Source organism: Molossus molossus, unplaced genomic scaffold (assembly GCF_014108415.1).
Source record: "Molossus molossus isolate mMolMol1 unplaced genomic scaffold, mMolMol1.p scaffold_m16_p_16, whole genome shotgun sequence".
Classification (NCBI taxonomy): domain Eukaryota; kingdom Metazoa; phylum Chordata; class Mammalia; order Chiroptera; family Molossidae; genus Molossus; species Molossus molossus.
Genome location: NW_023425351.1, coordinates 57,763,905 through 57,835,993, shown reverse-complemented (window position 1 = coordinate 57,835,993; position 72,089 = coordinate 57,763,905). Strand labels below are relative to the sequence as shown.

At 38.1% G+C, this 72,089-nt stretch overlaps 1 protein-coding gene across 2 annotated transcripts; it reads left to right on the top strand.

Annotated features, from left to right (window-relative positions):
- The first annotated feature begins 35,052 nt into the window (after positions 1-35,052).
- RAD21 (RAD21 cohesin complex component) lies at positions 35,053-61,903 on the top strand. Of its 2 annotated transcripts, XM_036263877.1 has the most exons (14): positions 35,053-35,237; positions 40,675-40,849; positions 44,320-44,449; positions 45,988-46,087; positions 48,046-48,152; positions 48,789-48,995; positions 49,399-49,524; positions 49,867-49,989; positions 52,321-52,544; positions 53,714-53,873; positions 54,510-54,658; positions 57,884-58,033; positions 59,479-59,562; positions 60,202-61,903. In XM_036263877.1, exons 2-14 carry the CDS (start codon positions 40,706-40,708, stop codon positions 60,391-60,393), a joined length of 1,896 nt encoding a protein of 631 aa, XP_036119770.1. In that variant the 5' UTR covers positions 35,053-35,237; positions 40,675-40,705; the 3' UTR covers positions 60,394-61,903. The 2 variants fall into 2 exon arrangements, with proteins under 2 accessions (XP_036119770.1, XP_036119771.1); XM_036263878.1 differs by lacking the exons at positions 35,053-35,237; positions 40,675-40,849 and adding an exon at positions 41,499-41,600 and having other exon boundaries at positions 60,202-61,887.
- The last annotated feature ends 10,186 nt before the right edge of the window (positions 61,904-72,089 follow it).

The following is a 72,089-nucleotide window of genomic DNA, read 5'->3' as shown; positions in this document are numbered from 1 at the left end:
GCCAAACCGGCCAGGGCCCTTCTAGTATTTTTAATGGCTTTTGTGAAGTTATTTTTTGTAAAATGGCATAATAAAGTCCTTGAAAAGTTAAAATATTTTAGTTAAAAAGGGAAAAGGAAATGTGAAATGATGTGACACTCCAAACATGGATAAGGAAGGTTTAAGTCAGCAAAAATGTATTGAATGGTTGCTAAAGACAAGATAAATATGATGATAGTAATAAAACTACCTTTATGACCTCAGAATCCTCAGCTTTCAGATGGTGATCAATATATAATTCCATCCATTCATTCACTCATTCATTCATTCATCAAAGGATTGTGACTTGGCACAATGTCATATATTGGTTGGCCCCCAATAGATTAAAAAGAACTTCAGAAGACATTTTCTCCTTTATCTAATAAGTTCACCCAACACCTACTGAGCAAAAACAAATTAAGCATGATTCCTGCCCTAAGTGAATTTATGTAGCAATCTTGTATCAATCTCTGAGGGGTCTGCCTTTCTGCAAAGTCTTACTTTTGTCAAACTCTAGCTTGGCACAAATCAAGGTCTCATAGAAAATTGAGATTTAAAAATGATTTAAAATGCCATTAATTATTCATTTAAAATAACAAAACCAAACAAAAAATTCCAAAAAGGATCTACTTCAAAAACAAATTAGAGTCATTGCATTAAAACCCAATACTATTAGAAACCTTTCTCATTAATTGCCTCTTTGCTGGGGTGTTGTTTTGAACTAGCCCTTACTGGCTTGCAATGTAATGTCATTAACACCTGCATTCTTCCTGTTTTGTTTTGACTTGCTCTGCAACATCTTCCTTATCATAGTGATCACAGTGCTCCAGGGCAGTTTTCTTGACCTTGCATCTGTAGATAGAGAGGGTGGAGCATTCACACTTACAAATTCTCTCTCTCTGATCTCCAAGAATGGGGAGCTAAATGTGGATTCATTAGCAATACTGTACTGAACCACATTTTAAAATAAATCACAGTTGTTTATATATACAAGAGCCTGTTATCTCTGTTCAAAAAAAAAAAAAAAAGCCCCTAGGAGGGGACCAAACCCTATTTTGTAATACTATTCTAAACCTGCCTCTGGGAAGAAATGAGTCCTGATAAAATTCATAAGCAGTTTTCCCATAAGGTCTAATGGGTTGAAGACTTGTTCTGAGAAACCAGTCATCCATTCTCCCAACTGACTCTCATTCGGTGACTGTTATGAAACATTATTTTTTATTTTCCAACAAAGATTAAATAGCTATTCTCTTTCTTGTGGTTGGAAATTATATTTGGTATTATTTCAGTCTTCTTAAATGTATTGAGACTCATAGTGTGCCCCAACATATATATATATATATATATATATATATATATATATATAGTCTATCCTTGATAATGTTTTATGTGTACTTGAAAAGAATGTCTATTCTGTTGTTTTGGCATGCAAAACTCTATACATATCAATTATGTCCATTGAAGGTTGATATTTACGTATTGACTTTCTGTTTCAATGATCTATTCATTGCTATCAATGGGGTATTCAGGTTCCCTACTATAATTGTAACTTTTTTTTAAGTTTCTCCCTTTAGTTTTATAGTAATTGACATACACACACATACACACACACATATATATATACATATTTTTTTTGGTGCTTCCAGGTTGGGTGCATATACATTAATAAGTGTTACGCTTTATTGATGTATAATCCCCATTATCATTATGAAATGTCCATCTTTGTCTCTTGTTACCTTTTTTTTTTTTTGTACATGCCTCTAGCGGAAACCGAACCCAAGACTCTCTGATTCGCAGGCCGACACTCCAACCACTGAGCCAAACCAGCCAGGGCTCTTGTTACCACTTTTATCTTGAAATCTGTTCTGTCTAATATAAGAATGGTTGCACTCACTTTTTCTCTAGATCCATTTTCTTGAGTATTGTCTTCCACCCTTCTTGGAGCATGTGTCTGTCTTTGAGGCTGAGATGGGGCTCCTGAAGACAATGTATAGTTGGGTCTTGTTTTTGAATCCATTCTCCAACTTGGTGCCATTTGATTGGTGAGTTCAGTCTTTATATTTAGGGTGATTATTGATATATATGGACTTCTATAGCCATTTCAACTTTTGTTTTCTGGTTGCTCTGTGTCTCTTTTCTCTATGTTTCTGTCTGCTATATTAGTTTGGTCATTTTCCATGGTGGTGTTTTTTTTTCTCCACTTCCTATTTTCTTATGTTGTATGTCTCAGTTCTAGAGTTTTGTTTTGTGGTTATGTTAAAAAAAGTTTCATACATACAACAGTCCTTTTTCTTCTGCTTATCTTCATTCATCTGTGTAAGTTTGACCCCCACCCCATTTGTTTTTGTTGTCACAAATTATCCCTTTTGGTTTTTAATCCTCACCCAAGAATATGTTTTTATGGATTTGAGAAAGAGAGGAACATCAATGTGAGAAAGAAACATCGATCAGTTGCCTCCTGTATGTGATTGGACTGGGGATTGAACCTGCCACCTAGGTATGTGCCCTGACCAGGAATTGAACCCACAGTCTTTTGGTGAATGGGATGGTGCTCAACTGAGCCACCTGGCCAGGGCACAAATTATCTATTTTTACGCTGTGTATACATTTCCAAATTGCAGAAATTATAATCTTTTATGAAATACCCTTTTCCTCCTTAACCTTTATGTTATAATTAAGCATTTAATACCTTATTCTGAAATAGAGTTGCAATTTCCTGCTTCTGTCTGTCTGTCATTTTACAATTCTGTATCCTTTTATCTTTTTGTTTCAAGTAGAAGAGCTCCTTTCAACATTTCTTGCTATGTAAGTCTTATGGTTGTAAATCTCTCAGCTCTTGTTTGTATGGAAAGGCTTTTATTTCTCATTCGTACCTAAAGGATAACTTTGCTGAATATACTATTCTTAACTGGTGATTTCTTCTTTTTAATATTTTGAATATGTGATTCTACTTTCTTCTTGTTTGTAATGATTATGCTGAAAAATCCTATGATTATCTAATGGGATTTCCCTTATAGGTTACTGTCTTCGTTTGTTCTGGCTGCCTTGAGAATTTTTCTTTGTCATTAACTTTTTAATATACTGTGTCATGTAGAATGTCTTTTTGCATTGAAATAATTAGATGTTCTGTTATCTCCCAGGACTGAGGATCTAGTTTGTTCCATCGATTTGAGAAGTTCTTGTAGATTATTTGTTTGAATAGACTTTCTGTTTCTTTCTACCTCTCCACTCCTTCTCGTATACCCATTATTCTTATCTTGTTCTTCCTAATGGAGTCAAATAGTCCTTATAGAGTTTTCATTTTTTAAAAAACTTTTGAGTTCAAGATTCCAACATGGCAGCAGAGTGAATGGAAGCTACACAGACCATATCCCAGGACTAAACTGGAATTACAACTAAAATAAAGACAAATCATTAGGAAAAAGTAACAGAAAAGCAGCTAACGAGGACCATATAACCAGGAACACTGAATCGATCCTGGAAGGATTGCGGAGGTGCGAAAGGGGTGCTGAGAGCCCATGGACAGCAGCGGTCTTAGCTGTGAGCAGCGCCCTCAGGGTTAAAATCCCAAGCCCACTCCACAGCACAGAGGGCCGGGACAGAGCACTAAAAGAGCCATAGCCACTCACCGTGGGCTCTGGCAGAGGGAGGGTGGACTGAATTGGAACTGTGTGGGGACACTCGGGATTTGGAGGGCACTCAGAGCTTTTGCTGAGTTGCAGCCACGCAAGACGGTGGCCATCTTACTCCTTCCCAGGGCTCTGGGGAGAGGCAATGGCCCCTCCCTCAGAGATTCAACCCCACTCAGGTGGGTCATTGAAATGCAAATTGAGGCTCATTAACAACCAGCATCTGCCCCACCCTCGGGAAATCCTCTTACTCTGAACACCTGAGGGAGATTTTCATTCAACTAAGAACCCAAGTTTCTTTTTTTTTTTTTTTTTCCTCACCCGAGGACATTTTTCCATTTTTTGTTCAGGTAGAGTGGGAGGGAGAGAGGGGAACAGAGAGAGAGAGAGAGAAACATCGACGTGAAAGGGACACATCGAGTGGCTGCCACCCGCATGACCAACCAGGGCCGGGGACAAACTGCAACCGAAGTACGTGCCCTTAGCGGGAACCGAACCCGGGTCTCTCCAGACCGCAGGCCAATGCTCTAACTGCTGAGCCAAACCGGGCAGGGCAAGAACCCAAGTTTCTTCAAATCACCTCAACTAATAGCCAACAGGCAAAATGCTAGAAGATAATTGAACCTTTCCTGGGCTTGCAAATCTACCCAGGAAAGTAACACTTGACAGCAGTGTTTAACGTGGGTCCTCCCACACTCATTCAAACCCAGTAGAGGGAGCCACAAACAGCAGAACACCAACATCCACAGGGAAAATTTGGCAGGCTCCAAAACCCATTGAGACAGCCAGAATGGTGAAACAAAGAAACAAATCCCAAATGAAAGAACAAGAGACCTCTATCAAAGATGAGATAAATGTGGAGCAGTTAAGCAAGTTATCAGAGGTAGAATTCAGAGCCATGATCTTGAGGAAGCTCAACAGCATGAGTAAGGACATCAACACCATGAGTAAAGACATAGAAACATTGAAAATCAACCAATTGGAAATGAAAAACCACAAAGGAGAAATGAAGAATGACAAAGCAGAAATAAAGAACACATTGGAAGGACTAAATAGCAGAGTATAGGAAGCTGAGGACTGGATCAACGAATTAGAAGACAGGGTAGAAAAAATCAACCAATCAGAAAACCAAAAGGAAAAAACAATTAAAAAACAGGAAGACAGCTTAAGAGAACTGTGGGACAACTGGAAATGTAATAATATTCACATCATAGGAGTCCCTGAAAAAGAAGAAAATGAACAAGGTTTAGAGAATATATTTGAAGGAATAGTGACAGAAAACTTCCCTAACTCAGTGAAGGAAGAAGGCATTCACGTTCAAGAAGCACAGAGAGCCCCAAGTAAGAAGAACCCATGCAGGCCCACACCAAGACATATGGTAATTAAAATGCCAAAAAGTAAAGACAGAGTGAATCCTAAAGGCAGCAAAAGATGAGCAACAGGTTACCTACAAAGGAACCCCCATAAGGTCATCAGGTGACTTCTCAACAGAAACACTACAGGCCAGAAGGGAATGGCATGAAGTAATCAAGGTCATGAAAAACAAAGATCTGAATCCAAGACTACTCTACCCAGCAAGGCGATCATTCAAAATAGAAACTTAAATAAAGAGATTCCCAGACAAAAAAAAAAAAAAAAAAAAAAGGACTGCTGTAATTAGTAGAAGAAATAAGAAGAAAAATACAACCACACTAAACAAAAATGGCAATAAACAAGTACATATTAATAATCACCTTAAATGTAAATGGATTGAATGCTCCAATAAAAAGACAGAGTAGCTGATTGAATAAGAAAGCATGACTCATATATATTTGGTTACAAGAGACCCACCTCACAACAAATAACTCACATAGGTTGAAAGTGAAGGGATAGGGAAAAAAATCTTCCAAGCAAACAGAAAGGAAAAAAAAAAAAAGCTGGGGTAGCAATACTCATATCTGATAAAATAGATTTCAAAATGAAGGGCATAACTAGAGACAAAAAAGGTTACTGCAGAATATTGAAAGGATCTATCTAACTGGAAGATATAACCTTGGGAAACATATGTGCACCCAATATAGGAGCACCAAAATATATTTAAAATCTTTTGGATAACTTCAAAGGAGAAATTGACAGCAATACAATCATAGCAGGGGACTTCAACACCCTGTTGACATCACTGAAGAGATCCTCTAGACAAAAAATTAACAAGGAAACAGAGACTCTAAATGAAGCACTAGACCAAATGGATTTAGTAGATATCTACAGAGAATTACACCCCAAAACTACAGAATTCACATTCTTCTCAAGTGCACATGGGACATTCTCAAAGATATACCACATGTTAGGGCACAAACTAAGTCTCTACAAGTTCAAGAAGATTGAAATCATATCAAGCATTCAGTCACAATGGATGAAACTAGAAATCAATTGCCATAAGAACATGCAATGACATTTGAACACATGGAGGCTAAATAGCATGTTATTAAACAATGAATAGGTTATTGAGGAGGTCAAGGAAGAGATTAAAAACTTCCTGGAAACCAATGAAAATGAACACACAACAACACAAAATTTATGGGATGCAGCAAAAGCAGTTCTGAGAGGGAAGTTCATAGCACTACAGGCCTACCTCAAGAAACAAGAAAAATCTCTAATAGAATATCTAACCTCACAACTAAAAGAACTAGAAAGCAAACAAAAAGAAAACCCCAGAGCAAGTAGAAGGAAGGAAATAGTAAAGTTCAAAGCAGAAATAAATTACATAGAGACCAAAAAAACAATTCAAAGGATCAATGAAACAAAGAGCTGGTTTTTTGAAAAGATAGACAAGATTGATGGACCCTTAGCTAGACTCACCAAGAAACAGAGAACACAGATACACAAAATCAGAAATGAAAGAAAAATAACAACTGACACCACAGAAATACAAAGGATTGTTAACAAATACTATGAACAATTATATGGCAACAAATTCAACAATCCAAGCGAAATGGAAAAATTTCTAGAAACACATAGTCTCCCAAAACTGGACCAGAAAGAGACAGAAAACTTGAATAGACCAATAACAACTAAGGAAATTTAAGATGTAATCAAGACTCTCCAAGCAAACAAAAGCCCAGGCCCAGACAGCTTCATGGGGGAGTTTTACCAAACATTCAAAGAAAAATTAACACCCATTCTCCTCAAATGATTTCAAAAAATTCAAGAAGAAGGAAGACTTTCAAATTCATTTTATGAGGCCAGCATAATTCTAATTCCAAAACCAGAAAAAGACTACAAAAAAAGAAAACTACAGGCCAATATCCCTGATGAACATAGGTGCCAAAATCCTTAACAAAATACTAGCAAATCAGATCCAGCAATACATCAAAAAAAATTATTCACCATGACCAAGTGGGATTCGTCCCAGGGATGCAAGGCTGGTATAATATTCACAAATCAGTAAATGTGATACACTACATAAACAAAATGAAAGCTAAAAACCACATGATCATATCAATAAATGCTAAAAAAGCATTCGACAAAATCCAGCATCCATTTCTGATAAAAATGCTCAGCAATCTGGGAATAGAGGGATCATATCTCAACATAATAAAGGCCATACATGAAAGACCTACAGCCAACATCATACTCAACGGGCAGAAACTAAAAGCATTTCCCTTAAGAACAGGAAATAGACAGGGATGCCCACTTTTGCCACTCATATTTAACATAGTACTTTAAGTCTTAGCCACAGCAATCAGACCTGAAGAAAAAATAAAAGGGATCCAAATTGGAAAGGAGGGAGTGAAACTGTCATTATTTATAGATGACATGATATTATACAAAGAAAACCCTAAAGACTCCTTCAAAAATCTACTAGACTTAATAAATGAATTTGGCAAAGTAGCAGGATACAAAATTAATGTCAAAAGATCAACAGCATTCTTTTTTTTTTTTTTTATCCTCACCCGAGGACATTTTTCCATTTTTTGTTCAGGTAGAGCGGGAGGGAGAGAGAGGAACAGAGAGAGAAAGAGAAACATCGACGTGAAGGGACACATCGAGTGGCTGCCACCCGCACAACCAACCAGGGCCGGGGACAAATTGCAACCGAGGTATGCGCCCTTAGCGGGAACCGAACCCGGGTCTCTCAGGACCGCAGGCCGACGCTCTAACCGCTGAGCCAAACCGGCCAGGGCTCAACAGCATTCTTATACACCAATGATGAACTCACAGAAAGAGAAACTAAAAAAACAATCACATTTACCATCGCAGCAAAAAAAAAAAAATTAAGTTACCTAGTAATAAACTTAACCAAAGAAGTAAAGGACCTATTTGCAGAAAACTACAGGACATTGAAAAAAGAAATAGAGGAAGATATAAAAAAGTAGAAGTATATACTTTGTTCATGGATTAGAAAAATTAACATCATTAAAATGTTTATGTTACCCAAAGCAATCTATAGATTCAATGCAATCCCCATCAAAATACCAACGAGATATTTTACAGAACTAGAACAAATACTTCAAAAGTTCATATGGAACCAAAAAAGAATAGCCACAGCAATCTTGAAAAACGAAGGACAAAGTAGATGGGATCACAATACTGGATATCAGGTTAAACTACAAAGCTACTGTAATCAAAGCAGCCTGGCACTGGCACAAGAACAGGCACATAGACCAGTGGAACAGAATAGAGAACCCGGAAATGGACCCAAGGCAATATGCTCAATTAATATTTGACAAAGGTGGCAAGAGCATACAATGGAGTAAAAACAGCCTCTTTAATAAATGGTGTTTGGAAAATTGGACAGCTACATGCAAAAAAAAAAAAAGGAACTAGACCATCAACTTATACCATACACGAGAATAAACTCAAAATGGATAAAAAACTTAAATGTGAATCCATAAAAATCCTAGAAGAAAATGTAGGCAACAAAATTTTGGAAATGATACACAGCAGAATTTTCACTGGTACATCACCTAAAGGCAAGAAAAACAAAGGAAAAAAATGAACACATGGGACTACATCAAACCCAAAGGCTTCTACACAGCAAAAGAAACACCATCAAAATGGAAAGGGAACCCACTGTATGGCAAAGTATAATTGCCAACAATACATCAGATAAGGGGTTACTTTCCAAAATATATAGAGTACTCATACAACTCAACAAAAGGAAGACAAAGAACCCAATTTAAAAATGGGCAGAGGACCTAAATAGACACCTCTCCAAACAGGACATACAAATGGCCAAGAGACATATGAAGAAATGCTCAACATCACTAATCATCAGACAAACACAAATTAAAACAACAATGAGGTATCACCTCGCACCTGTCCGAATGGCCACCATCAAGAAATCATCAAACAACAAGTGTTGGCAAGGGTGTGGAGAAAAGGGGACTCTAGGACACTGCTGGTGGGAATGCAGACTGGTGCAGCCACTGTGGAAAACAATATGGTGTTACCTCAAAAAATTAAAAATTGAATTGCCATTTGACCCAGTGATCCCACTTCTAGGAATATACCCTAAGAAGCCTGAAACATCAATCAGAAAGAATATATGTACCCCCATGTTCATAGCAGCACTATTTACAATAGCTAAGATCTGGAAACAATCCAAGAGATAAACCACAGAACTTATATGCATGTATGCATAACTGATGGACATGGACAACAAAGCTGGGGACAGGGTGGGGGGGATGGGAAGGAGGGTGTCAATGGGGAAAAAAGGATAAACATCTGTAACAAAAATAAATTAATAATAATTTTTTTAAAAAGATCCCCCCCTTCCTAAAAAAAAAACCTCTGAGTTCTCTCTCTTCTTCTACCTGAGTCATTTCTAGAATTCTGTCTTCAGGATCACTAATTCTCAGTTTCATCTGGTCTGCTCTATCTTCCCTGCTCCCTAATTAAGTTTTTTTTTTTTAAATCTCATTTGAGTTCTTCAGCTCCAGAATTTGTTTTGTTCTTTTTCATAGTTTTAGTCTCTTGGGTAAAGTACTCCTTTGGTTCACAGATTTCATTTCTGAGCTCATTGAACTGCCTTTCTGAGTTTTCTTGCATCTTGTCAAGATTTTTCAAAACTGCAATTTTGCCCTGGCTGATTAGAGCATAAGTGGTTAGAGCAACAGCCCCCACACCGAAGGGTAGCGGTTTTGATTCCTGGTCAAGGGCACATACCTGGTTGCAGTTTCAATCCCTGGCCCCAGTGCGTGTCTCTCTCACATTGATGTCTCTCTCTCTCTCTCTCTCTCTCTCTCTCTCTCTCTCCTCCCTCTCCCTCTCTCTCTCTCTCTCTCCCCCTCCCTCCCTTCCACCTTCCCTCCCTTCTACTCTCTCTGAAAAAATCAATGAAAAAAATATCCTCAGGTGAGGATTAACAATGACAAATGCAATCTTTTAATCTTTAAATGCAATCATTTAAATGACAGTCCTCCATGTCTTTGAGTTTGGCTTCTAGAGACTTTTTATTTTCTTTCTGAGCTACCTTGTTAGCTTGGCCATTCATGGATTGTTTCTCTATTGATGGATTGTTTCTCTACCTGGGTATTTGAAGTATTAAGCTCTTCTTTTTTAGGTACAGTTTTGCTCTTTTTAATTCAGCCGGTTAATAAGTAGAGGTCTTTCTTTTGTTTTCCAGTAGGTGGCACTATAGCACAAGTTTTTGTTTTCTCTTACCTGCACTACTGGGACTTCCAGGATCTCGGTGGAGCAATGTCCCCTTGGCCATGAAAATGCCCCTTATTCCCTGAGGAGATGGGTGTCCCCTCCGTGACCAGGTTGCCTTGGTCTTAGGGTACCATCCCCATAGTGGGCAGTGGCAGGCAATGGGGCTCCAGACCTATGAGCTCCCAGCACTGACTTCTTGTAAGCAGAGGTTGTATCGCTGCCCTGTAGTATCTAAGGTGTCCTAACTGCCCCTACCCAGTTCCACTGTGATGGGGGGATGGAGAGGTGGGAGGTGGATCTCACGACTGCGCTTTCTTTACTCCTTGATAATGGCAGCTGCTAGGCCACCCTCTGTGCTGCATCTTCACCCCATCACTGGGGTCAGCTTTAATGGGCACGGCCACTCAGGCCAGAATGCTGTTTCTGCTGCTTTAGCCCTCCAGGCTGCTGAGTGTGGGCTGCGGCCTGACACATCCACCACCATGGCATCAGCTGGGGCTGGGCGAGTGCTGCACAGTTTCTGTGGCTCCTGTCTCTGTCCTATCGCCCGCCCTGCCCCTTTCCTGCCTCTCCTGCTCATTCTGATAGACCCACCTTCAGACATCTCGACCTGTGAGGCTCTCAGACGTGTTTGTGTGTTGAGCAGGGAATTCTGTGTTGAATGGTAGTTGTTTAATTTGTTGCAACTTGAAGGGGAGAAACCAGGAAGTCTTCTCACTCCATCATGATGCTGATAGTCACTCTTAGCAACTGTCTGATTATTGAGTTGAAGTTCCAGGTATCTTGGTAAGAAGAAGGAGAATTTCAGCTGGTGGACATGATGATAACATTAGTCACAACAGTTAAATCTTATTACTAATCAATCCATTGGCATTCTGGTATATGAATTTGTCTTTTGTAAGTTATAAAAGTGTATGTTAATGCTGAAGTTGGGTCTGTGTATATATACACATGGTAACAGAATCAATCCAACTGCTTTACCTAGATATGGACTCTGTTCTTGGTGCTCCGGTTAATTTTTCTTATTTACTTCATTGTTGATTGTCAATTACTTGAATAGATTTGTAGCCAAAACATTTCCGGATGACACTATTGACAAAATCAAAACTTAAAAAGATTCACATAAACTCGCCAGGCCAGTGTGGCTCAGTGGTTGAGCATCGACCCATGCACCAAGAGGTCACTGCTTTGATTCCCGGTCAAGGTACAGGCCCAGGTTGTGGGCCAAATCCCCAGGGGGGCACGCAGGAGGCAGCCAATCAATGTTCTCTCTCATCGATGCGTCTATCTCTCTCTCCCACTCTCTCTAAAACTAATAAAGAAAAAAAATGTTTTTAAAGATTTACATAAATTAAGACGAACCAAAAATGTACCAACCAAAAATTAACTGAGGATAAATGTAAGAAACAATTGCACAAATACAGGGGGATGTGACTTAGCAGCAGTGGGAATAATAATGTTTAAATCTGAGGAGCTTGGATTGAGGATAAACTTAGTGTAGGTTAAAAGTGTAGGTCAAAGCAAAAAAAAAAAAAACTAATATGAACTCAGACTATTTTCAGATGCAGTTAATATTCAATAAGTTTTTATTTTGCACTGTGTTTGGTTCTTTCATATCATCAATTTTGTATATTGGAATTGCATGATTGGGCTTGCAAGTTTTTACTGAAATAAATTCTCCAGAAATAAATTCAACAGAATATGTTGAAGAGAGTATTTATTATAGAAAGTCTGTAATAGAGAATTGCATGTTCACCATTTGTTTTAAAGTCTAAGAGGTAAAATGCTAATAAAAAGGGAAGAATTTGTATAAAAAGTTGTTCATTTTTGCCTGGCCAGGTAGCTTAGTTGGTTAGAGCATTGTCTTGGTACACCAAGATTGCAGGTTCAATCCCCGGTCACGGCCCATACAAGAATCAACCAATGAATGCATAAATAAGTAGAACAACAAATTGATGTTTCTCTCTCTCTCCCTCTCTCCCTTCCTCCACCCCCTCTCCTCTTCCTATCTCTCTCTCTCAAATAAAATAAAAATAAAAAATGTTGTTCTTTTATTTCTTATCATGTGAAGAGTGGTCTTCAAAAGTATCTTGTAATCTCAGGTCACTTTAGCCCTAACAGTCTAATAACTGAATCAACAATCTCTGATATTAGATGATAGCTGATTCTTGTCTGCATCACACCTCTGTTTTTTAAAAAAAGTTCACTTAATCCTATAGAGACATCGTCTAAAAGTAAAATAAAATCTGGATCACCTAATTGAACCGCTGAGCAAATGCCAACTTTGGCAAAACCAATCTTAGCAAAGCAGCGAGCGTTTTTTTCCATCAAGGAAAAGGACTTTCATTCTCCCCTGAATGTAGGGCAAACTCTACAGAACTGGAGTTCCATGAACTGCTAATTTAACAGATAAGAACTAACTCCCAGATGTTTCATGCTATCTAAAGCGAAGGACACATTTGCTTCTGAGCTACATTAAAAAAAAAACTCAGATAGTAAAAGGCTCCTCAACATAAATGAACTAAGAAAATTACATGAAAGTCCATTTGCTTTCCTACTTGGAAACTTTCGACTTCTGGGATGAAGAAACTGACTATAATTTTCTATAAAGTTATGGATTCAGCTATATGAATGCAAGTACAGTAATATATCTTAATGGGAACATGGGGCGTTATTGCTGGTACCCTCTCCTTCCCCATTAGAAGACCGAGAGGCTTGTCCAGCTAGCCCATATTTTGTGAAATAGACTACTTCCCTATTCCCTGTATTTGGAACAAGCCATCAGAGTAATAAATGAATCTGGAATGAGTTGTAAACCACACTAGAAATTCTGAAATTGCACCATTTTAGAAGTTATTATGTTTTGATCCCATCTTCAGGCTTCAAAGAGTTGTTTTATTCCCCAAGGATCCTGCTAGTACTAGGAAAGATGTGCAGGATGCAGCAGAAACCACTAGCAAAACCAAATTTCTAAAGGCTGAGTAGGTACATAGGTTGAGCCCATAGGTTGTGGAGTCAGACAGACCTGAGTTCACAGAATGTGTCTGCCACTTACTAGCAGATACTCAATCTCCCTAAGTCTCAGTTTCTCCATCTGTGAAACATTATAAAAATATTGCCTACATTGGAATAAATATCATTTTATATTAATATAAATAATATAGGCATACAATATTTTGTTTCCCTCTAGAAACTAAATGGTGCCATGTCTAGTTTCCCTTCCACCAGTCAAAGTGTCAAAGTGCCTTTAATATGGCAAATGCTGAAGAAAGAGAAGTGATTATCAACATCATTATTGTCACAAGCAAGAATTACCAAGGGTAACCCAGTGGTTAAAAGTACAGTCTATGCAGCTGGACTTCAGGGTACGCATATACCCTTTCCTGGTGATCTTGGATAAGTTACTAAGCCTCTCCTGTCATTTTCCTTGTCTGTAAAATAAGAATTATGATGATACTTAACTCATAAGGTTTTCATAGGATTAAGTAAACTAAAAAATAAAAAGTACTTAAGTTTTTAACAAATGGTGCTACAATTGAACATTCACATGCAAAAAATATATATATATGAACTTATACTCTTTACAAAAAATAAATAAATAAACTCAAAATGGAACCTAAATATGAAATAGAAAACTATAAAACTCCTAAACGATAAGAGAAAATTAAGATGACTTTGAATTTGGTGATGACTTTTTAGATACAAAACCAAAGGCACAATCTATGAAAGGAATAATTGATAAGTTGGACTTTATTAAAATGTAAAATGTATGCTCACTGAAAAACACGATCAAGAAATAAAAAAGCAAACCACAGACGGAAAGAAAATGTTTGCCACAGACATCTGATACAGGACTGTTATCCAAAATATACCAAGAACTCTTTAAATTCAACAATAAGAAAAGAAACCAATTAAAAAATGGGTCAAACATCTTGACAGCTCACCAAAGAAGATATACTTATGGCAGAACAGCCTATGAAAAGATGCTCCACATTAGATGTCGTCAGGGAAATGCTGATTAAAGCAACAGTGAACTACTACTACACACCTATTAGAATGGCCAAAATCCAAAATACTGACAGCAATAAGTACTGATGAGGATGTGGAGCAACAGGAACTCATATAGATTGCTGGTGGGAATGCAAAATGGTACAGCCACTTTGGAAGATAGTTTGATAGTTTCTTATAAAACATACTTTTACCATTCAGTGCAACAGTGGTACTCCTTGGTATTTGCATAAAGGAATTGAAAACTTATGTCCACACGAAAACCTGCGCATGAATATTTACAGCAGCTTTATTTGTAATTGCCAAAACTTAGAAGCAACCAAGATTTCCTTCATAGATAAATGGACAAACTGTTTTACATCCAGACAATGGAATATTATTCAGAACTAAGAAAAAAAATGAGCTATCAAGCTATGAAGGGATATGGAAGAAATTTAAATGTATCTTATTAAGTGCAAGAAGCCAATCTGGAAAGGCTACATACAATATGATTCAAAATACATCACATTCTCGAAAAGGCAAAACTATGGAGACAATAAAGAGTATCAGTGGTTTGTTCTCTGTATCTGTGAGTCTAATGGTTGCCAGATGGGAGCAGGGCTGGGAAGGTGGGTAAGAAAGAGGAAGGAGTCAAGATATGCAAATTTCCAGTTATCAAAACAGTCACAGAAATGTGAAGTACAGCATAGGGAACATAGTCAACAATGTTATAATAACTATATATGGTTACTATGGATACTAGACTTATTGGGGTGATCACTTTGTAAATTATATAAATTTCTAATCACTATTTTGTACACCTGAAAATAATACAATATTGTATGTCAACTGTAATTGAAAATTTAAAAAATATCAGTGGTTGTCAGAGGTTAGAATGAGGGAGGGTTGAATATGCAGAACACAGAGGATTTTTAGACAGTGAAAACATTCTGCATGCTACCATAGTGATGGATATATGTCATCATATGCTTGTCCAAACCCACAGAATGTACAAGACTAAGAGTGAACCCTAATGTAAACTATGGACTCTGGCCATAATGATGTGCGGGTGTAGGTTCATCTGTTGTAACAAATGTATCACTCTGGTGGGGGATGTTGAGCATGGGGGAGGCTCTGTGTGGGAGCAGGAGGTATATGAGAAATCTCCGTAACTTCCTCTTAATTTTGCTAGGAACCTAAAACTGCTCTAAAAGAATAAAGTCTTAAAATACAAAAAGAAAAAGAGGGCTGAGAACAGTGGTTGGCAAAACACTATATAAATATCAATGGCTACTATTAGCAGTAGTATTGAGTTAGAAAAATACAAGATGAGATGCAAATGCATCTCCATGCCTTTGAATCAAGCAAGAAACAAACATCAATGTTATCTCCTGGAGGGAGTCCTAGCTTGAAAGTAACTGTTGGTAACTATTATTCCTGGCCATGTACCGCAAGCCATGAGAATGGGAACAGGCATGATGTGTGAGGAAGGGAGCCTGCCACCACCTTACAGCAAAGAATTGTCCAGCCCGAAAAGGCAGAGATGCCGAGGCTGAGACCCTGTTCTGGTGCCTTCTCTCTCTCAGATGTCTTCTGGGGAGCTTCCTTTTCAGCCCACCTCCCATTATTCCTTTTAATTCCTACACTGATACATGATATAATGACAAAGCAATGGTTTTTACAACACGATCACTTGTGTCTCAAAGTATTGTTAGAATATATGTATTACTTGTGAGGGGGGAGTATTTTGTTAAAAGAAGATAGATGTAAGTTGCTGTTTCCTACAGAAACGAGTTTATTTTCGCACTTTTAACCTTCCATTGAAAACAAGTGGTGTGTCAAAGTCAGCCCACTTGTTATTCTCTACCCTTAAGACACGTTTCAGTGATGTATCTGACAAGTTACACTCCGACTTTCTTCAGATGTAATCGCTGAACTAGAATAAAGATGAAACCTGATGTAAGAACACTCCAAAAGGTAGACTTCAGTCACGTAACTCATTAATTATTCACACAAAAATGTTTGATCAAAGACAGAGATGTATTTTTAAATTTTTTATGATGATAAAAATCTAAAAGAGTTAAAAAAATATATATAAACCACCAATCTAGATATATCTTCACCAGCACAGAATGTTATTTGAAAGCAAATACCTTCAAAAATATTGGTATTACTAAAGCTGTTCTTTCATTTCAAGAAGCATGTGTTAGTGTGAATTCAATCCAAATCTTCAAATATCCTATACAAACAATGTATGTAGCAAGTCAAACAATGAATTACTTAAGACATCTCTGGAAAAATGTCTGCTCTGAAATGAGTGTGACTCTCTGATAGAGGTCACGTCCCCTCACTCACCTCTTCCAGCCACGTGCGTCTGGTGCTCCTTCGGATTTCCAGGGAAGCTCCTGTGTCAGGCGCTTCGCACTTTCTGTTCCCTCTCCCGGGCACACCTTCCCTAAAGACCCCCGTGGCTCATCCTCTCACTTCCTTCAAACTTCACTTCCTCGGGGAGTCTTTCCCTGCCCCCTCAGTACTCTATCTCCTGCATGTTTTCTCTCCATCACACTTATCACCTTCTAATAGTATATTATATAGGATACTTGTTTATTGTAGTAAATACTCAACAAATAAGAGGAAGGAGAGGAGGCAATGCCAGTGGCATTGTTTTGCTGGAGTGGGCTTAGTAGGCGTGGCCTGGCTCTGTGGTTCTGATGCTGGTGGCAGCTTCCAGGTCCGGTCCGCAGCCACGGTGTGTGGTTCTGGAGCCGAGCGAGCCAGCGAGTTCTCCCCGACGGCCCAGCGTCCGGATAGTTGCAGAGGAAGCTCTTTCTTCACAGGGTGGTTCTCAGTTCATGTCCTGGGAGTCACCCCAGAGACACAGCTAGAGTCTGCTGTTCTCCACAACCTGTCCCATCCATCTTACAGTATCCAAATGTTTTCTGGCATCTAAACCAGAGCCCTGATGAATCGTATATGTATATTACAATATTTCTATTTATTAATTAATTAATGTATTTATTATCCTCACCCGAGGACATTTTTCCATTTTTTGTTCCGATAGAGTGGGAGGGAGAGAGAGAGAGAAACATCGATGTGAAAGGGACACATCGAGTGGCTGCCATCTGCATGCACAACCAGGGCCGGGGACAAACTGCAACCGAGGTACATGCCCTTAGCAGGAACCGAACCCGGGTCTCTCTGGGCCACAGGCTGACGCTCTAACCGCTGAGCCAAACCGGCCAGGGCCAGTATTTCTATTTATACTAAATTATATCCTCATTTTACAACAGGAAAACTGAGCCTCTAACAGGAACACAAAATGATAGCAATGAGGCAGGCCCAAATTTATATGATCCCACAAACAAAAGGAACAATTCTAGATTCCTCTTCCAGGGACTCAGAAAAACCTACCAGTCCCAGAAATTCCTCCTCCTAAGCCCTCAGAAACATGGATTTCTGAAGCTGATAAATAAATACGTTCTTCCCGCGCCAGCCCTCTGCCGGGAATAGTTTGCACCTGCTCTTGATGCCTGTTCAGACTGCTCCTGAGAGGCAAGAAAACCTTGCAGCTCAAGAGTTGAGCATTTTGCATAATGTATGATACTTCTGTGGAACTTTCTAGCTGTGTGGTACTGGGAAACTCAAACTAAGGCACAAAAATCGGCTGGTTATAAAACATCCATTGTGGGTTTCCAGTGCATATTGTGGATTCAAATCTTCTTTCAACTAAAAGCGGTTTGTTTTCCTTTTGTGACTACTCAGTGGGTGACTGGTGTGATTTGGGACAATCAGAGGTCGAGGATCTGGCTGTTGCTTCCTGTGTTTTGCACATTCTGTTGAAGCAGATAAACCCTTGCTGCACCCAGTTATTTTTTGCATATCTGTTGAGTTTGCTTTTGAATCTGGAGATGTTTTCCAAAGAGAAAACCATCTCAGAAAAACATCAGAGGGGAGAAATCCTCTCCATTATTTATATAACATTATACAAACAAGCCAAGGACAAGCTATGCCTCTGAAGAGGCATTTCTGGTAAGAGGAGATTTCATAATCTGTGAAGCAAAGGAAGTAGGAGGAATCAAAGGATGAATAGGGCCAACGTCGTACTTTTTCAGGGATATTTGAAAGTTAGTAATACAAGGTTATCAAATAACATGTAAGTTAATTATATTGAACTTTTAACACACAGTAAGTTTTTTCATTTATTTAAAGAGTTATTCCATGAATTTTTAAGAATGGGTCCAAAAATGTATGGAAGGAACTGTCCCTTCAAAAGTTGCAAGTTAGATAATGAGATATTGTCATGGTTGTTAAAAGAAAAGAGAGACTTTCTCGGCCATTAAAGTCAACACTAAATTGCCTTCTCAAACGGAAATTATATCCTAACAGCAAAGAGAATGCCCGTAAAATTTTCAGTTTCATATTCTTTTTATTTTATTTTTATTTTTTTTATCCTCACCCGAGGACATTTTTTTTTTTTTTTTTTTTTTTGCATTTATCTTCAAATAGAGTGGAATGGAAAGAGGGAGGAAGAGAGAGAGAAACATCTATGTGAGAGAGACACATCAAGTGGTTGCCACCCACACAACCCCAACCGGGGCCGGGGACAAACTGCAACCAAGGTAGGGGCCCTTAGTGCAGCGGTTCTCAACCTGTGGGTAGCAACCCCTTTGGGGTCAAATGACCCTTTCACAGGGGTCACCTAAGACATAACAGTAACAAAATTACAGTTATGAAGTAGCAACGAAAATAATTTTATGGTTGGCGGGTCACCACAACATGAGGAACTGTATTAAAGGGTTGCAGCATTAGGAAGGTTGAGAACCACTCAACCTTAGCGGAAACCGAACCCAGGACTCTTGGGTCCATGGGCCAATGCTCTTACCACTGAGCCAAACTAGCCAGGGCTCAGTTTCATATTATTTAACATAATAGTTTATTAGGTATAAAAGACAGAAGAGGAGAGAGAAGGGAAGAGAGGGAAAATAAAATCTTTTGCTACTATCAATAGAAATTATATTTTTAAAAGGATTTTATATTAGAGAATTCTGTCACAAAACACCATTCCATGACATGTTGCCCTAAATATATAGTACATATATGTATATAAACCGGTAATTCGCAGAACATCCTGGGAAGACTCGGTTGCGTGGAACGGTTGCGTGGGCAGGGGTCGGAGGAACACCCTGCTCTGTGCAGAGCCGGGCATGTGTAGGGTGAAAGAGGAGACCCTGGGAAGGAGAAGTCTCATATTGCATATGCAGGATTTACTAAAGGGCCTGAAGTGTACATTTTTTATTAGACATTAAATTCCACAGCATGACACGTTGCCCCAATAAATATTGTGATGGTTCAATAAATATTTGTCCAGCAGTTGGATACCAGTGAGGTCTGCTGAGCACAGATGCACATGGCAACTCCTTTCTTCCTTCTGGTCTTGAGGGTGAAACAATGCCTGGAGCAGCGGGCACCCTGTTCCAACCATGAGGCAGCAGCTAGTACCCTCAGGGCGACAGACCAGAAAGATGCAAAACATGTGGGTCTTGGAGGCTACACGGAGCTACTTCCTCCAGATAATGTGTTATGTGAGATAATTAAATGTTTTATTCTTTATTCCTGACACCATTCTTATTTATTACAGGGGGAAAAAAAGGTCATTAATTACTTGCAGAAAAAAACAACATTCTTAATTGATATACCCCTAAAAGGAAAAAAAATTATCTTTTTTCTGGGTCCTCAAAAATAGGCCCGGTCTGCCCAAACTGCTGGTTTGCCTCAGCAGTTAGAGTTGGTCTTTGGACCGAAGAGTCAAGAGTTCGATTCCCGCTTAAGGTCACATACCTCAGTTGTGGGTTTGATCCCTGGCCCCACTCAGGGTTGTGCAGGAGTCAACCAATCAATGTGTCTCTCTCACATCGATGTTTCTCTCTCTCTCCCTCCCACTTTATTTTATTTTATTTTTTTAATCCTCACCAGAGGACATTTTTGCATTTATCTTCAGATAGAGCGGGAGGGAGAGAGGGAGGAAGAGAGAGGGAGAGAAACATCGATGTGAAAGAGACACACCAACTAGTTGCCACCCACAAAACCCCAACCAGTGTGGGAAGAACTGCAACTGAGGTACATGCCTTTAGCGGTAACCGAACCCGGGACTCTCTGGTCTGCAGGCTGACACTCTAACCGCTGAGCCAAACGGGCCAGGGCCCACTTTATTATTTTTTTTTAAATAATGGAAAATTTTCATCAGGTGAGGATTAAAAAAAAGTAATAAGCCTGGTCTAATTTCAAGGCTTCTTCACTGATGCATTTCCAGCCAAAACAAATAAACGAAATCACCTGTTTGCTGATTATCTGCAATTCTTCATTTAATAAAACACTTTATCTAGAAGACATGACATTGACTCATACTTAATTATGTAGCACCTGCTTTGGGGCATTGTCTTTGGGTCAGCTCCAAGAGAGAATTTCCTGTATGGGGAACGTTTTGGCTCACAGATTCAGATATCTTCAACTTATCTATTTTTTAATTATTACAGATGTCCTTGTACAGCCAATATGAAGTTTTCGTTCTCAAATCAATCACACTACTGTGGTGAATTGCATAAATAACCACCTCTGAAATGATTCCTCATCAGCCATCTTTTTCCTGGATTCTTCCCTCAAGTTATCAATTTATTGTCTCTCGGCTCCAAATCCGCTTTTCTTTGTCTTGCTTTGTGATAGAGGAGCTAAGAAAACATCTTTGTCAGCCGGTGCAATGTTTGGCTTTGTCAGTAGGGGGCGCGGAAGGGACATTGCTGGAGGAAGGGGCTGCTCTTCTGTTTTTTGTGTGGTTTGTTTTTTGCTCCTGCAGCTCTTAACAGCAAGAGGCATATAGGACCCCGGCAGAGCCTCACTAGCACCTCAGAGAGTGGCTTCCCAGGGAGTTTCACCGGGGCTGATTCTCAGCTAGTTACACTGGAGCACCAACAGGTGGCTTCCAGCCAGCCTGGGCTGGTGGCACTGCAGCAGATTTCCCTGCCGTTACACAGGCCACAGCCACATCCTCTCTAATAGTCTGGATGTCATTGTCCTTTTCCCAAGCCCTTTCTTTCCATGACTATTAGCTTCAGCTGTAGGGGGATAACTGCTATTCTTGTGTTCTGTCGAGTTAGTTCTCTTTATTGCTAAGTTGTCATCCTCTGTTATTAGTTAACTATTTATAATTTATCCCTTAGTAACTAATCCCTGCCATTAGTTTATTATTAGATACTAATTATTTATATTAAAATGTTCCACTCAAATGACTGGGTAGTTTGTCTCTTGGCTAGGCCCTGACTGACACATCATCTCTAGGTCAGTCATAGGAATTCTGTATGGGGTAGCTTCATTTTACACAATTGTCAGGAGCCTACTGACTTCTAAAATAAATCAACTTATCAGTTGTAATGCCAGACATGTAAGGCCAAATTTCTAAGCCTGGCAATGTAGTACATTAACTTTAAACAACATATATAATTATGTTAAGTTAAAGAAGCAGGCAAACAGGGTCACATATTGTATAATTACATGTACATAAAATATCCAAAGTAGAAAAATCCATAGATTAGTAGTTTTCAGGGGCTGGAGGGAGGAGGGAATAGGGAGTGACTACTGAATGGGTATGGGGTTCACTTTTTGGGTGATAATGTTCTAGAATTAGTAGTGATAGTTGCACAATATTATGAATGTACTAAACACTACTGAATTATACACTAACATGATAAAATGGTGAATGTTGTGTTACATATATTTTGCCACAGTAAAAAGATCGATTATGGGAGGGAAGGAATTGGAGATGGAAAACATGAATAATTCTTTTAAAGAGTTTTGCAGTATGGGAAACTGAGAAATGGTGCAGTCGCTAGAAGAGAATGTGGGTGAAAGTTTTGAAAACACTGAAGATCTACTTAGCATGTAATATTTATCGGGTAGATGCTTGTTGAATGGATGATGTATGGTTACCAGACAGACAGACAGTGTGGTGGAAGACTGCCACTGAGATCCTTCACATGCTATCATGGCCCACCTTTGCCTGTGGTACTCATGGCCTCATTGTGCTAAAGAAATGAATGATGACAGTAGGGAAGCACCATAAAATATGGAAGACCATAGAGACTAACTGATACATTGATTAAAATATCAATTAAATGTCACCCCGATCCATCTTTAAATTGTGAGATACTGGGACTAAAAGCAAGATGTACGAATGACAAATCCTATTTCCAACTGATTGTTGGTAAATAAAACATGAATAATGTGTTGAATTGGGTGGTGACATATAAATATACTTCATAATTTCCAAATGGTCTTAGAGTAAATGCTGGTTAAAAAACAGTCTGTGAAACTGTGGAAATTTGCTTATTTAAGTTTAACATTATTCCTTAATTTTTTTTTAAATTTTACAGTTGACAATCAGTATTAGTTTCAGGTGTGCAGCATGGTGGTTAGACATTTATATAATTTATGAAGTGATCCTCCCAATAGGTCGTGCACCCACCTGGCACCATATATAGTTATCACAATATTATTGACTGTATTCCCCAAGCTGTACTTCATATCCTTGTGACTATTTTGTAACTACCAATTTTTACTTCTTAATCCCTTTCCTTTTTTTACCCAGACCCCAATTCCTCTCCCATCTGGCAACCATCAGTTTATTCTCTGTATCTGTGAGTTTCTTTCTGTTTTGCTTTTTAATTTATTTTGGTTTTTTTAGATTCCACATTTAAGTGAAATCATGTGGTATTTGTTTTTCTCTGTCTGACTTATTTCATTCAGCAGAATACCTGCTAGGTCCATCCATGTTGTCACAAAGGTAAGATTTCATTCTTTTTTATGACTGAGTAATATTTCACTGCATATAGGTACCACATCTTATTTACCCAGTCATCTTTTTATTGGAACATTTAACCCATTTGCATTTAAATTAATTATTGATAGGTATGCAGTTATTGCCATCTTATTGTTTTCTGATTGTTTCTGTAGTTCTCTATTTCTTTCTTATTCTCTTGGTTTCTTGTATGTTGATGACTTTCTGTAATGTTATGTTTGGATTATTTTTCTCTTTATTTCTTGTATATCTCTTGTCAATTTTTGGTTTGTGATTTACCATGTGCTTTATATATACCAAGTGATGTTTATAGCAATCTATTTTAAGTTGATGGTCACTTACATTCAAACACATTCTAAAGTCACTACCATTTTTACTTACACCCCTCATGTTTATGTTTTTATCATTGTTTTTTACTTCTTTTCTATGTGCCCCTTAATTTACTGTTACAATTACAGATGCTTTTCCTACTTTTGCCTTTAAACCTTTGTACTAGCTTTAATATTGGCTGATCTGCTCTTATTATATGTTTGCCTTTGTCCGTGAGAATTTTTTTGTTGTTGCAGTATTTTTTACTCACGTTTTTTATTTTTATTCTTCTTAAAGAAGTCCCTTTAGCATTTCTTGTAATACTGGTTTGGTGGTAATGAACTCCTTCAACTTTTTCTTTTTGGGGAAGCTCGTCATCTCTTTTTCTATTCTAAATGATAGCTTTGCTGGATAGAGTAGTCTTGGTTGTAGGTCCTGGCTGTTCATCACTTTGAATATCTCTTGCCAATACATTCTGGCCTGAAATGTTTCTGTTGAGAAATCAGCTGACAATTCTATGTGAGCTTCCTTGTAAGTAACTAACTGCTTTTCTCTTGCTACTTTTAAGATTTTCTCTTTGTCTTTAACCTTTGGCATTTTAATTGTGATGTGTCTTGGTATGAGCTTCTTTGGGTCCATCTTGTTTGGGGCTCTGTTGCTTCCTGGACTTGTATGTCTATTTCCTTCACCAGGTTAAGGAAGTTTTCAGTCATTACTTCTTCAGATAGGTTTTTAATATATTGCTTTTCCTCTTCTTCTTCTGGTACCCCTATGATGTGAATGTTATGCTGGATGTTATCCCAGAATTCCCTTAAGCCATCCTCATTTTTAAATTTTTTTTCATTTTTCCTGTTCTGATTGGGTGTTTTCTGCTACTGAACTCTGTATCTGGTAGATTGCTTGTTTCCTTTATATGTGGTTATTTTTCTGAAGTTTTATCCTGTTCTTTCATTTGGGACATGATTTTTTTTTACTCCTTATTTTGGCTGCCTCCCTGTTTCTAGTTTAGGTAGAGCTGCTACATCTCCCAGTCTTTGCAGAGTGGCCTTATGTAGTAGGTGTCCTTTGGGGCCCAGTGGCACAATCTCCCTGGTCACCTAAGCTGGGTGCTCCAGGGGTGTCTTTTGTGTGGGTTGTGTGTGCCCTCCTGTTGTAGTTGAGCCTTGATTGCTGTTGGCATGCCAGTGGGTGGGACTGACCCTCAGGCTGACTGGCTGGGGGGACTGACCATAGGTACAGCGAATGAGCTGTTGTACTGGGGCAGATTCACTGTAGTGGGGCTCTGGGCCTGCTAAGTCCACCTTTTGGGTGTGTTATTTGTGGAACTAATTGGATGGTGCTCTGGTCAGGCCTGGAGCATGCCACCCCGAAGCTAGACAATTCATGTCCTCCCCAAACGTCCCTGGCACTTTTCAAGATGCTGTCCCTTCTCTGGAGCTTAGGGTGAGTGTGAGCAAGTGAGGCTGTGGGTGGGCCCTTTAAGATGGCACCTGGGTCTATAGCACACCTTCTTCATCTCTGCCCCTCCTACCATTTCAACACGGTTTCTTTTCATAGACTTAGTTCCAGGAGTTCTGCTCAGCAAGTCTTCAAGTGGGTTTCGGGGGAGGTTGTTCTATAATTTAGTTGTAATTTTGGTGTGATGGTGGGAGAGAAGACGAGCACAGCGTTGACCTGCTCTGTCATCTTAATCAGAAGTCTCCAGGTAAAAAGTATTCTTCATGTCTTGATCTCATTAAAAAAAAATTTAATCTTTTTTTTTTTTTTTGAGCATTTCAAGCATATGAAAAGGTAGGGAGAGAAAATTAAAGTGATTCCTCATATACATGTCACCCACCTCCAACAATTATCAACTCACAACCAATCCTATTTTATTAATACCCCACTCCTCTTCGTACTTCTTGGGGCATATTTTGTAATAGATCTGAAATATCCTATCATTTAACTGTAAATATTTTAGTATGGATCTCTAAAGAATGCAATACCCTTTAAAAATATAACTGCGATGCCCTTTCACACCTAAAATAAATAATTCCTTAATATCCTTTTGAAACTTACCTTCCTTTAGCTAGTGGACAAAGAGTTTGTCCAGTTTGAAAACATTTATTCTGCAAATTAAAATCCTAAGAGTGGTTAAAGAAACACTTTAAAATAAATTAAATCCAGTTAATTACACACAAGAAGTACACAATGCATAAGAAAATTAAGAGTTTAATATCAGATGCACCTTTGCCAATGAGGAGTGATCGATGTTGGTCCATTGAGAGAAGCATCTGTAGTTACCTATACTCAATTATAATGCAAAGGTACTAGCTAGCAAACTATCCAAGGAGTAATTCACAACTATTGTACCTGATAATTCCACCGACGTATACAGAGACTGTTCTATACACATTTAACAGGGCTAAAGAGAAATACTGTTTAGTTTTGGAAACAGCGTCTTGAAGAAAGATATAGCAGAAAGCGTTCCAAGACTGACCAAACTCACAAACCACCAGCAGTTTCAGATAGCATGAAATGTTGCCTTCAAAGGAAACCTGTAAAATATTGCCATTCAGCCCAAAGTCTAGAATAGTTTATTGTCAAGTTTTAGGATTAAAGATGTAAATTCAGTTCTCCACCATGAAGGTAGTGTCTGGGAAAGCAAAAGAAAAGTATTGGGAGAGCTACTATGACTATTGATTTGCAGATCCTAATCCCCCTACCCCCGCCCCATGGTTTAAAATGTTGTGTTTTTAAAAGAAGACTGGAATGTAGGACAAAAACTTGGAAGAACACATTTAGTGGGAGACTTGCCAGCATGATCAAAAAAATAATGAGGAAAAGTGCTTGAAAGTGACATTTATAGGGGATACATTTCTCCCAATTAAATTATAAAATAGTACTCTATGAAAGACAATTAATTGATATGGCATACTTGACCAGCCAGTGTGCCTCAGTGGACTGAGCATCGTCCCATGGACTGAGAGGTACCAGTTTGATTCCCCATCAGGACACATCCCTGGGCTCAGTCCCCAGTGGGGGGCATGCAGGAGGCAGCCAATCAATGTTCCTCTCCCACATCAATGTTTCTATCTCTCTCTCCCTTCCTCTCTCTCTAAAAATCAATAAAAGAAAATTTTAAAAAGCAACTGAACTACTTGAAGTAAGAGACAAGACTTCATTTTTATATCACTTGTATCTTGTAAAGCACTTGAACCAGTTAATGTTCATATCAATGGGGATTAGATACCATTGCAAATAGCACGAAAAAAATGACAAAAATATCAAGTCAAAACTTTATTTCTTATTTACATATCAGAAGGGGTTACATGACAGCTCCACAAAATTATCAGGGACCCAGGCTTGTCCATCTCATTGCTCCACTATCCTTAGCATAACTCTTGTGCTCATGGTCCAGGATGGCTACTGGGGCACTAGCCATCATATCCATGTTCCAAGCAGCAACATGGAGGAAAGGGAAGAATAATAGTCAGATGCGTCTTTTAAGAAATCTGGGCCCAGCTGGTGTGGCTCAGTGGTTGAGCTTCAACCCAGAGGTCTCCAGTTTGATTCCCGGTCAGGGCACATGCCCAGGTTGTGGGCCAAATCCCCAGTGGGGGGCATGCAGGAGGCAGCCAATTGATGTTCTCTCTCATTGATGTTTCTATCTTTCTTTCCCTCTCCCTTCCTCTCTCTCTAAATCAATAAAGAAAGGAAGAAATCTGGGGATGCCCACCTAACACTGATTAGAACATATTGACCTGGCCAGACCTAGATGCAGGGGAGGAAATGTAATCTGCTAGCTGGGTGACATGTGCCAAACTGAAAAGATAGAAGAGGGGAGAAGACATTGGGAAGCCAGTCTCAGATTTAGTTATGAAACTCAATACAGAATAAAGGTCAATAATGAAGGAGAAAATCAGCAGATTTCAGAAGAAAAGAATAGTAACCTGGCACCATAGACAGTTATTACAGTATCGCTAACTATATTCCCTGTGCTTTACCTTACATCCCATGCATATTTTGTAATTACCCAATAGTACTTCTTAATCATATTAATTTTTTTAACCCATCCTCTGAATTCTGTAAGTTTGTTCTCTGTATCTATAAGTCCGTTTCTATTTTGTTCATTTTTCTTTGTTCTTTGAATTCCACATATAAGGGACATCATATGTATTTGTCTTTTTCTGCTTGAATTATTTCACTTAGCATAATATCCCCTAGGTCCATCCATGCTGTCACAAATGATAAGATTTCATTCTCTTTTAAAATTTTTTTTCCTTTATTGATTTTAGAGAAAGAGGAAGGGAAAGGGAGAGAGAGATAGAAATATCCGTGACAGAGAACATCGATTGCCCCCAACTGGGGAACACACTCACAACCTGGGCATGTGTCCTGACCGGGAATCGAACTGGTGACCTCTTGGTGCATGAGTCAATGCTCAACCACTGAGCCACACCAGCTGGACTAAGATTTCATTCTTTTTTATTACCAAGTAATATTCCATTGTGTCTATGCACAATGTCTTTTTTATCCACTCATATACTGATGAACCTTGGTTTGCTTACATATCTCAGCTATTGTAAATAATGTTGCAATGAACATGGGGGTGCATATATTCTTTCAAATGACTATTTCGAGTTTCTTCAGATAAATACCCAAAAATATAATCACAGGATCATAGGCAGATCTTTTTAGTTTGTTGAGGAACCTCTACACCGTTTTCCATAGTGGTTGCACCAGTCTGCATTCCCACCAAAAGTGCACTAGGGTTCTCTTTTCTCCACATCCTTGTCAACACTTGTTTGTTAATTTATTGATAATAGCTTTCCTGACAGGTGAGAGGTGATATATCATTGTGCTTTTGATTTGCATTTCTCTGGTGATTAGTGATGCTGAGCAACTTTTCATGTTTATTGGCCATCTCTATGTCCTCTTTGGAGAAGTGTTTATTCAGGTCTTCTGCTCACTTTTTAATTGGGCTGTTAGTGTTTTGGTGTTGAGTTATTTGAGTTCTTTACAGATTTTGGATATTAGCTTCTTATAGGATATATCATTGGCAAATATGTTCTCTCATTCCGTAGGTTGTCTTTTTATTTTGTTGATGGTTTCCCTTGCTGTCCAAAAACTTTTTAGTTTGATGTAGTGCCATCTGTTTATTTAGTTGTTGTTGTTGTTTCCCTTGCCCAAGGAGATATGTTAGAAAAAATATCGCTAAGAGAAATGTCCTAGATTTTACTGCCTATGTTTTCTTCTAGGAGTTTTATGGTTTCAGGTCTTACATTTAAGTCTTTAATCCATTTTTAGTTTATTCTTGTATATGGTGTAAGAAGGTGATCTAGTTTCATTTTTTGCGTGTAACTATCCAATTTTCCCAACACCATTTATTGAACAGACTGTCTTTACTGCACTGTGTGTTCTGTAAGGTTATTTTGTTTTTTAATTAGGATTGTTGCCATTGGGGGAGAGGGGTACATAGATGTTAAGAGTTCTACCCCAACACTATTTTCCTCGTTTGCCCTACTATTTTTAGTAAGTAATTATGAAGAATGAAGGGAATAGCGCATTTCACCTTATAACAAAAAAAATGCATGCATCCTGGAATGGCTAGAGGGATTTTGAGGAAACACTACTAATCCACTTTTAGGTAAGCACCCATTACTCTCAAAGATGCATTATTATTCAGGAAGAGATGATGGACTTAAAAGTAGAGGAAATTCATCAGAATAGTCAATGACAAAAACTCCCAGCTAAACATTTAAAACTGCTTTCAGTACTGAAATGTTGTTAGCATAGTGAAATTTTCTGAGAAAAGTCCAAGTGATTAACATAGACCCTGACCCAGCTTCTGCCTCTGCAGTTTCCCCTGGTCTCAACATCAGTTCTTTTGTATATTAAACTCATTGGGGTGACATTGGTTAATAAAATTATATAGGTTTCAAGTATACAATTCTGTAATAGACCATCTGTATATGGCATTGTATGTTCACCACCAAAAGTCAAATCTCCTTTCATCACCACATATTTGACCACATTTACTACCTCCTCACACTGCCCCCTTTCTCTCTGATAACCACCATACTGTTGTTGGTGTCTAAGAGTTTTGTTTGCTTGTCTTAATTGTTGCTTTCAGTTTTATAACCCACATAAAAGTAAAATCATAAGGCTCTTGACTTATTTTTTTTTATCTGAATTATTTCACTCAGCATGATATTCTCAAGATCCATCCATGTTGTGGCAAATGGCAGTATTTCATCTTTTCTTATGGCTGAGTAGTATTTCATTGTATATATGTACCACATCTTCTTTATCCAATCCTCTTATCGAAGTACACTTCAGCTGTTTCTACTCAAAAAATATATATTTATTCACAAAGAGTATGTACCCCTATATTCATTGCAGCATTATTTATGGTGGCCAAGACATCAACCTCAGTTCTTAACAAACTCGCAGTCCGATGTGGCCCAGACACCTGCAACATCCCTGGGCCTGCTCCTGGCACGAGGTGATTTGTCTTTGCTGCCATCTGCCTGCCTGGGCAGACCCGTGTGCAGCCTTAACAGGGACATTTGCAGCCTCTCTCAGGAATTCAGTCCTGTCAGACCACATGCCTAAAGCTATGCATTTGACTGTGTATGAAATCTACCATTTCTATGGCTTACATAACCCTTTGGATTAAGAATTTACATCTCAAGATTGATGTTTTGTCCTTAATCCCTTTACTCATATTATTTCTGTGTCTGGCTATAACATTTTTTACTATGATTGTTGTCCTTAAAATGCATTCCCCTTTTGATCAAAATATCATCATCCCTTTTAGGGATAAAAAGACATAGTTGACATTAGAAGAAAAGCCAGAATCTGTTGTTTTTTTCAGTCACTGTCCTTTTTCCCCTGCTTAACCCCCAATCTTAAACAGGCTATTCACTCTTCCTGGACTTTTTAAAATCAACTTTGGAAACCTCATGCAAGAAATATTTTATACTTTGATTATTCTTTATTTAAATAATGTTTTTAAATTCTGGTGCCACATACTTAATACTCAACATTACTAACATTGAAATACTCTTGAAAAATCTATTTCTCTGATTTCTCTCTCAATCTAATCCCTCCTACTTGCTATATACTTTTATGTTCTGTTTTGAAAGTTGGGCAATTTAGAGGAACAAGTCTACAGAATTATATATAAATCTTAACTCTGCTATTTGTTGAAAGTTTTTATTTCACAAAAACTCTGTTTTGTTGTGTGTGGGATTATGAATAATTAGACAGAGAAAGAACATGTCTGTTTTATAAACATACCCAAGACAGTTGCATTGAGTTTCAGACAGTGATTGACCCAAATCATACAGGTCATCAACTGAGTAATCGGAAAAGTAGACCATTTTCAACTGAAGAAAGATTAAATTTGTAATTTGAATCTGTCCAGCCATGGTTTCAGTCAAACAGACTCACAATTATTGAAACTGAAAAATACACATTTATTAAAGAAGTATTTCCAGGTAAGGGACATATTGACTGCAGCTAAATTCTGCAGCAAGAAAACTTCACTCAACAGTTTAGTACGAGGAGATGAATGAATGTATTGACAGGATGGGACTTCAAGCCAGAGCAGAATATACACCTTGTTCAAAAGAACCAAATCCAGCCCGGCTTGTGTGGCTCAGTGGTTGAGCATCGACCCATGCACCAAGAGGTCGCCAGTTAGATTCTCAATCAGGTCACATGCCCAGGTTGTGGGCCAAATCCCCAGTGGGTTGCATGCAGGAGACAGCCAGTCGATGTTCTCTCTCATCGATGATTCTCTCTCTCTCTCTCTCTCTCCTTTCCTCTCTCTTTCAAATTAATAAAGGAAAAAAAATGTTTTGTTTTTTTTTAATTTTATAAAAACAAAAGAACCAAATCCAGCAGATTAAGGGGACTAAAGTTGTATGTGAAGACATTATGCAAAAATGCATGTAAGGGAAGGTGGGCTCAGGCAGAGAGCTATTAGGTAAGAATAAATGGTTCAGGAGAAAAGAAGTGATAGTTCCTTGGGAATTCAGGGAGAAAGAGAGATGGGGAGGCAGAGAGATAGGGGTAGACAGACAGACAGAAAAAGAGAATAACTTTTTCAAATAAGGACTACAAAATGAGCATAGAGCAAATAGTTAAGAGGAGCATTTGGAGTATCTAGGTATTTGCTCAGGTTCTTAAAAGTTGAATATCTGATAAGTATTTGCATACCTTGTTGGCTATTTCATTACTCAGAAGGTAGAAGGAACAAGAATAATAGTCACAATTTATTAATTAATTACTGAGTTCCAAGCACTATTCTAAGTACTTTGTATATATGATCTCATTTAATTCTTTCAACAATCATGAAAAGTATTCTTCCTGTTTCGGTAGATAAAGAAATCAAAGCCCAGAGATGTTAAGTAAATTACATATGGTAAAACAGCTGGGAGGAAGAAGAGATGAATTTGAGCCCAAAGTCCATATTCACAACCATCCTTCAAAGCTAGAGAAAAAAAACATTGTTAAGAAAAATATAAGCCTGTTGATTTAAATGTTATAATCAGACTTACCACAAGAAATTAGAAAAACAGAATTGTTTTTATTCAAATTCAAAGGAAATATACATGACTCCACTGACAAAAACTCTAAAAGCTAATGTAATAGCAGAGAAACAGGAAGTGGCCATGTATATTCATCTGACCACATTTTGAAACAGAGAGATTTAAATTCTAATTGAAAGTTAACAAAAAAGAAGGATCCACCATGCAACATGGTCTTACCATGTGAACTTTAACCTGACTGGAGACTTTGTGTTTTTTTTTTAATCCTCATGTGAGTATATGTTTTTATTGTTTGTTAGAGAGAGAAAGAGAGAGAGAGAGAGAGAGAAACATTAATGGGTTGCCTCTCCATATGCACCCCGACCGGGAATCAAACCCGCCACCTAGGTATGTGCTATGACCAGGAATCGACCCCACAAACCTTTGGTGTTTGGCAGGACATGCTAAACAACTGAGCCACCTAGCCAGGGCACCTGACTGAAGACTTTTCCCAGATGATTGATATTAGGTCACTTAGCATCTCATACACTTTATTCTGAGGTGATTAATTACATAGTTCACTAGCAGAAATTAAACTTTTCTATCGTAAAGAGTTTGTTAATGAGTGTTTGGGGAGGGGTTGTTTGTTTTGTTTTGTTTTTGAAATGATGCAACAAATGCCAGACTTGAGTTTGTTTAAATTCATACCAGCAGAAAGGATTTATATCTTTTGGTCATGTATTCGGTATTGGTTGAGGAAAAATCACATTGAAAATACTGAAAGTACTTGCACCACTTCACCACTCAGCTTGGGATTTCAACAAGTATCCTTAATGCCAACTTCTTAAAGTCCCATTGAAAAACAAAACAAAAGAACAAAAATATTGCCCAACTAAAACAGGACATTCACTTGATGAAGCTTTGAGTTCTGGCTGATTCCAGTCACTTACTTGACTAACTGATTCCAGCCAGTAGGATGATCCTTACCCCAAGCCAAAAACAGTGACCCAGAGTGAATGGAACACCAGACTGCCCACTTTCTTGTCCATCTATTGTAGCAACGTAAGAAGGGTAAAGCCAGTTGTGTTGTGTATTGTTAAAACCCTGGAAGGGTCCAGGATGTAAGGGTAATTGTCGCTGACACTAAGGAATGTATGTGCTTAATGTCTGTTTCCCTGCATTTTTCTTAACTTTAAAATGTGTCTATATTATGAAACTGTGACAGAGAAGTAAATTATTCCTCCATATTTTAAGAAATTACAAAACAGGCAATTAAAATTAACACAGGATTAGGCTGAATTAAAAGTATAGGTGCCAACATCAAAAGATGACACTCCCACTATTTTCTACTTGGGCTAGGAGCATTTTGTCTAGTTCTGGGTGCCATTCTCTAAGAACAGAAGTTTACAGAGGAGGATAATAGTGACAATGAAAATAATAGAGATAACTTAGATTATATGCAAATTGCCATGCACCATTCCAAATGCTTCTACATGTATTAATTCATGAATCTTCATAACCCTCATGTGAGAAACCCAAAGCCAACTTATTTACTCATTGTCATACAGGCAGTAATTCATGGGGCCCTTTTGTAAAGCCCTGAAATTTGGGGCAGGGGTACCATTCATTTTTACAGTAATATTGTTACCCTAAGTAATATAGAGGATCAAGGAAGACTCTCTTGAAGAAGTGACTTTTGAATTAAAATGTGGAAGATTAAGAATTGAACAAAAGGAGAGGGGATGGAAATGCAAAACTGTCCTAAGCACAGGAACAGCCAGCGATCATGGTACACTTAACTATTTAAAAGGCAGAGTGACTGAAGCACAATTAGGAAGAGGGGCAAGAGAGTAAGCTAGAGTGGAGGCAGAGGATAGGTCATTGAATCATCTTAAACATTTTGGGTAATAGCCTAAAAGCTATGAAGATTTTATTGACAGGGAGGAGAGTGATTAGATATGTGTTCTGTAAAGGTTCTTTGGCTGCATTGCATATAAATTGAAGGAGAACCAGAGTGGAGGTGGAGAGAGCAGTTAAGGAGGCCAATGAGAGAATAGAAGCTTGACATTGAGATGGATGACAAAACAGAATCCTCATATAACCTTCCACCTCTGCCCTGTCTTGGTGTGTATGGCTTCCCAGTCCAGTCCATCTAATCCTGCAGTCCCCAAACTAGAGGAATCAACTTTGCAACTTCCTCGACCACAATCCCATAAGGTTTTGTTCCTAAAAAACAATACCTCAAATGAACACAAATTACATCTGGATATTTGCTCTAGTCCTCAATATGCATGGATGGTCTTTATAAAATGCAGACCCCTCCTTAGTGATCGACACATGGGTTTGCTTTTTTTTCCTCTATCCCATCTTACTCTCTGCTGCCACAGGACTTTTACACACGCTGTTCCTTCTTCCTGGAGCCCAGCCTTCACATCCCAGCTCTACTATTAGTTAATCTGGAAAGACCTGTCCCACTTCCCAACTTCCCCACTATCAGGCCTCTCTGTATACTCCATTTCTTCTTCCTGACACAGATAAGTATTTGTAGAAAATTTAAGATTCTTCCCTAGGTATACTGCAAACTTAAAGAAGTTACTCTCTCTATTGTATTCATCATTGTATCCCAGACCCTAGCTATCACATGATGCAGTTGAGAGATGTCTATGTATAAATATAGGTAGTTTGAATGAATGAACCCCTACACTTTATGGGACTTGTTCAAGGGTTTTATGTTACCTTCGTCGTTACAGAACCATTAAAGCGAATTTTTGTGTTAGGGGTACACAAAACTGCACAAGGACAATTCTTTCTTTTAGAAACAACCGCAAGAATAAAGCCAAAGGAATCATTCCTTCATTGGCAAGCACTGCGCGTGCGCTGCTTTCCAGTTTCGCAACCCTCGGAGACCCTCTAGCAAGGGAATCACCTTTGCGCTTGCTCAATTCGGGGCTGTACAACCAGGAGGCGGGTTCCAAAGAAAAGGAAATGGTCATTGCGCCTGCGTCGCTCTTGCTGGGACTGACGCTAGCTGCGCAGGCGCACAGGTACCATTTTGACCGTAAACATCCTGCCGATTTGAACCGAGAATTTGGGCGGCAGGAAGAGCTGCGGCGTAACGGCAGCCATCTTGTTTGTTTGAGTGAATCGGAAAGGAGGCGGCGGCTGTGGCGGCGGCGGGAGCTGCTCCGAAGCTATACCTCACAAGGGCTCCCCCCCTTTCCCCGCCCCCTCCCCCGACCCTTTTCCCCTCCCCAGGCCACCCAGCCCGCTCAACTCCCGGCGGAGAGCTAGGTAAGATAGTCGGCCGACCCCTTCCTTTCCTCCGGCTCCCTCCCCCCACCCCTTCCCCGCCGTCCTGCGCTCGGGAAGCCGAACCCTGGGGGGCGGGAGAAGGCGGCCCTCGCCGCGCCCTGGGAGCAGCCGTGCAGCCACCCCGGGAGCCCCGGAGCGGCGGCGCCGCCCGCCCAGGCCCCTTCGCCCCGGGCCTGCCCTGGGCCAGGACCCGCGCAGCCTGGGCCCGCATCATCGCCTGTTGGGTAACAATTGGTTCTAGTTCGTTCCAAGGTCCCCAAAAGCCGTTACTCTGCGGGGCCGTCGGGGAGCAGCACCTCCCCGGCGGAGGCAGAGGGAAGCTTGAGCCGCGGAGGGAGGGGAGGAGGTTTGAACAAGCCCGCTCTGGGGACTGGGCCGCCTACTCCTCGGGTAAAGATGGCTGGCTGGGAAGACGCGGGATTCGGGGCGGGAGGCGGCGGCGGCGGCGGCCGGGGGCCCGCGACGTCAGCCCGGAGGGGCAGCTCCGGACCGGCGAGCTTGGGTGCGGGGGTCCGAGGCGTGCAGGCGCGGCGGGGCCGGAGGGCGGCGCCGGGGCCCTGGCCTAGGACTGCTGCTCCCGCTCCCCCTCCCCTTTTTTTTTTAAAGGAAACTTTTACGTTGGGAAATTAACAGTGGGCAGACCAATAGAAAGCGCCATCTAGGGAAGTTGCTTCTGATTCTTAGGAAATTAGCAAAATTGGTTTCTTCCCACTCTCCACCCCCCCCCCCCGACTTTTCTGATGATGAAAGAAAGCTATTGAGTGTTTTAGGGACGCGTCGGGGAGGTGTGTGCGTCTCACAAATGCTTGGTGTCGTTTTCCTCGCTGAGAAGGCTTTGAGAATGATCTGTGATGATGGAGGGTGACACTGTCGAGTTGTGCTGCCAGACTTAGCGGCCTTCTTCGAATTTGAGAGGAGGAAATGCTGGAGGGTCTCTCTGGCCACCTCATGATTTGTCGGGCTGTCTTCAGCGTTCAGAAACGGGCTTGTGCCTTTAAGGGTTTCTGGTAAAGGAGTATGTTTTTTGACGTCTCTTTACAAGCGAAAGTTACACTGTTTTAAATAATCACTAAATTCCAGGTGGAGGGGGCGATCCTGTTTTAAAAAAATGAATGTAAATAGTGAACTGTGTACCTCTGCAGAATTTTGGTGACAGGCTAAGTTGTAGAGTCATTAAATGTCTTTGTTTAATGTCCGAGGCAACTAATGTTCTTGAAACAAGACATTGATGAGGCATAGACCTCATCCAGCGATTAAATTAAGTTTGTAGACAGCTGAGGTGAAGCAAGTGCATTACTAATGGACATAGTGCTTTTTGTATACAAGTCAGAATTACATTGGTGGAGCCTGACCTTTAATTACCTTTTTTGTGTTTAAAAAGGCAATACATTAGTACACTGTAGAGTTACTTTTCCCACTTAGAGTGATATATGTTTCAAGTAGTCTTAAAGTTGAGAATTTCTTTCCTGATAAATTCTATTTATTAGAATACAAAAATTCTGAGAAATTTTGTCTTTATAGTTTGGTACAAAAGAGAAACTTCTAACTCTTGAAACGTACATGTTCTGTGTTTTTCGTTTAAATGTAATGTCAAAATTGTTAACATATGATCATGCTGATTGATATATGTTGCATGAGATTTAGCAAAATTGATGTGTGTGCGCCCCCCCCCCCGCCCTAATTCTCATACTCCTGTTTGGTGAATAGCATCCCCATTTTATAGATAAGAAAGCTGAGACTTGGATGTTAAATAACTTCTAACCATTACAAAACAACTAAGGAAGGAGCTGAATTGGAACCTAGGACTGATTGTAAAACTCTTTTTCAAAGAATGTTAGTACCAAAAAGGAGGGGAGCTCCAGTGTGCAGGGTTGGAAATACCTTCTGTCCCTGAAACATCCCCCTAACCACTCCCCCCCCCCCCAAGACAGTTCCATTCTTATCTTAGGTATTGACATTTTCCAAGGGTAGTAAGTCACTGAATTTCAGCCTTCCAGATTTTTATAGTTAGGGAAAGTGAACTACACAGAGGTAACCACTGTCATCACTGTCCAACACAGATATTTCCTGCTTATGCCAGTGCAGGTAATTTACATAGAGAATCCTCTTTTTTAAATACATCATTTTTAAAGACTGCTTGGAATTCTGTTGTATGGCTGTATTAATTTGTTAAAAGTCTGTTATTGCCCAGGCTACTGTATTCCTAATCGCTTGCTATTAAAAGTCATGCTGGCAAGGCAACATAGTGTTATATTAGAGGTGTGGACTCTGAAGTTCAGGTTCCATTTGCATCAAACATTAGTGACCTTTGGCACATAACTTACCCTCTCCTTTGTTTTCTGGTCTGTAAAGTGGACCAGTATAAATTCATTTTATAGGTCTTGTCATAGAGAGAATGGATACATAAAATACTTAGAGCTTAAGAAGATCTAAACAAATTTTTAGTGATTAATAGTTATACATCTCCAAGTACGTATATCTTTGGCATTATTATTGGCAATACAGTTTCTGGTTAGAAAGTATGAGTGTTTGAAATTTTCATAAGATGTTGCCAAATTGTCCTTCAAAGAGATCATACCAATTTATATAGCCACCGTCCTGCCTTCTCTGACATTGTAGATACATGAGCTGTAATTTGATTTTGGCTTTTTGAGAAGATCTTAAAGAACAGAACAGTTTTTTTGCATTCCTTAATGTGTTCTAAAAAAAATCAATCTTTCTGCCTTTTCACATCAGACTTAAGTTTATTTTTTAGGATCAATTGAAAAAAGTTGTTTGCTACTTTAGAAAAAATTGAGAAATCATTAAGTTGCTAAACTGTGTACTGAGGTGCTGGCTTTCTGCTAAGATCTTTTGTAAAGGGTTAGCAAAATTTAGAATCTTAAGGCCCTTCAGAGATTAATCAACTTTTTTTGTTTTAAGGTTGGCTCAAGTTTGGTATTACTAAGGGAGGAAAATGGTTTAAAAGGCAACAGTGATTACATTTCCACCTTATTTTTTTATATAAGTCAATAGTTGATCCACCACTGTACTTCAAGGTTCCTTTAGTTATTAAGGTGATTTCCTCTTGCTAATTGTTTCCCAAAATAATTTTAGCAGCACTCTGCTTTAATTACCCTCCCCCAACCCCATGCCAAGAAAGCAACTATTTAGGAATCTCTGCCTCTGCATAGCCGGGATATTTTAGGCATGGTACTCTGACTAGCAGCTGAAGTGCTGGCCATGAACTACTGACACCTGTTGAAGTGCTAGTCGTTTTAATTCTAAAATCTCCAGAATTATTTACATATGTCAGCTATTAGATCACTTGGTATATCTCATTTCCTTATTCATTAAGCACATAGTAGTAGTTGTCTTGGGCAGGCAGTATTCTAGGAGCTAAATATTAAGGAGTTTTTAATTGGAACACAACTGTCTTGTGCAGTGAAACCTGAGACTTGTGTATGACAGTGACTATATTTCTAAGAACACACTGCCAATTGGATTTCTACAGACTCCTGTAGATTTTATTTATAATGCTGTAGAGGCAGCTTAATTTTTATGCTAACAAACTTTAAGGCTTCAAGTAGAAGCATTGATTTGCAACATAGGAGGCTGTCTTTGACTATAGCAATATATTTTGATCTATAAAATATTGTTAAGTGGGATACAACATAAACTTGAAGCATTATTATTTAATGTTTCTGCCTTAGTATTCCTTAGTTATTTTCTTAACTCTGTATTGGAGATAAAAAGTTCACAACACTGGGCAATTGATGAAACCTATTTTGTTTTGTCTTTTGAGAAAAATTTTCAAGTGTGAATTAATGATCCCCTAGGAACATATCTTCAGAGGATGACAATTTCAGGACCCTGTACTATGATTGAAAATGGAAATGAGGCAAACCTGATTGAATTACTCTTAACCTCTACCCTCCCAAACATTTTTGACAAGCATGAAATCTCTTGCCTGTGGTGCATTTAACATATATTTTCTGTACATCATTGGAAAGAATGGGCACAGCTTTTAATTGAAAGTACAGTAAGCAAAGTTCTCATTTTAAAATTTAGTCTCTGTAAAAACACAAAAATTAAAGTCAACTTACTCGATCTATTTTTTTAAAAGGTAATTCAGAAGAAATTTTGCATTCCACCAGCAGTGAATGAGAGGTGCTGCTTTTCTGTATCCTCACCAGCACTGGTGTTAACACTAATTTTCTGCTCCCAGACATTTTTGCATTTATCTTCAGTTAGAGCAGGAGGAAAAGAGGGAGGAAGAGAGAGAGAAACATCCATGTGAGAGAGACACATTGACTGGTTGCCACCCACACAACCTCAACCGAGGCCAGGGACAAACTGCAACTGAGGCATGTGCCCTTAGCAGGAACCGAACCCGGGACTCTGGTCCTCAGGCTGATGCTCTAACGGCTGAGCCAAACGAGCCAGGGCGACACTAATTTTTATTTTAGCACTTGTAATAAGTGTGCACTGAAATCTAATTACTAATGGCGTTGACCATCTTTCCTTGTTCTTATTTGCCATCAGTATATTATCTTCTCATAAGATATGAAATTTCTTCTCAAAAGATATGAAATTTCTCATATCTTTTGCTCATTTTCTAATTGGATTTTAAGCTGGTTTTGAGAGTTTTTTTTTTTTTTTTTTTTCTTACATATTCTAGATCCAGGTCCCTGTCAGATACGATGTTTGCAAATACTTTTTTCCAGTCTGTATCTTGATTTTGCATCCTCAGTGGGCTCCTTTGTAGAGCAGAGTTTTTAATTTAATGGAAGCTAATTTATCAGGTTTTTTTTTCTCTGCAGGACATGTTTTTGGTGCTATATCTAAAAATTCTTAACAAGTTTTAGGTACTGAAGGTTTTCCCTCATATTTTTTCTCTAAAAATTTTATAGTTTAAGTCTGTGATTTATTTTTATTTTAATTTATCATCTTTATTGTTGAACGTATTACAGATGTGCCCCCCCCCCCCCCCCAATGACCCCTTCTCCCAACCTTCATCACCCTGTTGTCTTTTATATGTGCAAGGTTTGGGTCAAGGTTCATTTTTTTGCCTGTGGATGATATCCAATCACTCAAGCACCATTTGTTAAAAATACTATTCTTCCTCCTACCTTGCTGGTTTGGCTCAGTGCTTGAGCGTCAGCCCATGCACCAAGAGGTCGCTGGTTTGATTCCTGGTCATGACATATGCCTGGGTTGTGGGCCAAATCCCCAGTGGGGGGCATGCAGGAGGCAGCCTATCGATAATCTCTCTCCTTAATGTTTCTGTCTCTTTCTCCTTTCAATTACTTCTTCATCTTTGTGAAAAATCAGTTGGACTTATTTTTGTGGGAAACTTTTATTTTCAAATCTATAATATGTCATGATAAATATTTCAATTCTCATGGTGTTCATATTACCTTTTTTTCCTCTACAGGTTGCCTTCTGTTTCATAGTCAACTGGAACAATGTTCTACGCACATTTTGTCCTCAGTAAAAGAGGGCCGCTGGCCAAAATTTGGCTGGCGGCCCATTGGGATAAGAAGCTAACCAAAGCCCATGTGTTTGAGTGTAATTTAGAAAGCAGTGTGGAGAGTATCATCTCACCAAAGGTATGTTTTATGTTGATATTGTTATTCATTTTGTTGGTTGTTAATGTAAAATAGAATTCTATGAAACAAGTTTTTACATAGGCATCTGTGTATGTTGGAGGCAAAGAGAATCTATAGATTATACGGAGTTCTGGTTTAATATTCTCTTCTCATGCAGATCTTTTCATTTGCCTGTAGATAAGCATGAGATCAGGCAGTACCCAAATATTTTATATTGAGCTTTCTAGACTTTTTATACTAAAATACATGTGTGGGTACTCCTCATTTAGGAATTTTAAAAATATTCAAAATAAGGACCCATTAATTAGAAAAGGTCGCAGGGGGGCAATCTGCCTTATCCAGCTGGCAGATAATATCCGTGCCACTTATCCCCATAAGCTTCACGAGACTACTTGCTGTTTCTTGAAGATTTTTCCCCATCTCAGGACTTTTGTACTTGCTGTGCTCTTCCCCTAAATATTTAACTCCTTCTATCTCCCACTAGAATGGAAGTTTCATGAGTGTCCTCACCTTATCTGCCTTATTTACTGTTCTGTTCCTGGAGAGACTTTTATTGACATCCTCTGAAACTGTTCTAAAGCAGTGGTTTCCTCCCTTGGATTTCAGAGAGAGTATAACTTAAAGTAATACGCGAGTTTTGTATTGCCAAGAAAAGACGTTTAAAACACACAGACACAGTTCATCATCAGCATTTCATTGAAGAACAGACACGTTGACTTCAAAAATGTACAAAGGGTAATCTCAAAATAAGGGAAGTCCTTAAATATTTTATATAAATATGTTATTTATAATGTCTGTATTCTAAAAGTCTTTTCCTGGACCCTTGTATTTATACATACATGTACTAATTCTCCTGTTGTGAAAACGTTGCAAATCACAGCTGTCTGAACCAGCATTGGGAGCTACTCTTCTTAGAATTGGCAGTTTGGACAGTGCTGCCATAATGTGTTAAATAAATAAGAGTATTTATTGCTGAAAGAGCGAGGTGTTCTCAGAGGATTAAAGCATGGATGTTGCAGAGACTTGTTGAGGAAAGTTATGTGGGAAAGTATGCTGTATGTGGGGAAAATGAGAGTTTGTATTTGGTATTAGAGTAAGTTGTAAAGTTTCTGTCTGCGTGTGGAATTTTTTGCTGGTTTTAGAGCTATGGCTAGTAGAATTTAATTGGTTTTAAAGACATTTCTGTCATGTTATTTCTAATACAGTACTAATTTCAAAACTTTATTAAAATAAAAACTTTACAGAGGAAAATAAGTAAACTATATGTAGTTCTACCACCTAAAAAATCTTTAGTATTTTGAGATCTTCTCTGTAGACTTTCATTTGTGCATGTATTTTACACATAATTGTTCTCCCTTTTTATGAATGTGCACAAATACTGCATTAATTAATGTGTTTTGTAACAAGACTGCATTCAGGAAAAACTGTTTATAGTGCTACCATCATTTTTAATGGTTGCATTGCAATGTCACAGTCTGTTATCCACAGAACTTAAATACAGAAAAGCAGAAACAGACTTGACCAAAATTGAAGCAAGGTAATTTGCATAAATTCTTATAGTTCATAAATGTACTATAGAAATACTAATGTGTATAATTGTGGGAGGCTGCTCAAGACACTGCTGGGAATGTTTTAGTGTATGGCGTAGGTACTGCCCTATCTTTATAATAGTCAAAAGCTCTGAATTCCAAAACACATTTGGCTCCTGGGATTTCAGATAACGAATTATTGACCTGTCATTGTAGATTACAGATTTATAGATTGTATATGATTTATTTTATCAGGTTTTTTTTAATCAGATTGTTTTATAAATTTTTGAATTATTTTTTCTTTATTGATTTTAAAGAGGGAAGAAGGGCGAGCAAGAGAGAGATAGAAACATCAGTGAGAGAGAACATCAATTGGCCACCTTCTACATGCCCCACATTGGGGATTTGGCCCACAATCTGGGCATGTGCCCTGACAGGAATCAAACTGGCAACCTCTTGGTGCATGAGTTGAAGCTCAACCACTGAGCCATGCCTGCCAGGCTGATTTTTTTTTTTTTTTTTTTTTAAATCTTTACCTGAGGGTATTTTTTTTCGTTGATTTTTTTTATTTTTTAGAGAGACGTGAAGGAGGGAGAGAGAGAGAGATGTGAGAGACACATTGATTGGTTGCCTCCAGTATGCACCCCAGCTGGGGCCAAGGGTCAAACTTGTAACCTGAGTACATGCCCTTGACTGGGAATTTAACCCCTAAGGCCCTTCAGTGTGTGGGCCAATGTGGTAACTACTGAGAACACTGGTCAGGGCTAAATTTTTGAATTTTAATTCCTCTGGTCTTATGCAATGCAGTCGTTAAAGATTATGATAATTGCTCTGGCCTGTTTGGCTCAGCGGTTAGAGTGTCGGCCTGTGGTCCAGAGAGACCCAGGTTCAGTTCCCGCTAAAGGGCATGTATCTAGGTTGCAGTTTGTCCCTGGCCCTAATTGGGTCATGCGCGTGGCAACCACTTGATGTGTCCCTTTCACATCGATGTTTCTCTCTCTCCCTCTCCCCCTCCCTCTCCCTCTCCCTCCCACTCTATCTGAATGAAAAAATGTCCTCAGGTGAGGATAAAAAAAAGATTATGAAAATGTAGTGCACAGTCTTTTCTAAACAGTCTCATTGTAAAACAAGATGGTGGAGTTATTATGTACACACTCAAAAAGAAGAAAAACATGAATACATGCATACATAAATGCCTAGAAACCGTTCCAAAATACTAGCAAAGATTTCTCTAGCTGATAGGATTTCAAGTTGTCTTTATTTTCCCTTTTCAAGAAACATTGAGTTAACATTGCTTGCTAAATCTTTTGTTCACATCTCTAAGTCTTTCCTTAACATTGATGTTTAGGAATGTAATTGAAGGGCCAGGGGATAAAGCCCACCTACTTGCATGCAGGAAAGGGAAAAGGAAGAGAGGGGCACTCTTATTTCATGGGAAAACCTTTCTGTGAAACTCTCTGACAAACTTGACACTTACTTCTTTTTGGCTGAACTGGGTTACATGCCCACTCAAGAGTAAGCATTGGTAGAGAGGAATGAAACAATCATCCTTCGAGGCTGGGACATTAGGTTCCCAAACAAAATCAGTTCAGTTAGCCAGCAAGGAGCAATGGCTCTGGATTGACAGTCAGAAGTGCTATATACTTCTTAGTGTGTTAATGACAACAATCCATGGAACACCTTAGTACCTACCTTCTCGTCTGTGTTAAATTCATAAATTGCTGCCAGCCTATCCTTTGGGGTACTTGGGAAATCGACAGGTAAAGGCAGTGAGAAATAAAATGCAGGTTATTGAGGTAACTTCAAATTAAATAATAAAGAAGAGATAAAGTAAAAACTGCCTATAAATGGAACAAAATACAGATTTTGCGGTATGATTACTACCTATAAAACTAGAAAATTAACTTTATAAATAAGATTAATGTTAATGTTTATTCACAGGTGAAGATGGCACTCCGAACATCAGGACATCTCTTACTGGGAGTAGTTCGAATCTATCACAGAAAAGCCAAATATCTCCTTGCAGACTGTAATGAAGCATTCATTAAGATAAAGATGGCTTTTCGGCCCGGTATTGACTTTTTTTAAATTTTGGATTTTCTCATATTTGGTATGAAAAATTGCTAAAAAGAAATTGTGTATCAGCATGTCTTGTTTTATTTTAATTGTGATACAAGGAACCCTTCACAGTATAGGGCAAGGCTGGGAGAGGCAGTAGTGCAAGAGACGGAAACCCACTTTACTTTTGTTCTGATGTAATTAAGACAATCACCCTTTGTTCTTCTGGAGCTGCCTTTTCTTTTAACCCCTTTTGCAGCAACTTGGTAGAACTCAGTCATCAGAGGTTAAACTGTTGAAAAACACTTATTATATAATTTTTTAAAAAAATATATAGCTCAAAGCCTTAGCCAGTGTGATTCATTGGTTAGAGTTTTGGCCCACGCACCGAAGGGTCTCTGGTTTTATTCCTGGTCAAGGGCATGTACCTGGGTTGCAGGTTCGACCCCCAGCCCTATAGGGGTACATAGAGTAGGCAACTAATCAATGTCTGTCGTCATCCATCTGTGTGTGCCCCCCCACTCCTCCCTCTCTTCCACTCTAAAAAAAATAAAAATGGAAAAAATATCGTCAAGGGAGGATTAACTCTATCTATCTATCTGTCTGTCTATCTATCTATCTATCTATCTATCTATGTCTGTCTGTCTATATCAGAAAAGAAAATCTGAGGATTTTAATTTTTCCCAAAAAAGGTACAGTGTATCCTTAAAATAAAATTCACTTTTAACTTAAATTGTTGAGAATTTCTATTAAATGATCTCTGTGGTTTTTGTTATTTTGTTTTATGTAGTACTTCTAAAACTGGACTTTAGCAACCAGACCTCTCTCTGCGTACATAATTATTAGGGTGTTTATCTGAATTCATATATTCTATAATTTTTAAAGCACTGATGAAATTTTATTCTAATTAATCTGAATGCATGGGAGAGGTGCCTTACACAGTAGTTTCTAAGAAGGTTATATTTTAGTACATCAATTTATTTCACTGTATAAATAGTGAAATTTTTTAGATCTGATGTTTTATTTAAAAAATCAAACATTTAGGCAGAGGCTGTGATACTTGAATGATTTCTAACACATAACTACTATGTGCATTTTGTTTAAATAGCATGCCCTTTTTTTGTTTTATTTTTGTCTTTAAAGCAATGCATATTTATTACAGACAGCTTGGAAAATATAAAGAAAATTACAATATTGTAGTTTCACTTTCCCTAACAAACCAATTGCTCTTAACATTTGGGGTACTGGTTTGCTGTCATTTCTTATCTTCCTTATTTCATGCTTATTTTAAAAACTATTTGTTGATGTGTTCTTTTAAAGACATACTAGCTTCATGCGTAATTAGTGCTTTGATTTTTTTTTTTTTTTTGTAAAAGACGGTAGTATGTTTTATGATTATAGAAAAACAAAAGTATTTGTGCTTAAAGGTACTTTGCATATGTTATCTACCTTCTAGGATGTAACCTTAGGAAATTCTACCAACTTCATCTTCCTTAGGTTTCTAGATAATATGATGTAGTCAGGCCTTGAATCTTCCCATTTCTTTTCCAGGTGTTGTTGACCTGCCCGAGGAAAATCGAGAGGCTGCCTACAATGCTATTACTCTACCTGAAGAATTTCATGACTTTGATCAGCCACTGCCTGACTTAGAGTATGTCTTTCTTTTTTTTTAAGTTGTTGACTTCATCTACAAAAAATATGTTGTTGGCTTCTAAGTGTACAGTTTTCCTTGGAATGTTTTGACATTGAATTAGCATTTAGCTATATTACATAGTTTTTCATTAAGGATAGTAGATCCTAAATGGAAGTATATGTACTTCTAAATACAACCTAAAAGTGTTTCTATAAGAACATAGTGTGGAAGATAACAATTTTAACATAGCTAAGATATGAGAATTCTTATGTGCTTAGGCCAAACCTTATGTAAACCAAACAGTTGTCCAGGTGTGTGCTTTACATCTTAATATTAAACATCTTAATAGTAAACTTGAACTATTACTTCATGATTTTCCTTCAGGGGATATATTATAAAATCATCTACTGTTTTATTTTGGTTTTTGGCCAAGCTCTACTCAGCCTAATTTTTGTATTTTTTATTTTATTTTAATAAGCATATAACTTTCTGTGAAGAGCACAAAAGGGTCATTGTCACAGCACACATTTAAGAGGAGAAAGCTATACAGATATGGCCATTGTAGCAGAGTATTATGGTATATTATTTCCCTCCTCAAATCCTCAAAATTCAGCTATTATTACCATGGCATGGAATATGGCTGTAAGTTTTCAAGTGATCGATTAGCACAGTTGACAACCAAGAAACCCTCTATACTAAGTCCCATTTATCTTTTGACAAACTTCTCTGCTTTTTAAAATGATCTATGACTCCTATTTAAATTTGAGTTATTTTGACTTGTGTGTGTGTTGAGTAGTGCTAGGCATTATCTAGCTCCTTTACTGTTTGTCTCCTCTTACACTTGGTCTTTTTATCACGGGAATTTTTTAACATAGTTAAAAGTAGAGGGATTAGTATTGTGAACCACATGTACTGATCATCCAGCTTCTTTAATTATCAATATATTGCCAGTTTTACTTCATATGTATTTCCCCAACTCACCTTCCAGCCCCCACTGGATAATTTTAAAACAAATAACACATCTTAAATTATGTAAATACCTCAGTATGTATCTCTTTAGAAGTAAGGAATTTTTAAAACATATTCATAATATCATACCTTTAGAAAAATTATTTCTTAATATATTTCCTGTCAGCATTCAAATTTTGCAGATGACATACAGGGCCCTTTTTTTTCTTCTGCCTTGTCTGAGTTAGGTCTGTACGCACTCTGCGTTCTGCACTTGATTGGTATGTCTCGTAGTCTGTTAAGAATCTACACCAGCTCTGTATTCCTCTTATCTTTTTCTTGCCATTTAATTGCTAACCCAACCTAATAATGTGTTTTGAACTATTTACATTCTGAATTTAACCAATAATACTGCTGACTGGTGTTTAATGTTACATGGGGATTTTAAAATTTATTTAATATTTTAAAAAAATTTTTGTTCTCACCTGAGGACATTTTTGCATTTATCTTCAGATGGAATGGGGGAGGGGGGGGCGAGAGAGAGAGAAATAGCAATGTGAGAGAGACACATTGACTGGTTGCCACCCACACGATCCCAACCGGGGCCAGGAACAAACTGCGATCAAGGTATGTGCCCTTAGCTGGAACCGAACCGGACTCTCTGGTCCACAGGTCAATACTGTAACCACTGAGCCAAACCGGCCAGGGCAATATTTTAAAATAAAACGGAAGGTTAAGAAACACGTCTCAGAGAAGCCGGGTAACCTCAGAGTTCACACAGCCTGTAAGTTGCAGGGACCTGATAAAACCCATTCCTGTCTGTTCCGTGCATTTCTAAATTTTTCTTTTATATACCATATTGCCTTATATAGTGATTTCAGCATATTAAAATAATTTGCTTGCTGCTCACTGATGGCTTTAAAATTTAAATACAAATTAACTTTAAAATCATTCAGATTCTTGGGCTACATTTATAACTATATATTACAATGAGACTTGACTAAAATGTATTTGAAATTTTTTTACAGTGACATTGATGTGGCCCAGCAGTTCAGCCTGAACCAGAGTAGAGTGGAAGAGATAACCATGAGAGAAGAAGTTGGGAACATCAGTATCCTACAAGAAAATGATTTTGGTAATAGAGAAGTCATTAGCCACTAGCTATTAATGTTATAATTATGTTTGGCACTGCTAGCAATTTGACAGAATGACTTAAAATTTCATCTTCATGTATTTTCACCAGGAAAAGAATTTGCCTTCCTGCAAGTGTATTAAGTATCATTTCCATTTATGCATTCGTTGCCTACTCCTACTTCCCAGACACAGTGATTAAACCTATATATTGATTTGTGCAAAGTCTCAGTGTTGAAGTAATGCACACTTTTATACTATTTACATTGAAACCGTTGCATTGTGTACACATTCTTTTGGAATATTATTCAAAACTGGTAGCAAGCCAAATTCTTTTTTTGGTGAAAACCTATAATAACAAGAAAGTTTAAGTCTCTGAATGTTAATGCAACCTAACAGGCATACGTATTTAGTTTAGTTAACATATTTAGGATAACCCAAATTTGGAGCTTACCTTTGAATTTGCTAATCATGCCCCAGAATCAGTCCATGAAATTTAAAGTGTAAACTAGATGTTTTAACGTTAAGAGATAAACAAGACTTCAGAAAGCAAATGTGACATATCATTAACCTTTTGTTTGTTTTATTTTGTAACTGGTGTTTCTAACTTTTTTTCAACTAATGACTATAATTTATTCAGGTGACTTTGGAATGGATGATCGTGAGATAATGCGAGAGGGCAGCGCTTTCGAAGATGATGACATGTTAGTGAGCACTAGTGCTTCTAACCTCCTGCTAGAGCCTGAACAGAGCACCAGCAATCTGAATGAGAAAATTAACCATTTAGAATATGAAGACCAGTATAAGGATGACAATTTCGGAGAAGGAAATGATGGTGGCATATTAGGTAAGTCACAGGGTGGTTATTCTAATATAATTTCTTTATTCATTTGTTAGAGCTGTTGCTAATTCTGTGTCTTGAGAGTAATTCTGTTGGCATATATGTATGAATTGTGACCATTGGCTCAATAAAAGTTCTGTTTTACATTTTACTAGTTCTGAAATCTGCTCTGTGTTTGATATCTATGTTAAGTAAATATATGTTTTAAATAGAGATATGAACTAGAGAATATAAATTAGAATTGAGAAATATTTTTATGTACTATGGGGTTTTTTTTACACTTGCATACACTACCTTGAAGAGAAACAGATACAAATTTAATTAAATTCATTTTCACATGATTTTATTTTCTCAATGGTTGGATACTGTTCTTTTATAAAATTTGACTAGATTACATTCCCTATTTCAGATGACAAACTTATTAGCAATAATGATGGCGGTATCTTTGATGATCCCCCTGCCCTGTCCGAGACGGGAGTTATGTTGCCAGAACAGCCTGCACATGATGATATGGATGAGGATGATAATGTGTCAAGTAAGCATTTCATGTTTAGCCATCTGGGCATGATTGTTTGATATCCAGAAAGATATTTAACATTAGAAGACCACAAACTGAAAGGTCCATTTTTTAATGAACAAATCGTAAATCTTTTTAAAAACAGTGCCTATGATTGATCACTAGTTCTGAGTCTCTTAGATGTTTAACCCTGTGCCTTTACCCTTTTTTGCCATTGGTGTTCAACTCTGGAGGGATTTCCTCAGAACTAGAAAACTTTTTTTTGGTACCATTGGGTTTTTTTCAGGTTCTCAGAGGGATTCTTTGTAGGGTACATATTAAATACCCAAGCCTTTTGTAACCACATTTCTGTTTTTATAGTGGGTGGGCCTGATAGTCCCGATTCAGTGGATCCTGTCGAACCAATGCCAACTATGACTGATCAAACAACACTTGTTCCGAATGAGGAAGAAGCCTTTGCTTTGGAACCTATTGATATCACTGGTGAGCATACTTTTTGACTTACAGCACTTAGAATATAAGATCTTAGTTCTGGCTCTTGTCTACTAAACTGCTGTTCTCATTTTAGATAACTAATCATCTTTCTTCTTTATCAGAGTCATCTATCATAGAATCTTTAATTCAAATATAATTTGAGTATCTCAAAGAATATATATAGAAGTTTCTGTGAAATGTAAAAGTATAGAACAAATTTTCTGCTAATGTGTATCATAGTCTTTTAGGATTCCCAAAATGCTAGTGGGTCACTTGTAACAATTAGACAACATTGGAAGGCGTTTTACAGTAAGATGCAAGACTGACTAATCAGTTATCTTCCAAAGTTCTATGTAGTTGGGCTACAATCTAGGAAAACCTAAAAATAACTTTTTTTTAAAAAAAATTAGAACTATCAAAGGTTCTAAAAGGACTATTTTGTTTCTTGTTTCCTTCCATGCTTGTTAAGAAATATAACAAAACATTTAATCAGGGGTGCTGCTTCTGAATGAAAGAGGCATTTTGAGATATATAATTTGGATGCTAAACTTTAAAATTTCTAGATGGTTATGGGTACAATGAGATGGAACATTTGAAATCAGTTATAGTATATTTCAAGATACAGTTATTTTAAATAGAACAAGGTTAACCTTTTGAGTTTTCTACTTTAAATCTGATCACCAACAATTTTTTATGATTTGGGCTTCTAGTATATAAAGAGTGCTTACTGCCTGGTCATTGTGGCTCAGTGGCTTGAGCGTCATCCCATGGACTGTGTGGTCCTGGTTCAATTCCCGGTCAGGGTTGTGGACTTAATCCCTGGTGGGGAACGTGCAGGAGGTCGATGTTTCTATCTCCCCCTTCTTCTCTCTCTAAAAAATAAGTAAAAACATTTAATATATGTGTACTATGTACTTGACTGGGAACTAAAAATGTAACAATGAACAAATCTTTATCTTCAAGGAATACTAATTAGGAGAACATGAGTAGTAAGTAAAATATGTACTGTATTTGTGGCAGATACTACAAGGTAAAGGGGATAAACTGCAGTGTTCCAAGTAGTCAGGCTTTGCTAGCTTTTTAAGAACTTCAACTTTTACTTTCAGGTAAGGGAACTCACGGTAGCTGGAGGACAGTTTAGACAAAAGCTATCACTCTGTAACATCATTTTGAATTTTGAACTGCATAATTTATATATAAAAATCTGTGGGGGCCCCTGGCTCAGTTGGTTAAAGTGTCATCCCCTGCACCAAAGGGTTGTGGATTTGATTCCTGGTCAGGGCATATACCCAGGTTATGGGTTCGATCCCCAGTCAGGATGTGCATGGGAGGCATCCAGTCTATGTTTTTCTCTCTCTTTCTCTCTTCTCTCCCCAAAATCAATGAAAACATCCTTGGGTGAGAATATTTTTTTAAAAAAACTATAGGGTAAACATGTATGACAGGATGAAATCTTAAGGAATTTATTAATTCCCATGAGCTTTTCTGATATCTTCAGAAATTGAGATAATGTTACCTACTTTGCAAAGTTTTAGTAAGGTTTAGAAATGAATATATGTATCTATGATGGAGTTCCAGGTCCATCTGACTGGGTTTTGACTTGTTTCCCTTCATAAAGCTGTTTATACAACTGCCATATATGAATTGTAACTTTTCCAGTAGAAATCATAGTAATTGCAGCCATTGATGGAGGGGAGGACTCAATCTATGCCGAACAGTCTTATTTTACAACCCCTATAAGTGGCTGGCCATATTGCAAATGAGAAAATGAAGAGGGTAAGCAAGATGTAGTTAACTTTTCTTTAGTTAACTTTCACTCAACTAATAAGGGAACCCAGAACTTGAGCACGATGTTATGTGTTCTATGTTTACTATTTAAAGTTACGTGGGTAAATAATGTATTGGTTCTTGAATTGTCTTACTCATTTTCTACTAAATACATATTCATTTATTCAGAAAAATTTTTAAAGCTATTCTGGCCCTGGCCAGTGTGGCTCACTCCTGTGCACTAAACGTTTGCTGGTTCAATTCCAGGTTGGAGCACATGGTCTCAGTCCCTGGAAGGGGGGACAAGCAGGAGGCAACTGATTGGAGTTTTGCTTTCACACCCACCGATGTTTCTCTCTCTCCCTCTTCCCAGCACTCTAGAAATCAATTCTAAAAGTTTTAAAAAGGAAGGAGAGAGAGAGAGATTGATTGATTGAGATTCTGCCCTCATGCGGTTTAACTTTTCTACTGGATTTGTAGAAAAGCAGGGGATACAATGAGAAAAAGTCTGGTTGCTGTGTGTTTTATGCTGCACTCTCAGGAAAATGACCTTATTTTCTTTTATCATTTCAGTAAAAGAAACAAAAGCCAAGAGGAAGAGGAAGCTAATTGTTGACAGTGTCAAAGAGTTGGATAGTAAGACAATCAGAGCCCAACTTAGTGATTATTCTGACATTGTTACCACTTTGGATCTAGCACCACCCACCAAGAAATTGATGATGTGGAAAGAGACAGGGGGAGTGGAAAAACTCTTCTCTTTACCTGCCCAGCCTTTGTGGAATAACAGACTACTGAAGGTAATACAGTTTGCAAATTATTTTTTATTTCATGTATATTTTGACCATTTTTAAAAATGCTTTTTAAACCTTTGAATAATTTTTATCAAGTATTTATCAACTATATGGAACCTTCTTTTTTTCTTTCTTAAATCACAGTGTACTGAACATAACTTGATCTGAAAGATCATGATAAGTGAGTGACACTTGGATTTCTAAAAGATGTAGAATGAATCTTCACTGTATGAAAAAACTACTGACATTTTTAATAATAGTTCTCTCTTGACCTCCTATGATAAACTTAGTTCTGTTGCCTTAGTGTAGTGTGCTTCAAATCCGCAATCTTTAGATATTGCTTTCTGTCTAAAGCATGTGGTGCTTATATTTGTCCCACAATAAAGAATACTGGCTTTATGAGAATAGGCCCTGTCTGCTCACTTTAGATTCACGAGTATTCCGAAGCAAGATACTGAAGCATCTGATCTGATGAGTGACGGACACTGTTGTTAGTCTGTTGTTCTTTCTAAAGTTGAAATATGCATAGGACCAACTGATTTTACTTTATACCATATTCTAAATTTAAAGTGTTTTAAAGCAGCAAAACAATGATAAAACTGCTGTTTATTGAAAGCACAGTCATATTTTCATTTGGAGGATTTATATTTATATTTTTTTACTTAGTGGGCTGCTTATAGGAGTTTTTCCTAACGAAGTAATTCAAAATGTAGAATAGCCATTTTTGTGAAGATGTTCAGTACATTGTCCTTTACACTTAATTTTTTTAAAACTTAAAATATTGAAAAATGGTTCAAGTGTGAGATATATGCATATATTATACACATGTATCTCCTCGATGGAATATTATGCATTTAAAATGTTAAAATGATAGTTAATAAGATGACTATGTAATATTGAGTGATAAAAGCACTATGTAAAGCTATTTGGTATTATTCCAGTTGGATTGAGTTTTAGGTATCAATGTGAAAATAAACTACAGGCAAATAAATTAAAACTTAAGTAAGATGGAATGAAGTATAAATATGTTATAGTATTAAGTAGAACTTACACTAAATATATGTATACACTGATTATAACTATATTAACACTCATGGGGAATAGAAATGTCAGTGATGGCTTTTTAGTTAATGTGATTTATTTTATAACAATTTTTTTTCCTTAATTTTTTATAGCTCTTTACACGCTGTCTTACACCTCTAGTTCCAGAAGATCTTAGGAAAAGGAGGAAAGGAGGAGAGGCTGATAATTTGGATGAATTCCTCAAAGAATTTGAAAATCCAGAGGTTCCCAGAGAGGACCAGCAACAGCAACATCAGCAGCGTGATGTTATCGGTCTGTTCTATTGGGGTTGTTCCCTAGTGAAGTTTACATGAACTTTTGGCTTAAAATTTACCTATATATTACCAAAGTAAAATAAATCAGGAATGAGGGAGTATACTCATGTTTTTGGACAGGGAAATATATGCCTTATATTGTGTGAGTGCTTTGTTAGGTAAGAAGCTTTCTGTTTTCATGACTGGCTGCGTGATAGTCTGCTAAAGGATTGCCTGCATAAAACTGGAACTTACCCTTTTAAGGTCCTTTCCCACCTTCAAGTTATTGTTATAAATTGAGTAATCTTTGTGGAGGTAAAATTTTATTCGGCCATCTTCATTAGAGAAAGTACCTATATCTTAGTGTATTAATATTAAAAATAGCCCTGGCCTGCAGTCCAGAGAGACCCAGGTTCGGTTCCCACTAAGGGCTTGTACCTCGGTTACAGTTTGTCCGTGGCCCCGGTGGGGGTTGTGTCAATGTGTCTCTCGCATCGATGTTTCTCTCTCTTCCTCTCTCTCTCTCCCTCCTACTCTATCTGAAATGCAAAAATGTCCTTGGGTAAGGATTTAAAAATATATATATATATTAAAAGTAAATGATCCAAAATACTGTTTAAGACTGACCTAAGTCTCGTCGTATGGCCAATTGCAGATGAGCCCATTGTGGAAGAGCCAAGCCGCCTCCAGGAGTCAGTGATGGAGACCAGCAGAACAAACATGGATGAGTCAGCCATGCCCCCACCACCACCTCAGGGAGTTAAGCGAAAAGCTGGACAAATTGACCCAGAGCCCGTGATCCCTGTAAGTAAGCACTTCTCTCCGTCAAGATGTTTGGAGTATTTAGACAATCGTTTTAAAATCCTTATAGGAGCAAGTGTTATTTAAGGAGCCCTTTTAAAGTGTCTTGGTTTAGGCAGGAAATGCAAAGGAATAGGTCCAGTGAGGAAGAATGGCAGCTGAGCATATGAGCATAATGTACCTTAAGAGAGAGAAGATCCTCTAGGAATTTTCAGTCTTTCTGACTCTTCTTGAATAGTCTTGCTTCAGAGTGGCCTGAAGTGAGCATCCTTAGCTAATGTGATATCCTTGAACCTGAACTTGGTTTTCTTTTTCTTTTTCAAATGTTAGTCCAGCATGAATCTGACAATTCTAGATAAAATAAGAAAAGCAGTATATTAAACCTATTAAATTCTACATGTATTAAATATTTTGTGAGTAAAATGAAACAAACTTTCTGCTAAATAGAATTTTTGTACTTGAAAATAAGCTATTCTTGTACATTCCAGGCCAAGTGGAGACAGATTGTCACTTATCCAATTCCAGGTGTCTGACCACTTTGTTTTGTTTTGTTTTTATTTCTTCATGAACAAGATCAAACACTCTCCAGTTTTATTGAGAAATAATTAAAATAACATTGTGTTAATTCAAGGTGAAAAGCATACTGGTTTGATAGATGTAAATATGTGAAGTGATTACAATAAGTTTAGTTAAAATATTTTTCTTGTGATGAGAAACTTTTAATGTCTACTCTCACAGCAACTTCAAGTATATTAATTCAGTATTAACTATAATCACCGTACTGTGTATTAAATCCCCAGAACTTCATCTTATAACTAGAAGTTATACTCTGACCGACATCTTCCCATTTCCCCAGCCTCCTGTAAACAATCACTCTTCTCTCCACTAGTAGGAGTTGGGCATTTTGATTCCACATAGAAGCAATATCAGATAGTACTTGTCTGACTTACTTGGCTTAGCGTAATGCTCTCAAGGTTCTTCCATGATACTGCAAACGGCAGGAGTTCCTCCTCTCTCGTGGCTGAATAACACTCTGTTGTATGCATGTATCACGTCTTTATTCATGGACAGACCTTTAGGTGATTCCATAGCTTGGCTGTCCTGTATAATGTTGCAGTGAAATGGAGGTGTGTATATCATTTTGAGATAGTGAATTTCTTTTCCTCAGATAAATACTCTTAAGTGGAATTGGTAGTACTGTGTTAATTTTAATTTTTTGAAGAATCTCCATAGTGTTTTGCATTTCCATTGTACATTTCCCATCAGTCATGCAGAAAGGCTTCCTTTTCTCATCATTGCCAATATTTATTTATTCTCTTTCTGATAACAGCCATCCTAATAGTTATGAAGTGATATCATTGTGGTTTTTATTTGCATTTCTGTGATGATTACTGATGATGATCCTCTTATGTACCTGTTGGCCACCTGTATGTCTTTGGGAAAATGTCTGTTTAAATCCTCTGCCCATTTTTTTTTTAATTGTTTTTATAATTTTTCTTTATTGATTTGAGAGGGAGAGGTAGAGACATCAGTGAGAGAAAACATCAATTGGCTGCCTCCTACATGTCCCCCACTGGGGATTGGGCCCACAACCAGGCATGTGCCCTGACCGGGAATGGAACTGGCAACCTCTTGGTGCGTGGGTCGATGTTCAGCTGCTGAGCCACACCAGCCGGTCCTCTGCCCATTTTTAATCAGACTTTTTTTTTTTTAACTTGAGTTGTGAGAGTTTTTTATCTGACAAGGAGTTAAGATCTTTAAAAAAAAAAAAAATGAGTTGCAAATATTTTCTCCATTCTGTTGGCTGTCTTTTTATTTTTGATTTTGGTGTCAGAGCCAAACAGTCATTGTTAAGATCAGTGTCAAGGTGCTTACTGCCTATAATTTCTTCTAGGAGTTTGAATGTAAGACCTGAAACCATAAAAGTCTTCAAGGATTTCATTTTGTGTTTGGTGTAAGAGATTAGGGATCCAGTTTGTTTGTTTTTCGGCGCCCATTGTGTATTCTTGGCTTCTTTGTTGTAAATTGACCAGATTTGTGTGGGTTTATTCCTGAGCTCTGTTCTGTTCCAGGTTCTGGTTTAGTCTTTGGCAAATATTCTTGCATATCTCCAATACTAAACAGTTTTAGGCTATCTTATTAAGTAATCATACTATATTTTTCAAATTGCCAAAGAAAAGTAAAGTAACATCTGGCTGCTTCATTCAGACTAAGGATAAGAAAACAAAAATAGTATAAAGGAAGTAGGTCTGGTTTAGGACTTCTCAACCTTAAGTTTATGGAAGAAATGAATCTGAGCAAAAGGAGGCTCTTTGGTAACCATAGGCTCTTGGTTCCACTCCATCGAGAGGTACTGGCAGAATACACTGCCAGCTTTAAGAACTAGTTCTCTGTGCCCTCTGGTGGTGAGAAGTTGTTGAGAAGAGCATTTTTCTCTGTGAACTCTGGAATGGGAACAGTTAAATGAGTGGGTTATTCTGGTACCTCTCCTGGTCATTGTTTCTTGCTATTCTTTTGGTTTGTTACAGACTGTTTTTTAATGCTCTCAAGTGTTAATGTTAAGCCTGAGAGGAAGGAAATTTCAAGTGATGGACCCAAAAATAGTCTCCTCTTCTGTGTTTTCTGCTGTATGAGCTTCAAGGCTCTTATTTAGAGCCCAAGCTTGGTTGTGATAGCCTTAAAAAGCAGTTTTATGAAGTGATGGTGATAATACCAGGCTAATTGATGATAGAGGATTTTTGCACTGCCTTGGTTCGTTCTATGTTTTTTTTTTCTAAAATGTTCCTACAGAAAGGTTTGGGGATGTTTACCATTTACGGTTATTCTTATTTGCAAATTTCTCACACAGACTTTTAAGTTTTTGATTCCTAAAACGTAATTTTGATTCCTAGAACACCTTTTGTTCTAGGATAGTAAGATAATGGATTCACTTCTTTTGTAAACTACAGTACTTTAATGTTATAGATTTTTTTAAAAAAACTGATATACAGGGTGGGGCAAAAGTGGGTTTACAGTTGTGAGTACATGAAAACAGTTTCTTTTTGTATTTGTCATAGGAACAACTTTTGCCACACCCTGTAAAATTAATTTTTAATTGTGGAAGCAGGGCAATATGACCCCAGTATATCTTTACATTTTGAAAACTTTAGCAACTAATGTATCTGCATATTTAAAAGAAACTACCCTTAAAATGTGCATCTTAAGTTGCCTAATTTTTATTGCTTTAAGCCTCAGCAGGTAGAGCAGATGGAAATACCTCCTGTGGAGCTTCCCCCTGAAGAGCCTCCAAACATCTGTCAGTTAATTCCAGAGTTAGACCTTCTACCAGAAAAAGAGAAAGAGAAAGAGAAGGAGAAAGAGGAAGATGAAGAGGAGGAGGTAAAGTAATGTTCTGAGTAAATTCCCATTCCACCTTTAGCAAAAATCTTCTACCAGCTCTCTTGAAGTTTCACATTGGAGATAAATTCATTGATGTCAAGCATCAGAGTGATGAAAACATATTTAAACATAAGCAAAATTTAACCAAATGCTTAGTGATCTAGCTCATCATTAAGAACATGAAATTTTATGCTGTGCTATATAACTCATTGGCTCCCTAGGTGGCTTTTGAAGGACATGGGACTGCCCTTTACTGATTTTTTTGCTTGACATCTAAATTGTTTGTAGCCACTTACATTGTCTGTGGTCAATAGTCAGTTCTTACTAGTACTGTTATCTGTGGCCTGGAAATTAAATAACGCAAACATTTTTCATGTGTAGGTTTTATTTTCATTAGATGGGTGGGATGTAACTGGCTAAAATAGATTGAGTGAAGGCTGGAATGATTCTAATTGTTTTTTAAAGTATAGAGGTGCTTTAGGAATAGATTTTTTTTCTTTGGGGCATGGTTTGGCTATTAAAGGTCTTGAGGTTCTTGTATAAGACTTAGAATACACCTTTATTTTAAATATCTTCCAAGACTAAAGGTTGTGGGTTAGACACATTTTCATTAACATCTGTAATTTATCATTATACCAGCCATAGATTTTATAAGCACTTAGTGCTAGGATTTAATATAAGCACTGCATTATTTTTAAAGTCAAAATTTAGCCCCAGAGCTAATCTAGCTCTGAGAACTACAGTGTGCCATTATCTCAGACTTAGTGTTGAATCAATATTTAAAAATCATTGTGCTGCCTGTTATGTGTAAAGCTGTTCACTCTGGCTCTTTGGAACCTGGTGGACAGTTCTAGTATAGCCTGGGAGCTAGGTGGCTCAAGTAAAATATATGTTATGGGTCATAGGCTGTTTCTTTTAAAATACCACATAGACCAGTACTACTGACTCATCTTTGCTAGTTTGTGGCCTCTTCTTTGGTACTCGTCCACAGTGGACTCTGCCAGAATATAAATCATCTAGAATATCATGCTCCATAAAGAATAATACATACATATTCAGTTGAGATAAAGTTTGTTTAATGGCATAGTTGATTTATATCCCAGCATAAGTTCCTTCCTTATTTTGACAGGGGCCAAATAACCAACCAGCAATAGTCCATGGACCATGCTGTGTAGACTACATCTTTATAGACCAGTACAGAATCATATATTCAGCCAAATGTTTGCTTGCAGGTACAGAGGACTTTCTTTTGTAATTTAAGAAAGACAAACTTCAAAGTTCATACTAGATCTAAGTGATTTCTCAGCAGCATCAAGTATAATTTTCTGTTAGTCAAAATAAAGCAGTTTAAATTAATTTAGTTTTCAGGAGATAAAGACATATTTCACTTTTTAGCAGTTTTATCAGCTTATTTTTTTAATGTGTGTGGGGTCATCTTCATTCAGGATGAAGATGCCTCGGGGGGTGATCAGGATCAAGAAGAAAGAAGATGGAACAAAAGAACCCAGCAGATGCTTCATGGTCTTCAGGTATGCCAGTGCAGTCTTAGGATCTTCATCACAGACTTATGGTATTACTCCCTCAAAAAAGAGTTACATGCTCTAACCAGAAAACCTATCTTTGTGAAACTTTTTCTAGAACTATGTATTTTAAACTATTTTAATACATAAACTGTTAGGCCAAGAGTAAGCCTGGAGAAGGCACCCAGGTGAATACTTCATATGGTTTATCTTGCATAGCAGAATTGTGATGGTACTCTAAGGTGTCTACATCTTATCTCTGGTTGAACAAATTTAATCTCTATGAATCATTAAATTTGTCAAATCATCATAATGCCACTTAACCCTTGGGCCTTAAAGTATCAGATACAGATGAGCTGTCTTAAGCATCTATGACATACCAGGGAAGTTGCGAAATATAAGTGCTAGATTTTACTATTGTATCACATTAGATATCCAAAGAAATGAATCATTTTGATAACTTCTTGGATTTATGATTTTAGATGTACCATTATATACTTTCTTTTTACCTTCTTGATTAATGTGAGAAGTCTACTCCCAGCCCCAACATATTGAATATACAGTATACTTTTTCCAGTATCCAAAACTGGCATCCTATTCATTATACAAATTATTTTCATTTAATTTTCCTCTTTTTTTAAATTTCAGCGAGCTCTTGCTAAAACTGGAGCTGAATCTATCAGTTTGCTTGAGTTATGTCGAAACACAAACAGAAAGCAAGCTGCAGCCAAGTTCTACAGTTTCCTGGTTCTTAAAAAGCAGCAAGCTATTGAGCTGACTCAGGAAGAACCATACAGTGACATCATCGCAACACCTGGACCAAGGTTCCACATTATTTGAGCAGCTTAGAAGCATTGTAGCTAGTGTTCATTTCACTAGTGTGTACAAATTGCCCCCATGTGTAGGGCACACAAAACCCTTTAAGAAAGTTCAGATTTTTGTCTGTACAAAGTCTCTGCCTTTTTCTTCATTTTATCCAGTATTTTAAATTTATCAGTTTCATCTTTAAGGGAAACTGCTTATATGGATTGTGTTCTGATGGAGAAAATAGACACCCCAAGGACCAGAAGATTATTTTAACCGTTCAGGACTTGTGTGCGCAATATTGGCGCATGTAATTATGTTGAGTAGCGATCAAAAGTCAGGATTTTTATCTTTGTTCTCCATTACTGCATTGGAAAGGAAAACTTGTCAGGAAAAATGTTGGACAATTTAATTAAGAACTAGGTCGTGAGTGTTAGAAATTGTCTTTTCCCATCAGTAACACCGGCAATCTTCTTGGAACCACTGTTCTTAGGGATGGTGCCCAAAACAGATTGTCCTCGAGATACATACGTAAAGTGTAATTCCATGATGACCAAGGGGGCGTGTGAAATTATGTTGTAACTTATCCCCTTCAGCTACAAAATGATAGGGCCTGGTTTAAAGTGTTCTATTTTATAAATCATTCCATGAAGCTTTTTAATGAACCTTACTATCCTAAAATCTGTTGTTTTAGTGAGGCTCTAAAATGAGCAGAAATAGACATTTTAGAGTAGAAATGAATTTAAACATTTTTAATTTTCCAGGAGCTATAAATCAAAGTTTTAAAAAAAGTTTGGGTATATTTGAGTATTCAGATCATGAAAATAGAATTGCTATGCCAACTAAAAGGACAGACTGGTGGGAAATCATTCATATGGTTGACTTAACCTTTAAGCAGACAATGCTGTAAAAACTAGTGGCTTCTCTGATATTTATTATAAGTTTTATTACTGACCTCTTTTTCCAACGCTGCACACTCTGTGTTTGGAACTTTAATAGCTTTGCAACAGAAATCCTGTATCTGGTTTCCTATAATTTAAGTGAAAAACATCCAAATAAAGGCTTTATTATTAACAGACAAGATAGCACCAGAAATTATGTGACTTAGATTATCAAAATGTCTTAACTTTTTAGGGCAAAAATTACACTGAAAGTTCTAGCTTAAGTGTTGGCACTTTTAAGGAAAAATATCACTTTTGAACTCAGACTTCAGTGTATATCCAGTAATTTAAAATTAAGTGAAATGTTTTAAATTTGTGAACGCGTAATTACTGTTTTGATGATTCATTTTCTTAAGAATGGTAATTGTATAAAATTGCTATTGCAGCTTTATTTTCAATATAATGTGCCTGTAAACCGTTGACTTTTCTCCCTTTGTAAAAAGACATTGTAGATAATTGAATGTTTGATTATAGAAAGGTCATTAGTTTCTTGTTACACATTTTGTTAGTCTGGTTTTTGTTGCTTATTGGGTTTAATATTCTTGAAAATAGTTGATGCTGTGTTATGTGTAACTTTTTTAATAAAAGTTGTGTTATAAGCTGTATATTTTTAAGGTGTTGGTTATACAGTTGTTAGTGTTCCCCTGGAAAACACTGATGAAAGTAGTTATGCCTCATCTTTTGTTGGCCTTGTCTAGAATAATTATCGATGCAAATAGTGAATTTTTCAAAGTGTCTTCGACTAAATACGAAAGACTAGAACAGTTTAACAAAGGAGCCATGTGACCTGAAACTTTGACAGATGTAGAATCTTTATAATGTGTATTAGAACGTATTAAGATTTAAAGGAAACCAACAAATGGCTGCTGCTGAAGAATCTTTGGGGCATAGATATATTTCTGTTAACTATTAAGTACGTACAAGCTATGACATGCCTCTGGGTGTGTATCCTTGGGGTCCTAACAGACTTAGTCAGGAAGCATGTTCTGGAGATTGCCTGAGTCCATCTTAAAAGCCTACTGAAAGCCAAGGCTTTTGGCAACCTGGACTAAACCCACATTTGCATTCTAGCTTATGACTTGTCCCACCCCCAGCTGTGAGCTTTAAGATAACTAAGACTTGATGCTTAAGATACATCAGGGCTTGAACAATGAATAGTTTAATGCTGTTCATAATAGGTAAAACTGTTTACTCAGTACCAATTATCTTCATATCCAGAGATGCTTTAGTTTAGGGCTCACCACTTATGGCAAAGACTTGTAGTAAAGAATTATATAATTTAATATGAACATGTTGGGAGCCTGGAACACAGCATGCCAAGTTCTTGGGAGTAGTCCAGAAAGGATTCTCAAATGAATGCTTTTGCTAAGATCTGAAAGATGGCTCAGCATAGTAAGTAAAGTGAAATAGGTTTGTAGATACAACAGAACAATGAGTGTTTTATTTAGGACTAAGAAGCCTAGGCAGAGACATGGAAAGTAGAATCCTGTCTCTGGACTTCGTCAGGCAGAGCTACCAAAAGGGTGCGGTAGAAAGAGCAGTGGACCAGAGGTGTGGAAACAGCTTCTCAGTTTAATCTTGGAGCCTGTAATTCAAACTTTATTCTCTATCTGGGCCTACTTTTTAAGATAAAATGAAAATCAGGTCACACATGCTTCCAAGAGTTGTGAAAATCCTATGAGCTAATTAAAAGCAATTTAAAAAGCAGCTAACCTTTGTATGACAGGGATAACTACTGATTTCAGGTCAGGTTCTTAATCTTTCTGATCCTCGGGCACATCTCCACTTAGACCACATGGCACCTTAATTAATCTAAAACAACTAATTCAACTAATTTTACTTGTTCCTTTGGACCTCCTAATGCCTCATCTTGGTGAGTGACTCCTTCACTTTCCCCATCTCCAGTATTTTACAACTCCAGTTTAGACCAGCCATGTTTCAAGTCAAAATGTTCAATCGCCATGTGTGACTGATGGGTGCTGTATTACACTGAATGGTCACAGTCTTAAACCTGTGCAAGATGCTTAGAGTCTAAGAATGCAAACAAGCAAAGTTCTCTGCCTTCATAAAGCTTACATTCTAGCATGGAGATAAATAATGAACAGCAAACCTAAGTCAGAAATGTAATATGATAGGAATGATAGCTTGCAGTATTAATAGGGTGATCATAGTAAGCCTCATTTAGAAGGTGAAGTTCTGTTCAGACTTGAATGTTAGGCACATGTTCCCTCTACCCAGGCAGCAGAGATGGTAACATAGGAGGCTTCTGACATCCCCACCTCCCAGGGACACCCCAAATATACAGCTACTTATGGAGCAATTTGGTTTGAAAGAAATCCAGAAACCAGCTGAGTGACTCCTACACATTGGAAGAATATGAAATATGAATATGAATACCAACAGCAAAACGGGAAAGGCTGAGTCACTCCCACCATAAAGCCCACACCTAGCACAGTTGGGAGCAGACTCACAACCCCAGCCCTCTCCCTTTATCTTGCAACTAGTCTCCAATATCCCCCTGAAAAAGAGCTTGTCCATAAGACTGGTACCCAGCTTTTGTGGCTGATGTCTAAGGAAAGGGCCTCCAGATCACATGACTGATAGCCAAGAGTTCTTGCATTCAGAAGTCCCACAGAACTGTAGCAAATAACAAAAAAGTTCTTAACAGGCTCAGAAGCCACGTGTGGACATGTGCACACATACCTCGCTGCCACAGACCTGGGCTCATAACAGAGGAAGCCAACAAAATTCCCAGCTGCTCCCTGAGGGTCCAGCAACCAGCAAGCCTGAATCCAGGTGCTGACTGTGATCCTCCATTTGGGACACTCACTGACAGACCTGGGCACACTTTCAACTACTGGAGCCACTAAAAAGAAAGAAAGCAGCTTGTACAGACAAAGGTTTGAGAGACAACCAGGAGCATGATCCAAGCTTACTGATGAGGTTCAACTACCTGGGACCACACTGTCAAGACTGGGAGACATGGCTGTTTTATCTAATGCACAGAAACCAACAAAATTAAAAAAAAAAAAAAAAATAGAAGAGTAAGTTACAAACTAAAGAACAAGATAACATCCAAAAACATCTTAATGAAAGAGACATAAGTGTTTTACCTAATAATAGAGTTCAAAATAATATGTTCACTGAGGTCAGAAAAACAATGTATGAACAAAGCGAGAATTTCAATAAAGAGAAAAAAAAGTACTAAACAGGAATCACAAAGCAGAAGAATACAATACTTTACTAAAAAACTCAACAGAGCCCTGGCTGGTTTGGCTCAGCGCTTGGAGCATCGGCCTGTGGACCAGTGAGTCGTGGGTTTGATCCTGGTCAAGGGCACATACCATGGTTGCAGTTTATCACCAGCCCTGGTCTGGTCGTGTGGGAGGCAACCAGTCAGTGTTGCTCTATCATGTCGATGTTTCTCTCTGTCTCTCCCTCCCTCCCACTCTATCTGATGATAAATAGAAAAGTATCCTCGGGTGAGGAATTAAAAAAAAAAAAAAAAATCAGTAGAGGGCTTCAACAACAGACTAAGTCTAGAGAAAGAAAGAATCAGCAAACTCAGACAAGGCAGTGGAATTCATTGAATCAGGAGGAAAAAAAAATGAATAAAGAGAAAAGATAGTTTAAAGGAATATGGGACAGCACCAAAAGGACCAATATACCCATTATAGGGATTCCACAAAGGGAAAGAGAGGAGGCAGAAAGTTTATTCAAAGAAATTATGACTGACAACTTGCTTCACTTGGTCCCTCAGGATGGTATGTGTTTGCATACTTTGAACAGTTTCTTGAAGGTTGCTTCCAACCAGCCTGAATCTAGACACTGAGTAAGATCCTTTTTGGGACACAGATCTTGGCACATCCTCTACTACTGCACACCATTGAACATGAGCTGTTAGGACAGTCACAGAGGTTTGAGAGAACAAAAGACAAGGTCAAGTTTCTACAATCAGTTGCATCTCCACAAGGCCATTCCTTCAAGACTGGGAGAGGCATCTCTTTTATCTGACACACACAAGACACCACAGGGAATAAAGGGGAATGAAGAAAAGGGATAGTACAAAACAAAAGAACAAGCTAAATCTCAGGGAAAAAACCATTAATGAGAAAGTTCAAAATAATGGTCATAAAGATGTTTACTGAACTCAGGTGAATGGATGACCACAGAACTGCAAGAAAAAGAAAATATAAGACAATACCAAAAAAGTCTGAGAGCTAAAGAATACTGATAATTAAACTGAACAATACACTAAAACAGCAGACCAGATAAAGCAGAGTTAAGGAACTTGAAGACAGGGCAGTGGAACTCACCCAGTCAGACCAGCAAAAAGGAAACTAATATTTTAAAAGTGAAGATAGCGCCCTGGCCTGTTTTGCTCAGTGGTTAGAGCATCGGCCTGCAGTCCAGAGAGACCCGGGTTTGGTTCCCGCTAAGGGCACATACCTTGGTTGCAGTTTGTCCCCGGCCCTGGTTGGGTCGTGTAGGTGGCAGCCATTCGATGCATCCCTTTCACATCGATGTTTCTCTTCTCCCGCCCCCTCTATCTGAACAAAAAATGGAAAAAATGTTCTCGGGTGAGGATAAAAAATAAATAAAAGTGAAAATAGCTTAAAGGACTTATGGGACAACACCAAGCTAATAAATATTCACATTATAGGATCCTAGAAGGAAGAGAGAGAAAGGGGCCTAAAATTTATTTGAAGAAAAAAATGGCTGAAAATTTCCCTAACCTGTAGCAGTAAAGAAATCGAGATCCAGGAAGCACAAAGCATTCCAGATAAGAGGAACCAAAAAATACCCACGCCAAGACACATAAATAAAATGTCAAAAGTTAAAGACAAGGTGAGAAACACTTGTTAGATACAAGGGAAGCTCCATACAGCTATAAGCATGTTTTGCAGCAGAAACTTTGCAAGCCTGAAGGGAGTAGAATGATATAGCCAGAGTGCTGAAAGAAAAAATTCCAACCAAAATACTCGACTTGGCAAAGCTGTCTTTGGGAACTGAAGGAGACAGAAACAGTTTTCGACAAGCAAAATTTAAAGAGTTCATCACCATGAACCAAACTTAAGACAAAGACTTCTTTAAGCTGAAATTTTTAAAAAATGCTAATTTGTAAAAAAACCTATGAAGGTATAAATCTCATGAGAAAAGGTGGATTAATTACTCATAATGCTAGTATGAAGGTTAAAGGACAAAAACAGTAAAAGTAACTAACTACAATAGTTAAGGAATACAAAATATGAAAAGATGTAAAATATGACATCAACAACAAAGTGGAAGGGAAGAAAAAAATGTAGAGCTTAGAATATGCTCAAACTTAATTTATCAACTTAAACTGTTATTAAACATAAATTGTTATACATAAGCCTCATAGTAACCACAAAGTAAAACCTATGGTAGATACTCAAAAGAGAAAGAGAAAGGAACCTAAGCATTAAAAAAAGTCATCAAACCACAAAAGAAAAGAGCAAGAGAAGAAGCCCTGGCCTGGTGGCCCAGTGAGTTGGAGCGTTCTGCACACCAAAAGGTTGTGGGTTCAGTTCCCAATCAGGCACATACTTAGGCTGCAAGTTCAATCCCTGATGAGGGCACATAGGGGAGGCAGATGATCGATGTTTCTCTCTGGAGGGATGGAGCCAGGACAAATCACTGAGGGCAGAAGTGATGGCCGATGCCGCTGTTCCTTTGTTGAGCTCTCCCTACACCCAGCATGAGCAGCTGGGTGCCAAATTAGAATGCTTTTCTTTGAAAAGATAAACAAAATCGATAAACCTTTAATTCGTGAATTAAAAAGACAAAGGATGTATATAAATAAATACAAAAATAAAAAGTGATAACTGACATCTCAGGCTACATCAAAAAAATAAGCTGCTGCACAGCAAAGGAAACCATTAATAAAATGAAAAGGCAACTTACAGAGTGGGAGAAAATGTTCGTAAATCATTTATCTGATAAGAGCTTAATATCCAAAATATATAAAGAACATGTATACCTCAAGAGCAAAGAAACAATCTGTTTTTTAAAATAAATAGACATTTTTCTAAAGAAAACATGCAAATTGCCAAAAGGTACATGAAAAGGTGTTCAACATCTCTAGTCATCAAAGAAATGCAATGGGGAACAAAAGGGGGAAACATCTGTAATATTTTCAACAATAAAAATAAATTTTTAAAAAAACAATATCACCTGTCAGAATGGTTATCATCTAAAAAGCAAGAGTGTTGGTGAGGTTATGTGGAAAAAGGGAACTCATGTTCACCATGGGTGGGAATGTAAACTGGTTCAGGCACTGTGGTAAACAGTATAAAGTGTCCTTAAAAAATAGAAATAGAAATACTATGTAATTCAACAATCACACTTCAGGGTATATATCCAAAGAAAATAAAAACAGGATCTTGAAGACATAGCTGCACTCATACTTCTGCAGCATTTCCCACAATAGCCAAAATATGAAAATAACATAAGTGTTCATCAACAGATGAATGGATAAAGAAAATGAAACACGGGGTTTCTGGTAAGGTGGTGGAGTCATTAAACACTGCTCACTTCCTCCCACAACCACATCAAAAATACAACTAAACATAGAACCACCACCATTGAGAACTGCCTGATGTCTAGCTGAACAGTTTCCTAACTGTTCGAGACTGGTAGGAGGGGCGGAGACTCAGAACTGTCTAGTTCCACATCTACTTGTGGTGCTTAAAAATCAGGAGAGACATCCTGGCTGCAAAGTTACCCCCTGAGGAGCAAGGGGTTCCAGCTCCACACCAGGCTTCCTCCCTAGCCAGGAAGGAAGTCCCCATAACTTCTGGCTGTGAAAACCAGCAGGGATGGTGGCTGAGTGAGACAGAGGGCTTCTGGAGTCTCAGGCAGTCTTCTTAAAGGGCCTGTGCACTGACTGACTCACTGACGGGACTCACTCTCTCAGGTCCTGCACTGGGGCAGCAGCTTGAAAAGCGCCAGGATAGGGGAGAAACAGAATTGTCTGCCTTCAGGTAAGGGCTGCAGGGTGGCTATCTCCTAGACAGAGATGTTGGCTGAAGCTATTGTTCCTTGGCTGAGCCCTCCCCTTCCCAGTATGCAGGGCAGGTGCTGAGCACTATATCTGAGTCTCCATTACCTGGCTAACACTGTTCACCTCACCTTGGTGAGTCTCTGAGACCCCACCCCTCTCAACATGTGGGCCCAACCAAGCCCAGTGGCCTTTCCATAGAAATGACCTGGCTTGGCTCATGCTAGACTTTCCGAAAAGTCTCAAAGTTTCACAAACCCAATTAACCTGTTGAAGGAAATGGACATACAAGTCTAGGAAATGCAGAGAGTCCCAAACAAGACAGACCCAAAGAGACCCACACCAAGACACGTCATATTTAAAATGCCAGAGAGATCATCTTAAAATCAACAAGAGAAAGGCAGTTTAGCTACCTATGAGGGAGCTCCCATAATACTGTCAGCTGATTTCTCAACAGAAACATTTCAGGCCAGAAGGGATGAGCACGAAATATTCAAAGTGATGAAAATCAAGGACCTACAACCAAGATTATTCTACTCAGCAAAGCTATCATTTAGAACCCAGGGAGAGATCAAGAGCTTCCCAGACAAGAAAAAGCTGAAGAAGTTCATGACCACCAAACCAGTATTATAAGAAACGTTAAAAGAACAAGAACAAGGAGGGAGGAGAGGGAGGAGAAGGAGAAGAAAAATGACAATAACTACATATCTACCAATAATTACTTTATTTTTTTCCTTTCTTTTTATCCTCACCCGAGGATTTTTTCCATTTTTTGTACAGATAGAGTGGGAGGGAGAGAGAGGAAGAGAGAGAGAGAAACATCGACGTGAAGGGACACATCGAGTGGCTGCCACCCGCACGACCAACCAGGGCCGGGGACAAACTGCAACCGAAGTACGTGCCCTTAGCGGGAACCGAACCCGGGTCTCTCTGGACCGCAGGCCGACGCTCTAACTGCTGAGCCAAACTGGCCAGGGCCCAATAATTACTTTAAATGTGAATGGATTAAATGCTCCAATTAAAAGATATAGGGTGGTTGGATGGATAAGAAAACAAGACCCCTTACATTTACCTCCTACAAGAGACTCCCTTCAGCTAGGAAGACATACACAGACTAAAAGTAAAGGTATGGAAAAAGATATTTCATGCAAATACAAATGAAAAAAAAAAAAAGCTGGGGTATCAGTACTTATACTAGACAAAATAGACTTTAAAACAAAGGCTATTACAAGAGACAAAGAAGGACCTAGGAATTCCACTTCTGGGTATTTATCTGAAGATACCCAAAACACTAATTTAAAAAAGATATATCTTCCCTGTGTTAATTGCATAATTATTTACAATAGCCAAAATATGGAAGCAACCTAAGTGCCCACTGACAGATGATGAATGGATAAAGAAAAAAAAAAAAAAAATATATATATATATATACACCCTCAGCCATAAAAAAATAATAATAATAATGAAATCTTGCCATCTGCAACAACATGGATGGACCTAGCGGGTATTATGCAGTGAAGTAAGTCAGAGAAAGACAAATAGTATATGATTTCACTTATATGTGGAATCTAAAAAACAAAATAAATGAACAAACAAACTCATAAACAAAGAGAACATTTTGATGGTTGCCAGATGGGAGGGGTGTAGGTGGAATGGGTGAAAAGGGAAAGGGATTAAGAAGCACACAAATCGGCAGTCACAAAACATGCATAGGGATGTAAAGTGCAGCATAGGACATATAGTCAACAATATTGTAATAACTACCTATGGTGTCAGATGGATACTAGATTTTTTGAGTGATCACTTTGTAAGTTATATAAATGTCTAATTACTGTGTTGTATACCCGAAACTAATAAAATATTGTGTCAACTATAATTGAAAAGTTAGAAAAATTATTTTAAAAAGAAAATTAAACGCATACACAATGGAATATTATTTAGTCACAAGAAGGAAATCGTGCCAGTTTCCATAACATGGGTGAACCTTGAAGGCAGTATAAGTGAAATACGCGAAGAAAGAAAAATACTGTGTGTTATAACTTATACGTGGAATCTTAAAAAGCTAAACTCATAGAAGCAGAAAGTAGAGTAGTGGGTGTCAGTACATAGGAGTAGGGGGAGGGGAGATGTTAGTCAAAGAGTGTGAACTTTCAGTTACAGATGAATAAATTCTGGGGATCTAATGTACAGTATGGTGATTATGGCTATAATACTATATTACATACTTGAAGGTTGCTGAGAATGTAGATATTAAATGTTTCACCACAAAAAAGAAATACTAATTGTGTGATGAGGTGGAGGTGTTAGATAATGCTATGGTGATCATCATTTTGCAACATATATGTGTGTCAAATCAATATATTATACACTTTATTTAAATCCTCACCCGAGGATATTTTTCCATTTTTTTGTTCAGATAGAGTGGGAGGGAGAGAGAGGAACAGAGAGAGGGAGAAACATCGACGTGAAAGGAACACATCGAGTGGCTGCCACCCACACGACCGACCAGGGCCGGGGACAAACTGCAACCGAGGTACGCGCCCTTAGCGGGAACCGAACCCGGGTCTCTCAGGACCGCAGGCTGACGCTCTAACCGCTGAGCCAAACCGGCCAGGGCAATATATTATACACTTTAAACTTATACAATATTATATGCCAATAGCATCTCCATAAAGTTGGAGAAAGTAAAAAGAAAATCAAATAAAATGAATGAATGACTGTTAATTAATTGACAACATTTTTCACCATCTTAGAAAGAAATTTTAGGTTTTAAGACATCTTTTAAGGATATTTTCCCAAACAATTCAACTATATAATGCTAGGTAATTGGAAAATAATCACAAATTCTTAGAAGTCAGAAGGGTTCCTTAGCAGTCACCTGTGAGAGTCTTAACCCAAAGGCAAATAAACATCCACACCATCTAGAAACGCCCACCCATTAAGTTTCTAAGGTGGTATGACCTACTGATTAATATACAATCCACTAAGTTCTGTGATACATGTCTCCTGTCATAACATGATGTCTCTTGAAACCATGTAAAAATCTGAGAATATAAGTTAGACCACTTGATAGAAAGCTCATTGACCCCACAATTAGGCCCATTTGGGTTTGAAGCCCAAGTCTGTCACTTACCACTAATATGCCCTTGGCAAACCTCTTCCCTTCTTTGAACCTCAGTTTGTATCATCTATAAAGTTGGGTAGCAAAACCTATCTCATGGGGTTTGTGAGAATTAAATGAAATACTGTGTGAGTGCAACAGGCACCCAGCCAAGCCAGTAGCTGGTACCTAGGAAGTATCAGGGAGTATGCAATTGCATCCTAAGCATTTTTCTTTTTTTATTATATGGATTCACATCACAACAAGTGATTTGTTTCTACAAGTCTGTAAGTCTTTCCTATAAAATAGTTTGTTTTAAAAAACCCACCCTTTGTAGAACCTGGAAGCCAAGAGGTTTGAGCATACCCACGCTCTGTAAGGACAGGAAGCAAGCCCTGGACCTCGCAGATGGACTTGGGGGCTCTGGGACACTAGTGGGTGACTGGGCAGTTTTGAAAATAGAAGTCACTTATGTGGACCACTTTAATTTCCTGCCTTATAATCTGGCTTTTGTGCTGTTTCCTCTAAACATTCTTACATTATTGTCAACTAGCAAGTCAACATTGCAATAACTTTTAAAATGGTGGGAAGATGGAAGGTTCTTTTATCTAGAACCTGCTTCCAGGAGCATCTGCTCCCCCTTCTCTGTTCTTCCTGCTTCTGTCCTGAG

Excerpts from the sequence above, each read along its gene's own strand:
- RAD21 (XM_036263877.1), top strand. The coding sequence starts at position 40,706 with ATGTTCTACGCACATTTTGTCCTCAGTAAAAGAGGGCCGCTGGCCAAA. Across the intron at positions 48,996-49,398 it reads AAATGATGGTGGCATATTAG|ATGACAAACTTATTAGCAAT; the intron begins GTAAGTCACAGG and ends TCCCTATTTCAG. Across the intron at positions 49,990-52,320 it reads GGAACCTATTGATATCACTG|TAAAAGAAACAAAAGCCAAG; the intron begins GTGAGCATACTT and ends TTATCATTTCAG.